General features: G+C 42.5%; 1 protein-coding gene across 1 annotated transcript; it reads left to right on the forward strand.

Annotated features, from left to right (window-relative positions):
- The first annotated feature begins 9,884 nt into the window (after window positions 1–9,884).
- SULT4A1 (sulfotransferase family 4A member 1) lies at window positions 9,885–37,261 on the forward strand. The gene is made up of 7 exons (XM_051772484.1): window positions 9,885–10,164; window positions 25,825–25,955; window positions 26,924–27,004; window positions 27,110–27,236; window positions 30,505–30,599; window positions 32,017–32,155; window positions 35,554–37,261. Exons 1-7 carry the CDS (start codon window positions 9,996–9,998, stop codon window positions 35,664–35,666), a joined length of 855 nt encoding a protein of 284 aa, XP_051628444.1. The 5' UTR covers window positions 9,885–9,995; the 3' UTR covers window positions 35,667–37,261.
- Window positions 37,262–72,089: the final 34,828 nt, after the last annotated feature.

Genomic DNA, 72,089 nt, shown 5'->3' on the forward strand with positions numbered 1-72,089 from the left:
ATTCAGGTTGGAAAAGACCTCCAAGATCATCAAGTCCAACCACTAACCCAGCACTCCAAGCCCACCACTAAACCATGTCCATAAGCACCACATCTACATGTTTAAAAGACTCCAAGACAAAGACATCCCCAACATTTTATAAGGTCAGAAGGAGGAGGTTTAAGAACTTGAGTGGAAAGTAAATTAAACTTCAGAACAATACTCTCTCTCCTGAAGTATATCTGATTTGTACTGCTCCTCTTTTTAGACACTGAACCTATGTCCCCGATTCCCATGATCAGTCCCACAGAAACTAGTGAGAAAAGAGTCAGGACTGAGCATCTAAATTGCAGTATAATACTTTTGTAACCTTTTTTCTGTTAACTCAGCACTTATGCTTCTTAGCACTCAGTACCTAAACTATGATAATAAAGGTAATTAGAAATAATAGCAGGTTACTCTATCCCAATTATGTTTGGCAAACAAGCAGGCTTGCTACTGAAGTTACAATGTATGATGTAAGAAAAGCATACATCATTTTCCAGCCTGATTAGTGAGTCTGGCCAAGATAAGTCATATTACACAGGAACATGTGACATACTCTTGAAAGACTGTGACCTCCCTCCCCATTACAGGCCTGCCCACAGGAGATGACTGCAGCCACTTGCAGAAGACACGTTACATCTCCATTATTTTTGGGTGCTTTCATGATGCAGCTGATGATACAATCCAGAATCATCATGATGCCAGCAGATACTGTACCACAGTCCTTGTGACTGTCTGAAGAACCAAACTGTTAGCTAAAAGTATTAGGATCAGGATGGGGCTGGAGGTGGCCTGGGGCCAAAAAAATTCCCTTAACTTCGCAATGGTCAATATGTGGGTTTAGCAGCTGAAAGATGAAGTGCTTAAATTTCCAAATGCAACTCAAAAAGCCTGCTTTTCCATTTGTGCATCCCTTCAGAACCTGCAGGGCAGAGTGGGCTGGAAGCCTGGCATGTAGTGATGCACAGTAGAGTGTGTTTTGTTCATCTCTGTTGCAGACACCTGAAGGAACACTGCTGTTCTCACAGAACCAGTCGTGGTGCCTCACACACAGGGAAGGTTCAGTGAGTTTTTTTCCTAGTCACTCCTGGGTACCTGAGGGTTGTTCTCCCTGTGCCTTTTGCAATCCATGCAGGTGGTGCTGGAGGCATTGCTCACATCCCTGTCTGCTCCCTGCTGAACAGGCTTCTTGTGGTAATGTCCTGGTTTGACCCCAGCCAGCAGCCAACCTCCTCACAGCTGCTTGCTCACTCCCCCACCAGCAGGATCAGGGAGAGGATTGGAAGGCTAAAAGCTGGAAAACTCGTGGGTTGAGAAAAAGACAGTTTAATAGGGAAAGCAACAAGCACACAAGCAGAGCAAAACAAGGAATTAATTCCCTGCTTCCCATGGTTGGGCAGGTGTTCAGCATCTCCAGGAGAGCAGGACCCCATCCCATCTGACTTGGGAAGACAAACACCATCACTCCAAACATCCCCACTTCCTCCTTCTCTCCCCACTTTATACACTGAGCATGATGTCACATGGTCTGGAATGTCCCCTTGGTGTCCCCTGTCCTGGCTGTGTCTCCTCCCAGTTTTCCAAGCACTCCCAAATTCCTCACCAGCATGGCAGCACAAAAAGCAGCAAAGGCCTTGGCTGTGTGCAAGCTCAGCAATAACAACACCACCCCTGTACTATCACTGTGCTCAGCACAAATCCAAAACACGGCCCCACACCAGCCCCGGGAAGAAAATTAACTCTACTCCAGGCAGAACCTGCAGAGGCAAGGAGAAGGAGGAGCCTGCCTTCTCCATTCCCATGCCACAGAAACCTTCAGGGAGCAGCAGTCAGGGCTGGAAAGAAGACACTGCCACCACTCTCACGAGAAGCCTTAGCAAAACACAGGCAAAGTCTAGGCTGTGCTTTCTGCAGTGCCAACAGCTGTTCTGCCTGCTCCCATTTACATGGTGAGGAATTCCTCACACAAGGGTTTGAGCAACACACCTCCCTTTGGGCAGTACATGCCTGCTGCTGCACCAGAACCTGGGATAGTTGTGAGGGGGGATTTACTCAGCCCTGGGCTGACCCAGCAGCAGGATCACAGCTCGTGCCCTCTGCACTGAGAGCTGCAGCAATGACATTTTGGTGCTTTGAGCAACCGTCCTCCTCGAGGCATCTGTCATCACACTTCCTTCTGCCTTTCCAAATGCCATGATTTCTCACTGCTGAGTGTTCTGCTAGAACCTAGCAGCTACTTTTCCTCACAGCAGCAACTGGGAGGTGTCCAGGACATCTACACAACAGAGGCTGTCATTTTGGACTGCCTACAACTACAGAAGAGGAAACAGTCCCTTAAAATGTCCTCTTTTGCCACCACACACTTAGGAATAAAATAGAGTCAAACTTCAGACTCAGACAAAAAAAAATAAATAAACAAACCTCAAAGATTTCTCTGAAGATTGAAAAGCAGCACTCCAGTTACATGATAAATATAACAGGTATGACCTGCTTTGTCTTGAGAATGAGAGAGGCACGTTCGGCTGAGGACAGTGTTGGAGGGCAGCCCTGGGGTAGTTTAAATTCACAGGTAACATGTACCAGGCACCACCTGCTCCAAAGGTGCTGACCAAAGAAAGGGAAGGAGGATTTTGCAGTAATTCTGGTCTGTAAGAATTATATCCTTACAAACAGGCTGTCTACATGACAGACATCTTGCTCAGTGTCTCTGGTAAAGCAAAGGTAGTTCTTCCCACAGAATGACTCCAGGAGTTAGAAATAAGAAGTAGGAATATTTGTGAGAACCATGTGAGTGGCTCAGTGTCCCAGAAAGTGTTTCTCATCACACTTCCTGGGGTGTGTGTATTGAGGCCTGGGTGATATAACTCACAAAACTGGACTTTCTGGGAATGCCTTTGAGGGTGACTCTAACCTTGCCAACAGGAAGGGCTGAGTGCTCACATGCAGACAGGTTATGAAGTAGAACTTGACAGAGGAACTGTCAGGACTGAGACCAAAAACAACAACTGTTTTCTTGATTATCAGTTATCCTGACTCAAATCTGTTCTGAAACACTACAGGATGACTGGTTAAGTGCATAAGTGTGTGATACATGAACAAAACTTTATGTCAGTTGTGCCACTAATGACATTACTACTATCAGTTCCCACTCAAAGTCTGCACATATAAACACCTTTGTTACTGACACATTTATGCAATAAAGTGTTAAAGCACGTGGTCATTTTAAGCATGTGAACAACCACATTGATGCTAGTGGGGCTCATGCAATTCAAGGAATGCAATTAAATGTCTGCACCTTGAGTCCTAGTCAACACTTAGAGTCGTTGAGTGTGGATCACATTAACATATAAATCTTTCAGGCTCCTTGTCTAGTTTTCTATTTCCCACCCACCTCGATTTCTGTGTCTTAAGCTTCTGAGAGCTTTCATGCTCCTGACTGCAGCAGGCTCAGTGCCAAGCCATCACCCACCCTGCAGCATCCAGACCCCTCCACCTCCATCTGGTAAAGCACCTCCACTCTTCCTTGGCTGCCAACTTTTACACTGCCTTTCTGTGATCATCCTGTCTCTCCTCTGACATTCCAGCTTGCTCATCTCAGTAGCAGATATTTTTCTTTGGTTTTTTTTTTTGTTTCCTTTCTTTGCTATGACTTTTCTTTGCTTTCTACATCCTCATTATAAAAAATGACTGCATGGCTATGGTAGCTAATTTCCTTTAGCACATTTTATTTCCCCCCCCCCCCCCCCCCCCCAGATTTCAAGCCTGGAGGCCAGATTTAAAAAGCTGTAATTGGTAGGAGGTGCTGCTTGGGTATCTGAGTGGTTTGATAAAAGTGCCTGAAGGGTTTGCATTGCTAAGCACAGCACAGAGCCCTTAGTCCAACACCATCCCAAGCCTTTAAATCCACACACAGTTGCTCATCTTCACACAGAACACTGAGCTGCTGTCAGGGAGTGAAAGTGGTCTCACTGTTTCTCATCAGGGACAGCTGTATTAGTGCCATTTCTAAAGCTGTAATTGGCTTCAGAAATTAGATTAGAAAAATCAGCTTGCTTTGAGGCAGATAAATTCAGAGACATTTAGAAGGAAAAACAACTCTCAGCCTGTAGTGCTAAAGCAGCCACTTCCAGTTCACCTCCTATCAGGCTTCAGTTCTGATGGTGTTGCAACCATAATAACCACAAAACTCCTGTAGAACAGGTTTGATTTGTTTTTTGGGGAATCACTGAGATGTCCACATCAGGCCCCTCAAAAATAAACCAGTTCTACATGAGACAGCTGCACAATTTAATTATGCAGCAATAAAGAAATATCCAAAGGCCACTCAGTCATCTGCCTTCCCTAACACACTGAGTGCTTGAAAACAAGTAATTGCTATAAGGCAAATAATACACAAAAAATACACTTTCAAACAAATAATTACTACAAGAATACAGCAAAAAACATATGATTACTGCCTTGAAAAAATAACTTGCCTCCAGTGCCCTAATCCTACCAAAGTGACCACTGAAGTTATCCCCAAACTGTTCACCTTTAACTGTTCAGCTTTAATGAAACAAATAAGGAACAGTAGACTAATAATTATTAAGTATAAATAATTGGTAAGTATAAATATTGATTTGTATTTTCTGCCATGAAGATAAAAATTTGATCAACTGTCAGTCCCTCTTTAAAACGAAGGGTGGCAAAAACTCACCCAACTTCCCCTAGAGAAGAGTTTGCAACAGCATCCAAGTACCCACATCCCAGGACAGCACTGTGCCCACAAGGCCACACTGTCAATATTTCCAATCAAACCTACAGCAGATCAAGTCAGAAATTCCTTTTCCTTATGGCCCAGTCCCAGCCATAGAGAGCTATGCTACAAAAGCTATCTTAAATTAAAAATGAGCCTGTTTTTTTTTTTTCTGAATAGAAGTTGCTGTTAAAATAGCCACAAATTCGACATCATGTGAGGATGGAATGAAGATAAAAATGGGCACATTTAGAAATAGCTAAAGCCATCTGCAACCCACTGGGAAATATTTACAGTGTGGTTAACTAAGCTAGGCAAGGTATCCCACATTTGGGGTTCTGTATCCTGTTCCTGCCCTCATTTCATGCACAATGTACATGATGCATCCAAGTGATCACATATTTCCTGGTACAGTTTAGGGTGATGGTACAGCCAATTGATCTTGTCTGAAAGTCTCGATGTGGCCTTTTGGGAAGGGTCCTGCTAAAGATAAAGATGATACATGATGTCTCTTGGATCACATTCATGATCCAAGTCTGCTGAATTTGAAATGGTGTAGGCTTATAATTTTAGAAACACTGTAAATTTGTGAAAAATATTACACAGCAAGGGCCTGCCTCAGAGTTGTCACACTGAGTGATGGGCATTGCTCCTCAGTGGTGTCCTGCAGTCTGGGACATCAAGGAACTGGCACCAGTTAACAACATTTTACAGAGAAATACAAACCCTTGCATTATGATTACATCAAATAAATCATGATTTGCATCCAATGTTGCCTCCTAGAAAGACTTCTCATGATGAGAAGCAAGGAATTTACCTTCAGACAGCCCTGTGAGGTGGATTACAGTACTTGCACTCTTTTGATAGGTGGAAATTAAAGCAGAGGGATACTGAGTTAGTTAAGGTTACACAGAAATCCTAGCAGAAAAGGGATCATACTCCTTAGCATCCTGGCTATGAGGCCAGAGCATGAACTCCTAGTTCCAGGTGCCAGAAACAGAAAAAAGCCGGTGAGTGCTAATTAACAGCTTAATCCTCAGCCACATTCACAGCAGAGGAATTAAACACTGCGTTAGGACCATGTGCTCAAACCTCACATTTGGGCTGAGCCAGGAAGAAACATTCCTGGAAGTTCACGTGTACTCAGTGAACAAAAGTGAATAACCAGCAGACTGTGTTTTACAAACATCCCCCCCTGCACAGCTGTTCACTGCACTAACACAACATCCCACACTTACTGGGGTAACACTACATCCACTGGAGCATTTACAGATGTCATGCCTAAAACTAAACTCCAGCTGGCATCCCAGCACGTGCAAACAGTTCATCTGTCTATGAACACTCCCCTCCAGCCTCGGTGCAGGTTGCTGTTGCAGTGGTTCAGCACAAAGGTAAGGCAAAACACTGCCAGATTGATCATTTTTCCATCAGATGGGTTTTGAGAGCTGAAACTCCATTTCTGTGTGTGCAGCAGTGCACACACATCTCAGGACAGGGACATTCTTTACAGTATCTTCAGCTCCAGGCACATCTGACACCACAGACAGGGAGACACCTACCAGCTGTCAGGAGTACAAAGGCACAGGAGCCCTTTTTGCAGGGACAGACCACAGAAATACAGTCACACCAAAGCAGCAGAGGGACAGACAGGCTGTTCCCAGGGTTGAATCCCACTGCTGCAAATCTGAAGGTGACAACATTACCCCAAGGTCAGAACTTCATTCTTTTTCTAAAATCATCTTCTCCTTAGTTTCCTCTTACTCAAATTTTATACAGAGGTGAGTTTAGGGACTCCTGTGAGATTGAGTTGGAAGGGACCCACAAGGACCATCAGCTCCAACCCCTAAGTGAATTGGCCCACACGGGGATCAAACCCACAGCTCTGGTCTTATCTGCCCCGTGCTCTGACCAACAGAGCTAATCCAGGTTAGTCCCAGTTCACATTGCTGTGATAAAATCCATACTGTTTCACCTACATTTCTTCCTGCTCCTTCATGGGGACACTGAATACCCTGACATTCTGGAACCAGTTACTTTACAGAACAGCCTGAGTGTTACAGAAAAGACTGAGATACTGTAAATTTAAACATAGAATTCCTTTGCAGGCTACATAATATGATTCCCTCCACAAGTCCTCTCTAGTATGAGGGTAAGTGAAACGCTCCAGGATGGCTCATCTGTTTAGAGCATATTTGATTTTTATTTAGCTTTAATACCAGATTTACTGCACTTGCAAACACAGGGATGGTCTTTCCAAGTGCAGCTAATCCAGGGCATCTGGTTTCTCAGCCACATTCAGCTCCAGCTGCTCTTCCATTTGAAACATTATAAGGTAAGTGAAAGCATCCAATGCTAAAGAGAGAGCTCCAAATAATTTTGGGTCCCTCATTCTAATGCCTGCCTGGCTTTTTGCTCTATGGAAGCAGATATTCCACCCTGAGTTATTCCTATTAAAGGGAAAACAGAAACAAATATTTTCTATTATCAGCACAGCTCCCTCCACTTGATGTATTGAGCAAAGACCATAGCTATGCCTGAATTTTATTCTTAAATTAAGAATAAAAGAAGAAGTAACAGAGACTAGAATTCAAGCCTCTCTTTTGTTGGCATCATGGTTTAACCCCCAGCTGGCAACTAAGTACCACACAGCCCTTCCCTCACTACCCTGCCCTGGTGGGGAAAAGAAGCAGAAGAGAAAGGTAAACCTCATGGGCTGAAACAGGAACAGTTTAACCATGGAAATAAAATACCCACAACTCTACTTTTCACAGAAAATCACAATTTTGAATTATATTGCTAAGCAAGGAAATGAAAAAAATCAGACCATTTAAAAACCCCACAGGAGAGAAAAGAACAAAATGCCAGTTGCTTCTGAGCTTACAATGTTATCTTAATATACAGAATATCAACTTCACAGTTGCCTGTTATCCTTATCAGGCTGCTTTTTAGCAAAAATTATTTTTTTAAAAAATCAGACAAGTTCTATTCAGTGTCACCACAATTCTGATTTCACTGCCTTGAGGAAACAGGCTCAAAACTAAACTTAGTATCACAGGGACTTGAACCTGCACTGTCAAGTTCTAGGACAAGCCTTATAATCAACCCCTGACTAGGAGTAACCTTTATGGTTGTTGGGGTTTCTTTTATTTGTTTGTTTGTTATTGTTTGAGGAGTTTTTTTACCAAACACATTCCTGCAAAACATTTCCATTCAATCAAACAATATTTTTGAGGGTAGCTTTTGACACGCTTTTCCCACCTGCTTCAACCACAGTTTTAATATCTGTAATTTATCATTAGCATGAACAAATATAAGCAAACTACAGTAAAAGCATTGATTTTGGAATGCTGGCAGATAAAGCTATAAAGCCTGAAATCAGTTACTGCCCTCAGCTGTTTCAGCTGCTACTTTTCCTGAGGTTGTTTCTATAAAAGAGACAGTTTAACAGGACACACAACCTCTAGCTGGTTGCTGTTTACCCTTCAGGAAACTCACTTGAAATTAGCTATAATTTACTCCCTACTACCTAGAAATGTGTACTTTCCACATAATTGTACCCCTTCCCCTTATTTTGCCACTTCTTTAAGTGCTTATTTTATTTCTTTCAAATGTACACCTGCCACAGACGCTTTGGAGCTTTTAAAGAATTTCTATAATGTATTAGCATCATTACAGACAGATACACAATTAAACAAAAAATAAAGCAGCTGCTACAAAACTAATAAGGGTAAAATAAACCTAAACTTTTTACTGACCTTTCTGGAACTAACAGAAGTCTTAATTCTGTTGAAATACTTCCAGCTTTTCATTCCTGCCAGACCAGGCAGCCAAACCACCCCTCACTTCTGTAGCACAAACATGCTTTGAAGGAGCTTAGAGGCCTTTTTATACCTTCCCAGGAGGCACCAATAGGCCTTAAATACCCTGAACAGCAGCACCTGGGCTGTCTTGCCTATCAACCCAGGTGTGAGTGCTGATGGAGTTGTATCCCAGGTTTCACTGGTGCTGCAGGAGCAGGAAGGAGAAGGAATGAGCAGGCAGAGAGGGCTGTGTCTTCCCTAAGCAGTTCCTACTGATGTCAGGGATGTTTTCTGCTGCTTAATGGCCACCAAACAAACTATGTTAATGACTCAGCTCTGATGCCAGGAAGTCCAAGGCACAAGTTGGAATGGGCAGGGGATATGCTGAGTAGCTGCAGAGACCTGAGGACCCCCCCAAAAGACTCCCCAGGCTGTTGTGGAAGCTGTTACCCCACCAGATACAAAGAGGTGGCATCCAAGAGACTGGGACGAGGGACCAGGATAGAGAGCCTCTTGTGTGGAAAACAGGTATGGTTCTGTACACGAGCACTGCAAGGAGCAAATGATCTCTGTTGCTGAACAAATAGGTGCGTGCCCCCTTCTCACTACCTCACCTCCCTCCCGGGCCCTGCCTGCGCTCGGTGCAAGGGCGGGGACGAGCCCTCGGTGCACCTGGAAGCTGCTGCTGCTGCTGCTCGTCCCCCTCCTCTGTGCGTCTCCCCAGCTTCCCCCTGCCCGCTCTGGGGCCGGGCCTTGGCACTGAAGTGGAAATGGGGATGGCGGCAGGTCCTGCCTCCGCCCCTGCCTCTGCCCCGACCATGTGCGGAGAGGAGAGGGGCTGCGGGGCGGGCGGGCATCCCTCCATCCATCCCGGTATCCCTCCTTCCCTGCATCCCTCCGCTACCCGCCTGGAGAGGAGAGCAGCGAGGCCGGCAGGGCATCCCTGCATCCCTCCATCCCTGTATCCCTCCCCTGCCCAGCCGGAGAGAAGAAGGGCTGCGGCGCGGGCGGGTATCCATCCCTGCATCCCTCCCTGCCATCCCCGCATCCCTCTCCTGCCCACCCGGAGACCAGAGGGGCTGCGGGGCGGCCGAGGCCGGCAGGGCATCCCCGCATCCCTCCAACCATCCCCGCATCCTTCCCCTGTGCCCCCGGAGAGGAAAAGGGGTGCTGAGCGGGCGGGTATCCCTTCCCGCATCCCTGCCTCCCTCCCTCCCCGCATCCGTGCCCGCAGCCGCCCATGACATCACCGTGCGCGGAGCCCCCGCCCGTGCGTGCGCGGGGCTGTGCCGGGGGCCGGGGCTGCCGCGCCCGCCGCTCGCCCGCCCCTTTCCCTCCTCTCCGCTCCCCTCCCCTCCCCTTCCTTCCCTCCCTCCCTCCCGCCGGAGCGCCCGCGGCCCCCGCTCCTCGGCCTCCCCCGGGCCGCAGGGACGAGGATGGCGGAGAGCGAGGCCGAGACCCCGAGCACGCCCTGCGAGTTCGAGAGCAAGTACTTCGAGTACAATGGGGTGCGGCTGCCGCCCTTCTGCCGCGGGAAGATGGAGGAGATCGCCAATTTCCCGGTGAGGGACAGCGACGTCTGGATTGTCACCTACCCCAAATCAGGTAGGCGGGCGGGCGGGGGCTGCCCCGGCCCTGGGGCGGCTCCTCCTCCGCCGCCTCTCCCTTCCCGCGGCGCAGCCGGCGCCGGGAGCGGGGATGCGGGAGATGCTCCGCGGCGCCGGGAGCGGGGATGCGGGAGATGCTCCGCGGCGCCGGGAGCGGGGATGCGGGAGATGCTCCGCGGCGCCGGGAGCGAGGATGCGGGAGATGCTCCGCGGCCCCCGCGGGATGTCGGGGCGAGGCCTGAGCCCGTTCGCCGCCCGGGGGATGATGCCCCTTTGCCCAGGGGCTGACGCCCTGCAGAGGGGGGATGCTGCCCTTTTGCCGTGGGATGATGTCCTGCAGAGGGGGGATGATGCCCCTTTGCCCGGGGATGATGTCCTGCGCTCGGGGATGATGCCCTGCGGCCTCCGCAGCTCCGCAGAGTTGAGGGACGGCCGATCCCGGTGCCGGAGGGGGAGACAGGGACCAAGCGGGGGACCCCCGGAGCTCAGGCACACACCAGTGCCAAGCTGGTGGTCCCCGCCGGGGTGGTCCCGGTGCCCTCTTGCCGAACCCCTGGAGGATGAGGACGCTGCTCGGGGAGAGGGGAATGTGGAGCGGCAGGAAGGTCTTAGGAATAAATCCCGGGTTCTGGCGCGGTTTGCCGTCTGCTGCCCAGCCTTCCCTCCGTCCTGCGCTCCCGAGGCGGCCGCCCAGGCCGTTCTGGGAGAACATGTGCTCCAAGTGCATCCGTGCTGCACTGTCTGAATCACCAGAAACACCCCCCGTTTGCAGTATAAGTGCGTGTTGCTCCAGTAGGCACCTCCTTGGGTTGTTTATACCATTCGTGTGTCTGCTTTTAATGTCATATTCCTTGACTTCTTATCCTCCCTGTTTCCAAGCAGAAATGTTTGCAGAGAATTAACATGGATGTAGTGCTGCCTGCAAAGAGACAGACAATATGGGAGCCTTGTACTCCACCTGATAAAATCAGATAAACTCTTTATTATTAAGTGTGTTCTTGAGTGACTTTTTTTTTTCTGAAAATAAGATCTCTTTCTAGAAAATTCAGAGTCCACTGGAGATAACAGATGTGAGTTCTGTAAATGCCCTTGTGAAACGATGTTTTCAGTACTGTAGGTTTCTGAGTTACTTCACTGTTTGTTGTATGAATGGCTAATGCTTTTCAATTTCTTGGTGTGCTGCTACTTTGAGCAGGCACATTTCCTGGGATGTAGCATCTATCATATTATCATTTCTCCAACAGTTTCAAGTATTTCTAGTTATGTTTTTTGGTATTTCATTACTCATGATGCTGTTGAAGACTGGCAAGGGCTTGATAGATAATCCATTAGATAAGGGATAGTTTGTAGATGGATGGCCCCCAAAATATGAGGATTAGAATAGACAGCTACATTTTAATTGTTCTTTTAAATTGTTCTTAAAAATTTATAGCATGCAGCACGAACAGTATTTAATTATTTCCATTTTAAGATTCCAGTTTTGAGAATCTTGTGTTTACGATGTTCCTGTGTTAGTGTTGCATCCCAACTTCATATTGGCACGTTGTTGAATATCCTCAGCTAACCTGTGTCCAGCAGCCAGCCACAATATCATTAATACATCTGGCAGTAGCTTAATTTTGATGGCTAGACACTTGGCTGTGGGAAGCCAGCTTGCATAGTCGTATTTAATTTGCTGTTTTGTGAATATAGCAACAGAATATGAGGTCTCTTGTGGCCCCAGCTGAGGCCAGTGAGAGGGAGCTGTCCTCTTAGAAAGTTAGTGGCAGTGGGACAAGAGGATTTACTGACAGTCACTGGGAGAGGGAAAAAAGATTGAGAACTGAGGCACCAAAATTGAAGGTACAGTGTTGTGGGAGGAGCTGGGGGAGCAGCCTTGGGGTCAAAGTAGGTGCCACAGTGTTTTACTTGCCAGGAAAGAGAATACCTGGGGGTGGTGAGTAATCTGATGTCCTTGCTGTGGGAAATGGGCTCTAGACAATAATAACGTCTTCAAGCTCCACCTTTCTGTAGCCTGAAGTCTGTTAAGAGCCTTGGAACTTGTCAGCTGTGTGGCTTTACAGCTTATTTAGGGCTCCTGAATGAATTATGGAGGGTCTGCTGACTGGGAGCAGGCACGTCAGTAGGAATTGGGCTGCCCTGGGATTGATTTAGCCAAGGTCATGCAGGAAGTCTCCAGCAAAGCCAGGGTTTAAATCCAGAACTCCAAGCACCTCTGCACTCCCATAACTACAACTTCATCTTCCTGTGTCTTGGGAGCATTGACAAAGACTTGTTCTGTGTACTGGATCTAATCAGAATTGTCATAATGTTGATGTAATGAAAAAAAAAAAGTAGGTTTACAAAACAGATTTAATGCCCAAAATGCAATTATTTGGGATGAAATGCTTCGGCTTATTCTGGTAATATTTGGAGGTAAGACATGGTTGGGACCACTTATCTAGGTTCTGTTAATAAATTGCAGTTGAACAATATTCCAGGAATATTTTTGACAGCAGGATTTTAGGATAGGAAATCGAGGTAGTGGTTGGAAATAGTTAGAGTTACTGGTAAATTGGGACTGATCCAGGAAAAAGCTCGTCCAATAATGGTAGAAAATCAAATATATCAGTGGCCTTACTGGGAATAATGTAATAAGCCTAATGGAAAATGGCTCTGCTTTAATGTGATTTCCACTGAAGGATGGCTGAATAATGATACTCCTTATATCTTTAATTATTCTTAACACCTGTGTCCAGTCAATGGTAACAGCTTTTGGGAGCTGCTGGACTGGGAGAAGCTTTTACCTAAAACCCAGAGATTCACCCAGACATGTAAATATGTGAAGGTGCATACTTGGCTTATGCTCTAATCATAGAAAACCTTTTTATCACGATGCATAATTTGAAATCAGGTGTGCTATTGATGTTGCAGAACTGAGTTAAAAGCTTCATGTTTTGTGCGACTTTTTAGTGCAGGATGGACAGGCTGAGATTCACAGGAGCAAACGTAAAGCAGAATGCTGTTGTCTATAGAATTAAATAAGTGGAGCTCACGCAACAGATTGCTTCACAGATAAGATACAGATGCACTGCTCACAGCAAACACTGTGCCTCTGTCACAACTTGCCTTGAACCCTCCCAGACTGGGGACTTTTTTTTTGCGCCCTACTTGAAAATTAAAATTCTCCTCTGTGAACTTAAACTGCAGAATTAATGAATAAGCAGATTCTTTCAGGGTATTCCCTCAGTCACCATGCTAAGACTTGGATTAGCTGTCTGTGTTAAGGGCAGTGATTTCAGTGGAATTAAATCAGTCCCTAAAGTAGATGTAGGATTGAGTTCAGGTTCACTCAGTGTTTTGTTGTGTCTTATGATGCCAGCCCTGACTGTGCCTGATCTGTCCATTTGCTTTGCTCACACGTGGTGTAACAGCAGCTCTCTTAACACCATCTTGCATGTGTTCTAAATGAACATGTGCTTTGCATTCTTGGGTCAAAGCCCACAAATTAATGCCTTTTGAAAAACTGGTAATTGGAGAAAGCGAGCTATTTGCATTAATAATGAAGCTCCCTCCCCCGTGTTGGTTATTTTGCCAAGTAATTTCACGGAGTTCTGTGTGGGAAGATGTCAGTTGTTGGGCAAATATCAGCTTCAAGTCCAGCAGTTCGTAAGAACTTGCATTTGGTGCCAGACAATGGGTCAAAAGAGCAAGTGTTGTGTGTGACCTTTACCTGTCTGGTGTCGTTTTTCATAGATTTTCAATTTTCCTCACAGAACTGGATTCTTGTAACTGCCCATTGGCTGGTAGGGAACAGGATGGCTGACTGCAGGCCTTTGGCTTAATGAAGTGCCAACAGGGAATTTGCAGATGAGTTCAAGGGCAGCTTTTGTGTGTGTACATTCACAGAATTCTCCTCTTTCAAGTTCCTTCCCACCTACCTGTGGTGTTACGTGAAATGAACCACGGAAAAAGTGAATTTGAGTTGTCCCTTGTTTGTTTAAAAGATTCTGTGTGTGCAAAAGGTTGTGCCTCTCGTTGCCTCTGTCAGTGCAGTGCCTTGCATGCACTGTGTGTTCCCTGGCTGCCCCTGTTCTGTGAGCCTCTCCCACTCCATGCATACCAGTCTTTTATCCTCCTTTTATTCCTGCCACTCCTGAATCCAACACTTGCTGGCTCACCAGTCCCTTTGGCTGATGGAGGAGCTCTGTTCTTCCCCTTTCCTCTGCTACCTGACAGGGGCTCTGTCTGAATTCTTCCATTTCCCTTTACTGTAATCCCTGTTAATCCTTCCAAGCCTGGGGCATTTATGTGCCCCAGGGTTTTCTTCTATTATGAGGAAAAAGTTATTTGATCCATTGACCATCAGAACCATGACAGTGACAACTGCTGGGCTGTGAACCAGATGCAGGGGGTACAGTGTAAACCCCAGCTTTCTTCTTTGTCTGATTCCCCACTAAAATTGATAGACTTCAGCTCATCAGTACCCAAAATATTTATTGATCACACAAGTTAATACACTTCAGGCAAAGGGAGGCTTGAAACACCAGGGATGTGGCTCTGAGGTTGGTTTAAGGATTTGTTATCTCTGGCCTCTTGTTCCTTCCCCTTCCAATCAGTCCTAGCTGTGGGACCATGCTATAAAAACACACTGGCAAAATCTTGATTTAAGAAACACATTATAAAGAAAATGTACCAGTTGAGTAAAACAAAGCAGGATTTTGGCAGTCTTGTGCAATTTTACCCTTCCTGTTTCCCCCAGACCATAAAAATCTCTTGGCAGTGGGGTTATATTTACAGGTAAGATTGGTGTCCTTGTGCTTCACAGTAATACTTTTATTACTCAATGTAAAGAGTATTATTGCTTGACTAAGATTAGGTGGCTGCACATGGCCTTTTGTCAGTATTATTTTGTCACAAGAGTTTTGCAGTTGCAAAAGAGGCAGATTCTGCTATGCTGGATTTATAGTCCTGTTCTCTCTGCAGGATTTTGGTGCCTCGAGCTTAAACCATTTTCATTTAAAGAATTAATGCAAATCTTACTGGCCCAGAGGCATGCCTCAAGAAATCACGAGGTTGGCTTAAAAATCAGGACATTTTTACGCAAGATATGTTTGGGATTCTTTTCCTTCCACCTCTGGTTTTTGAGAGAGTATTATGCACACCCTCCCCTATGGAATGATAGGAAACCTGTTAGTCTCATGAACAGGGATGAACAACTTAATCTCCTTAAAATCAGAATATAGTATTTAACTTTTTCTCTTTTACAGTAGCCAGCACAGTTATTTGGTTTCTTTAAGCAATTTATAAAGCTCAGATGTTGTTCTGTTTTGATGCTGCATGAATGTGCATCAGTTCTCATAGCAGAAAGGGTGGAATTTTTCTTCAAACAGAAAGGGATCAGAAAATTGCATTGTGATGGAGATCTGTTTTGTGAACTGTCTATTTAGGGGCTGGTGTACAGGGTCTTTTGTTTTATTCATATACAGCTCAAAATACCTTCAGGTATTGACTCAGTCTTACCTATTGCTAGGCAAAGACATTATAAATAAAGCTATCAAATATGAAGTAATTGAAGACAATGTAAAGTTTGCACTGATGCATTTGACTTGATTTCAATGCAGGTAGGGCTGAATAGGTCCTTATGTGCCTTTAACAGGAAATCAAGGTGGAGAGGAAAAAATCTGTTGTTAAGGGAAACTGATTTTCATTATCTAGCTGGCAGTGTTTCTCTCATGAGCTTTTTGTCAAACCAGAGGAGAGATGTTACTAGAGGCAGAACAAATGGTTCAGAAGAGGAAGAATTCTCCAGCTACCTCGTGGGTTTTGCTGGGTCTCTTGCAAATGTAGCATAATTGCTTCCCTGCTGTTAAGTAGTGCAAAACTCCAGAACTTGCTTTTTTTGTAAACAGGTTCGGGGGGGGGGGGGGAAAACAAAAAAGGCTTTGCTCTGGGTAGAAAGTGTATTCTGGACATGTGAAATCACTGCTGACTGGATTAAATGATAATGACCTCAAAGACTAAAGAATTAGAAAATGATGACAATCAGCCAAACCCAACAGCCAGGGGTTCTCATTTCAGGTTAGTGTTCGTTTGTCACAGGGAAGGCATTAATGAAAGGAAGCAAAATGCTTGAATATTTTTTTAATTCTTATTATGCAGTCTTATTAAATGAAGCTGTTCTCTTGTTGGGTGCATTAGGGATTCATACACCCTGTGCTGAGGGGAAGGAACTACCCCTTGTGTTGTTTTAGAAGTGATGTGAGGTTTGGTACACTGGGCATGTGACTGGACTTTGTGGCTAAACATTCTGTGACCTTGGGTAAGTCATATCATCTTCTTGCCTGCATTTTCCACTGGAGGCACGTGGCTGTATTTCTTCTCTACCAGAATTTTTCATATGTATCTATATATCTATCTATCTATCTATAGATATCGTGAAAAGCAATTCCCTTGGACAAAGATGTCACCTCTCATCAATATTTTTTGTAGAGAAACCAGCAAATTACAGCTCTGAAATTGAATTAAGTGTCTGGGTATTAAAACTGAGCATACAATAGTGCCTCCCTCAGTGGGAGGGAGCAATGAACAGGGGATTAATGACATGAAGCACCCACTGTCTCAACACTTTGACCTTAATCAGAGGTGCTGCAACACCTTGGAGAGTCCAGGAAGGTGGAGCACCAGAGCTGAAATAGTCATGGTTCTATAAACAAAAGTCTTTCACAGGCTCTGACAAAAGAAATAATCTATTTATGTCCTGTGTTAATCCTGTAATATATTGCAGATTCAGAAGCAAGAGATGTGTGTGGCAGACACGCAGAGGAAATGGTCCATCATTCCAATGTCTCAGCCAAATGGGGCTGTAGGGGGTAGGGGAGCTGCTGTGAGGGGGTACTGAGGAACATCAGGAAGGATGCATGTCCTGGAGGTGTAGGTGGGTAGGAGAGGTTAAGTCAGAGTGCTGCTGAGCTAGTGAAGGGTAAAAATTTAAAGGAAGGGTGCTGGAGGAACAACTGAGGGGGTTTTTTGTCACTAAATGCCAAAATCAATCTGCAAATTAAAAAATGAAAGCTAATTTCATCAGCTTTTACCCACCAGGATGTGAAGGCCATCATCCTTTATAGGGCTGCGAGTTCTAGATGATGTACAGTGACATTAGATCACCATATGGGATGCAGACAGTGGTGCTAAATTAGCCCTTCCCTGCATCCACTGCATGAGTAATAAATCCCTCCACGGCAGCAAAATGAGCTGGGTGTGACACAGGTGGGATGAGAACTGGTTCCAGAGGGCACCACAGGCTGTACATGGAGCAGTCCAGGTCTGTCACCTCATGGGCTGCTCAGCAGGGTCCCTGTGACAGGACCAGTGTGACAGAACCACAGGGTCACCAGAGTTGGAAGAGGCCTCCAAGGTCAAGTCCACCCACCAACCATGATCACCCCTGAACCATAATCACCCCTCAGATGCTTCTTGAACACTTCCAGAGACAGTGACTCCACCACCTACCTGGGCAGCTTATTCCAGCACCTGACCACTCTTCCAGTGAAAAATTATTTTCTAATACCTAATCTGAACCTTCCCTGAGGCCATTTCCTCTCATCCTGTCTCTTGAGACATGGCAGGAGAGTCTGACCTCCACCTTCCTGCCAGGGAGTTGCAGAGAGTGAGAAGGTCCCTCCTGAGCCTCCTTTTCTCCAGGCTGAGCCCCCCTAGAGTCCCTCAGCTGCTCCTCATGGGACTTGTGCTCCGGACCCTTCCCCAGCTCTGTTCCCTTCTCTGGACTCACTCCAGCCCCTCAATGTCTTTCTTGTAGTGAAGGGCCCAAAACTGACCCCAGGGTTTGAGGTGTGGCCTCAGCAGTGCCCAGCACGGGGGGACAATCCCTGCCTTGGTCCTGCTGCCACACTATTCCCGATCCAGGTCGAGATGTCCTTGGCCTTCTTGCCCACCTGTTGGTGCAAGGCAATCATAACCACAGGTTAAGCTCCAGTTCAAAGCCTGTTTATGCTGCTCAGGGTTGCCAGAGTGGCACAGAACAGCTCCAGGCATTGCTGCAGTTGGATGGCTCTGGACAGGTACAGCTGAAGTGCACATTAATGGTGATCAATGTCAGGGCCACCAGTGCTTTCTTTCTCTCAGAAAGAATGTGGTCTCTTCAATGATTTTGCTGCAATAATGTAAACCCATGGTGTGATATAGATTGGCTGATCCCCTTTTCTGCTCCCAGTTAGATCTATTTTCATTTCTAATTCTGAAGAGCAGCAATGGAAATGGTCGTAGTTTGCTTAAAACTGCAGTCCATCAGACAGAGGGAATGACTGTGCTGAATGTGACTGGGGGTGTAGGTACCTTGTGGAGAATGGTTTTGCTCAGTGCAGCTATAATTTGAGGGGGATTCTGTGTGAGGCAAAATGCTTTACTCCCTGACCTGAGACAAGCAATAGCTGACTGAACAGGTTGTGTAGAAATTAAATGATAATTCTGGAAATTATGAAGCAAATGTGCTACCTTTTTTTTTTATTTATTGTATAACTCTTACCTGCTGCAGTTGTTTCACATTATACTGTTGGTGTGCTGCCTTCTTGAGATTTAACCACCTAATATATGCAAATGCATATTAATGTGTAGGCAGGTTTTGCCTAACAATTTTCCTGGAAGGGTTTGAAACTGAGGCAGAGAATTGCATTTTGAGCAGTGACAGACATCTTGTGAAATATATAATTATATATATATAATGGGGAGGGGAGCATGTTCACAGCACAGGGGATGGGAGCTACCTCAACACAAGTTTCTAATAGAGATGCCCTGTTGTCTCCTGATTTCTGATCCTTTGTCAATCAGCAGAGCTGTGTTTACCCACAGACCATATTCTGACTCTGGAGAACAGAAGTGATATAGTTGTCCTGGAAATCAGTGGTGCTAAGGGCAGCTGTGCAGTTCTTTTCTGCACAATGAAGTCCTTGAGAGTGATTTTTAAAAACTTGGCATTGCAGCAAAGTTCTTTTCTGTGTTGTTGTCCTTGGTACAGTGTTTGAAAATGAAGGGGAATTAGACACAGTGGGGAGACATTGTGCTGGAGACTGTGAGCTCCTGCTGGGTGGTGTTTGGTGCAATTTAGGCATGCTGTTTGATGGGGGCTCTACAAAGTTGGGAGAATGGGGCTGCCAGGGATGGAGGAGGGCAGGACACAATGAGGTAAGGCTGGCATGAGGGCATGTACCTTATGTGTATACTCTGCAGAGGAGGTGAGACATGAAAGTTTGCTAATGCAGCTTTTGCCCATTGCTGTGAGGAGGCACCAGTTTATGTGGGTGAAGTTTGCCAGGTAATTTTAGATGTTTGAGACAGAATCTGCCCTGTAGCATATATTAACAAATAAAAACCCTCTTCCCCTGTGGATTACTGTCCTGTTGGCCAACCCTTTGGTATGATCCTATGTGCTTGCACTACTGTCATGAAAGGCATGGTCTGGGAATTGGGTTATGAGGGTGTTCCATTGAGCCTGGGCAAAGAAGGCAACAACTTAATGTACTGGGTTGCATTTAGACCTGATCAGTCTTGAATAGGTGTGGGAAGGGTGAGAAGAGATGTCATTCTCTCAGATAGTTGGTGAGGGAACAAGCAGAAATCTGTTCTTTTTATGTTCCTGCATGTTATACATGACATTTTTTGTTTTAGCATGACAGGTGTTGTGCTCTCCTATACCATGGGACCGTGTTTCACTGGTGGGTAGAAACTGAAAGAGAATTAATTTAAGGGTATGGGTAGATGTCCTCCTTTAAAAGCATCAGTGTTGGTGTCCTCAGCCTCCTGTTTGTCATTTGTCTTAGAAAGACAACCTGCAGAGGATTTTGTGTGGATGGATTCTAGTTTTTCCCAGGCAAAATTTGCAAGGTGAGCTGATGCCCAAAATAGAAACTCCTCGAGCTAATTTGGCTGATCTAATTTGGAGTGAATTGGAGCAGTTTGTGTGAAGTTACTCCAGTAGTGATGGCACCTGGTGAGCATCCATAGACATGGACAGCCCAGCCAAAGCTTAAAGAGAAAAGTACTTTTCCCTTGGAATATCTGATGACATGAGGTGTCAGTTATCAACCAATAGCAGCTGCCTGGGAAGGACCTGTCACAAAATCTGGGATGTGATGAAATCTTGGAGACACAAGTCATGACTCTTCAATCAGAAGGAAAAACTTGTGGCTTGTTGTTGTTTTTAATACCTAGATCCTGAGCAGTCTGTGGATCTGACTCCCAGTTCTTGGGGCTGTTTGTGCAGTACTTACATGGCCCTTGCTGCAGAGCATGTGAGGATGTTCTGGCTTGTTAACAAGGATAGAAAAGGAACACTTTTGCCTCATCTGCCCTCAACAAGAGGACCCAGCTGCCTTTTGGACCTCAGTCTGCTGGGGCAGGTTGGGGCAGCCGTGGGTTAGATGCAGTGGTTAGGGAGTATGTGACTCCTGAGCTATTTTTCTCGTGCTTTTATAAAATATAAAGTAGGAAACGTAGACAATCCACTGGTAAAGTCTAGGCAGAGGCTCTGTCAAGCTGTCATCCCTGCTGTTTCCTGGGAGCACATTCCCTGACAGATTTGCACTTGCACAGGCAATGTGCTCCCCCAGCATGGTGTGGGACACAGCTGGGGCCCGGGGCTGTTCCCAGGAAGCGATGGATGGAGCTGTCCTCTTTTGGGAATCATCTCTGGGGATGTGGGTTTGGCTGTCCCACAAACCCTCCCAGAGGGCAGGGCCTGGTGTGCTTTATTTACTGGTGTTGCTCCAGTTTCAGGATCCCAGGTGTCAGGAGGTGTTTTCCTCCAGGCTGGTGGTAGGTGTGGAAAATCCTCATCTCCTGCCTTGCCCTGTGGAAGTGGAGATGCCCCAGCATGGAGATGCACTGTGGTCAAGTCTGCACTTTTCATCCTGTCCTCTACTGAGCAGTTATCGTGCTAATGTAAGGGGGAATTAGGACTCAGGCCATTTTTTAAAAGATAGTACTAATGCATCAGCCAAAAATAGCTCTGCTTTGTAGCCAGCTCATTACAGCAGTGCTTTAGGATGCTCTGTTATACAGAACACTAATTCTCTGGATAATACATGTGTGTAAACACTTCAGTGACAGCATTTTTACCAAACAGAAAGTAGATTTTTACCCCTAAATAGTTCTCCTAGTTTGCTGTTTGTAGCTTCTGGCAAAACACCTTCAGAACACAACAGAGAATTAATGGACCCATGTCTGCACCCTCTGATGTGAGTCTGGTGAAAGACAAGCAGAATTTAGCCTGTTGGTTTTGGTTTCAAAGCTGGTAGCTGCAAGTGGAAAAATAAACTGGTTAATAAGTCTAAAAATCTAAGACTGAGCTTACAGAATGTTGCTATAAACTGTGCATTTAATGCTTGTTTTAGATCCAGTCTTAGGTTGTTGCCTTCACTTTTGGAAGATCTGGATTCAGTTTCCTCATGTACCACAGATTCCCTTGACAGGTCACTATTGACTGAGGGGCATTTAAGCCATGTAAAAAGGGACATCAATCTAAGAGGATTTCAGAAAATTGGACCCTCTAATACATATTTAACTGTCAGACAAAAATAACGTCAATATAACATCACAATTTCAGTCTTTCTTCTGAATCCCAAGTCTTATTTAGGAAAAGAAGAATCAGAAAATATGGCACTTTTATTTTTAAACCCTTCATTGTTAATGAAAATCCCTATTCTTAAGCCAGGTGGAATTTGAACATGTGGGAGAACTTCAACAGACAGACCTCAAGAGGGGGGTATTTTTGTGGTTTGGAAATGGTTGTCTTCTCATGGAAAAATCTGATTTTTCCCTCCACTCTTGTAGTGTGAAGATGAATCTGTCATGCTTCCCTGCAGATTTACACTTAAATTAGCGAGGGGGGAAGGAGTTTGCAGGGAATTAAAACAAAAATGTGGGGTTTTGCTGTACAGCCCTTGCTAGACCAATCTGACAGCTTTAGCAGCCCTCATTTTTAATGAGCTCTTGCATCTACCAGTGCTATAAAAAAATTATGAGTCATAATGGATCTGTTGTGTTGTATTAGCTGCAACTTGATCAAACAACAGCAGATCAAAGTACAGCTAATTGGGATTGTGAGGTTATTAATACTAATATTAGTATTTAGTTTATTTTTCCATGTGGTTTGCAAACAAAGGGTGAGTGGAAGGAATATACCAAAGGCCTTGGCATCCTTGGGCTGCAGGTTTATCCCATCTTAGATGATAGGAGAGGAGAAAGTGAAAGAAATGATGTGGGGAAGCAAAATTTCACAGGAAATCTTATGGTTTTATGTCTGCCACTTCACTTTGAAGAAATCTGTGATGTTCAGTGGCTTTATGGGACCATAAAGGCCAGTGGCCAGAAAACACTGAGAGGAGGCAAAGAACAGCTGCACTAGAGAATATTTCTCCCTCCTAGAGTGGCTGAGTTTGACATTGAAAGACACCTAATGCAAAGGAGCAGGAAGGAATGGCTGCAGTGTTTCCAAATTTTGGCTGCCCTGCTGTGCTGTCTGGTTGCTGCTGCAGCAGCTCCTGCAGAAGCAGAGGCAGCGTGGCCATGAACTGACTTTGCTGTTGCTGCTGAGGCTTTGGCCACGAGAAGGGGACACAGGAAGAGTTCCCAGCCATCAGAGGTGCAAAGGGAATTTTAATGAGTCCTGATTTTTGTGCGTCAGTAGGCAGGTGTCACAGGGAAAGGACGGTGCATCCCAACTGGAACACTTTCACCCTGCTGCCATGCCAAGTAGAAATGCAGGTTCACAGATAATTTAAAAGGATCTCCTAAATCCCTGCAGCTTCTGGCAGTAGCTCATCCCAGCTGTTTCCCATCCCCTCTCTTCCCAGACAGTGTGTGATAAACTGGAACACTCTGTTTTCTCCCAGGGCGTTTTATTGACATAACAGAAGGGCTTGTCAGGGGAGAGCGTTTCTCAGGTACTGGAGCCCCTCAGATGCTGACTGGCTCAATTTTAGTTGGAATTGGATAGATGGAAATGAATCCTACGTCTGTTTTGGCAATATGACCTTGGAGGGTCAGCAGTTCTTTCCTCCAGGATGAAATATGGATCTGCTGCAGGTGGGAGAAGGAAGGGTAGAATTTCTGGGGACTTATCCATGTTGCATCTGGTGCCTTGTGTCCAAAGGCTGACAGATGAATCCTGTTTGTCAGGGACTGCTTACTCTCCTGTGCCATCCCAAGTGAGGTGTACATGTCCATGTGTTCAGCAACACAAGGGGAGAACAGTGGAATATACTGGAGATGCACAAGATCTGTTTTCTCCAGGAAAACCCAGAAATCTTGAGAGTATAAGGAGAAGCTCTGCATCTTTTTCTATAGCTTCCTCCACCTTCTTCTGTCCAACAAGTATCATAATTTTCCCTTTTACTGAGAAAATTTCTGTGGCATTTTGATCTGGCCAGGTTTTGTGATAGACTGGGATTACTGGAGTTTATTCACATATTGAAAATCTCAGTTTCAGCAATTTACCTTCCACATATAAAATGGTAGTTCTTGCACATCTTCAGAGATCACTAAGTGAATTGGGTCAAATGTGAGGAGGTCATACATATGTAATTATATGTATAAAGGCTTTTAGCTTTTTTTTTTTTAATAAGCATGTGATGTTTTAATAAGAAGATGAGGTCTTGAAATGTTTGTATGTGATAAGTGATAGTTGATCAAGGATGACAAGTTAAAAAAGAAAAATAACGGTTCCCTCAAAAGTTAATTCTCTAGTTTTCATTTTTATTGGGACCCTGGAAGTCCTAAGCAGAGTAACTCAAGTGCTAATGTGGAAAAAAGTCAGGCTAATACAGTGAGTGGCAAAAGTGAGAACTAGCACAGATTTCAAGGGGGAGAGAAATCAGGATCAGTGTAGGGAGGAGAAATTCTAACCTGCTGGATGGCCAGGATTCTAAACTGTCAGTCCTCCCCTTTGTAGAAGAAATACTGCAGAAATTCTCTTTGCTGTGTGAATTGTAATAGGATGCTGCAATATGTGCAGCTCTACAAACATACCATGGGAATTTGTATATGTGCGTGCTGATTAATACAAAGAATCAGATTTAAACACTGTTTTAAAGAACATAGAGTTGATGGAGATTTTTATTTTGCTGCCTTGGGTGCCCAGCATTACTCTTCCAATGTGTCATTGTTTTTGGTGGAAACTCATTCAGGTGAAGACTTTTGAGCTTCCAAAGGCCCACTTTGCATGGGAAAATATGTCATTTCCCATCTCTGCTGTGCTCCATGGATCTGCTAGCAGTAAGGTTGAGCAGAACTAGGTAATGTGGACATGGCTGCTTTTTGCCTGGAGACCAGCTGAGCAATGAACAAAAATAAAGTCCTGGTGGTGTTGCTTGGCCCCACACAACCATTTCTTTTCCTTTCTTGGAGCAGGGTTGCTGTAATAGCATTTTTCTTTGCAGGTGGAATTGGAAATACAGAAATAAATTATGGAGAACCAGGGTGTCTCCTGTCAGAAGAAATATTTAATGAGAACAAGGGTTGTGCTCATTCAGAGTCACAAGGACCCATACTGAAGAACTGCATGAATGTTAATTTTAATGTATAAAATATATGCTTGAACTTAAAAATGCAGAGTGAACAGCCTCAGGGGCAAGAGTGTATTAAGTCTGTGACAGTCTCTGTGGGTGATGATAATGTAAAAGTGTCTTTTTATTCCCCCCCCCCAAACCTTTTTAATTTACCCACCAATCAGTCAGGTAACGGAGGAATTTTAAAGTGCCTACTCTCCAAAGCAGTTCTTGGAGGCATGTGCTGTTTCACATGGTATCCAGGCTGTGCTCACCCTAACCATCAGCCTCCTTTAACTGTTTCTGTGTCAGATTAAAAACATCAGAATAACGATCCTCTAGTTCTCTTTGTGATCTCTCCCTGCTCTGTTCTTCCACCTCACCAAGAGCTTGTGCCTTTCTCTTCATAAACCTCTGCCAAGTAACTCTATACCTTTGTTGTGTTGGGGGGTTTCCTCCCTGCCTGAAGGTAAAGCCATTTGAAAGAGTTTCCCTGTCCAAACTTCCTGCTGGAGTAGCTATTAATTTTCCAGAGTGCAGTCATTAAGGCCATAATATCTGATGGCTGCTTTGTAAATGCCCTCAGACTGGGGAGGGAGATGTAGCTGGGGCCTCTGAGGCTTATGACTGACTCACTGTTGATGCTTTCAGTGGTTTATCCAGTCCATAACGTGGGGGCACAAATAGACTCTCAAATCATTGCATAACAGGGGCATTGCCTACAATTTAGAAGAAAGGACACTGCCTCAGTGCAGCCACTAATGCATTTTGTGAGCTTGGATGACCTCAGTTTGCCTCTTTTCTTTTCTTTTTTTTTTTTTTCCCCAATTTCTAAAATGGAAATAATAGTATGTTGCCTTGGTAACATTTACAGGGGGGGAAACAACTTTTCGTTAAACGCTTTCCAATTCCCAGGTTAAATGGTTTGGAGACAGAAATGTCCTTAAATTTTATTGAGCTGACATCCTATGTTAAAACAGTAGTTCCAGACCTAGCTCACAGCTGACTGCTGAGGACAAGAGTTACCATTATTTCCCTGTTTAGGTCTCCCTTCCTGTGGTTCTGTTTTGATAAGAACTGTAATACAATCTGTTCTCTCCCATTTTTGCTTCGTGCAGGCACAGGGTTGCTGCAGGAAGTGGTTTATCTAGTGAGTCAGGGAGCTGATCCAGATGAGATTGGACTAATGAATATAGATGAACAACTTCCAGTCCTAGAGTACCCTCAGCCTGGTCTGGACATCATCAAGGTACAATTTATTGCAAAGAAAAGCCTTTCAGCATTTGGATATCTGTTTTCCTCAGTTCCATCTTTTATCACTTCATTTCATCCTGTGTCCTTGTCCTTTTCATCGCTGGACTCGCTCCGTTTTTTGGAATGATTCAGAGCATTATTAGGTTGTTTTAAAATTGCTTTTATTCAGCTTTATTGTACTCGGTTTAATGCTTTAGGTGTTGTCCTAAGTATCTTGGCAATGGGTTCTCTGAATAAAAGTTCCAGGCCTCTCTTGCTTATGTAAAAACAGAAGCTGCCCAAAGGAGGCCAATTTGCTTTGATTCCTTCCCCGAATTTGTGAAAGAGGAACTACAAACACGGAGATCTATGGATTTGTATTTCCACTATATACATCTAAATCTTTAGATCCACAAATCCTGGATCTCTACAGACTCTGGAGGTGTAATTTGAAGAGTTTGGAATATCCTGCGTGAAATTACTTCCACACTATTAAGAATATTCTGTTTGAAACACATTCACATACTCAGATAAACTTTTGGGCCCAATTCTGAGGATAAAATAAACTGCAAGGGAAACATCTTGAAGAACTTAGGAGTAGTGTTTTCAGAACTTCCAATAGTTTTCAAGGGATTTTAGTGGAAGCATCACTGGAAACAAGGTTTGACACCAAGAATCTTCCACTATTTTATATTGTTTCTGAGAAGGTGCTACAAATGGAAGCACTTTGTAAACAAAGGGGATTAAAAACCCCAAACGACGAAAACCCCAAACAACAAAAACCCTAACATGTTATCCAGCTTTTTTATGTTTAAAAACCAGGTGTATCTCCCTGACCTAATTTCTAGTCCCAGACTCTTATTAATTGCAGGAGTGAATTTGTGAATGGGACTCAGTGGAGTAAAGGGCTTCAAGTGTGACAGTTCAGGGCAGATGTGCCAAATTGGTGCTCAGTGAGGAACTGTTCCCTCTGCTTTGTTTCAGGAGCTGACATCTCCTCGCCTCATAAAAAGCCACCTGCCATACCGGTTCTTGCCTTCAGACCTCCACAACGGCAACTCAAAGGTGAAAATTGAATTAAATCCTCTTGGTTTAACTCTGTTGTTTAAGTGCTTTGGGGAAAAAAAAAAATCACTCAATAAGGTCTTGTTTTTCCCCCCTAAATCACAGGTCATATACATGGCTCGCAACCCCAAAGACCTGGTGGTATCTTATTACCAGTTCCACCGCTCCCTAAGGACCATGAGCTACAGGGGGACGTTCCAGGAGTTCTGCAGGAGGTTTATGAATGACAAGTGTAAGGAGCTGTTCTCTCTGCACACATTTATTTTCATCTCTGCGTTCCTTCTGCGAGTACAGAAGTGAACTGGATAAAGGTGCATTTGTTTTGCATATACAGCAAGGAGGTTGCCTCACAGGGACTTCAGATTTGTCCATGCAAACCATGGTCATGCCTTTTGTAAATAATTGCCTTGCAGTGTTTGACCCCAGGGGCTCAGCAGTGTTCCACTTAGGTCAGGCAGAACTCTGGTCTGCTCTTCTAAAATTCAGGTTGCAAGGCACCAGGTACCTTGTGAAAAATGGTGAATACTGCCAACACCACTTGATTTCAGTTCTACCTCACTGCTTCTCAGGAGTCTTTCTGTTCCTCAAGTTCGGGGGTTATTTCTCTGGTAATTCCTTTAATATTTAAATTTCATGCAGAAACTCAAGGTTTGTCTCCTGCAAGACACCAGTTAACACACAGAAATTCCTGATTTGCATAAGACTGATGTGGAGTGCATCAGTGAGCTCAAGTGAGACCCTGTAAGGAGGTGGGTGCAGGCTGCTACTGCCTGAAAAATGCAGCTCTGTAGTGGGAATTCTGAAAAATGCAGCTCTGGGGAGAAAATTCTGAAAAATGCAGCTCTGGGGAGAGAATTCTGAAAAATGCAGCTCTGGGGAGAAAATTCTGAAAAATGCAGCTCTGGGGAGAGAATTCTGAAAAATGCAGCTCTGTGGGGAGAATTCTGAAAAATGCAGCTCTGGGGAGAGAATTCTGAAAAATGCAGCTCTGTGGGGAGAATTCTGAAAAATGCAGCTCTGTGGGGAGAATTCTGAAAAATGCAGCTCTGGGGAGAGAATTCTGAAAAATGCAGCTCTGGGGAGAGAATTCTGAAAAATGCAGCTCTGGGGAGAGAATTCTGAAAAATGCAGCTCTGGGGAGAGAATTCTGAAAAATGCAGCTCTGGGGAGAGAATTCTGAAAAATGCAGCTCTGGGGAGAGAATTCTGAAAAATGCAGCTCTGGGGAGAGAATTCTGAAAAATGCAGCTCTGGGGAGAGAATTCTGAAAAATGCAGCTCTGGGGAGAGAATTCTGAAAAATGCAGCTCTGGGGAGAGAATTCTGAAAAATGCAGCTCTGGGGAGAGAATTCTGAAAAATGCAGCTCTGGGGAGAGAATTCTGAAAAATGCAGCTCTGGGGAGAGAATTCTGAAAAATGCAGCTCTGGGGAGAGAATACAACAATCTGCTTTACAAGAACTCCCTGTGAAGTTTACTCAGTGCACTGTGGTCCCACTCAGGCTGCACTGCCTTGAGTAGGGCTTTGGCTGTTTGCCAGTGGATTTCCCAGCTGGAAAGTGGGGCAATGACCAAAATTCTGCTGCCTTTTATTTCTCTGCAAAACCTTCTTAATGTGACACTAAGAATTCACCCTGTGCACTGAGAGCAGGGTCTCCTCCAGGTCCAGAGCAGCAAGCTGTTCTTCAGCCTGCAGTTTGGAGGAGTTAATGCTGAAGGAGCTTTATAATAGTAAAGGGGAGAAAAAAGTCAAGCCTGGAGGGTATTTAACAGGCCTTAGAAACCTTTCTCCTGCAAGGGAGGATTAATGCTCTCCTCCCATTCCAGCCCACCTTCATTTTTTTCCTTTACAATCCCTAAAAATGCAATGATTCCCTGTAGCCCATGATCAGGAACTTCTAGACCAGAGACATAAGAAAACAAGCATTAGAAGGTCTTCTGAGACAGGGGAAAGGTTGGGTGCTCTTTTGCATGTGAGAATCCCAGGAGTTATTTATACCTTCATCCTGTATCAGCTGATTTATCACAACCTCCCAGAGCCAGTAAAACATCACAGCGTGTTCTGTGGCCATGATTGTGCAAATGGAGGGCTTGTAATACAGTAAATTTAGCATTTAACTAAATGTTTGCATCTCGTGGAAGCAATGCAGCAGAATTCTGGTGACTGGAACACTTTCAATGGGCAAAGAGGTTCAGTTTCCTAGGGAAAGAATTTTTATCAGCTAACTCATTTTCAATTTTTATGAAGGCACTGGAAAAATTCCATTTTTGTTCTTCCAGTTAAGAAATTCACACGTGAAGTCAACACACCAGTGTTCCAGTGACCAGAGTTAAACAATTCTTTTTAAAAGGGAAAAAGTTGGCTTGAAAATACAAACCTAAGAAGTTGGGGTTTTTTTAAATATTTTTTTATATCTGCTGAAAAGATAAAATTGACCAAAAAAAAAAAAAATACTGGGAAAGAATGTGAAAGACTGCTTATCATATTTGCTTAACTCCTGCCTTGATTATATGAGGTGTTTTGCAGGAATTTGTCACTGGTAACAAAGAAATACGTAGAATGGGTTGTCTTTCTAATAATATTGGCAGCAAAGGCATTCTCTAGGTTGTAAGTACCAACCACCAGTGACTGAACCTCTGGAAGGCACACAAAAATTGGCTCAAATCAGTGCAAGTGTGGAGTTAATCAGAGAAGTGGGAAAAAAAAATGGGTAAAATGTTGGGGTGAAGGTCAAGGCTTCCAGTAACCTCAGCAGTGCTGGGAGCAGGAGCCCTCCCAGATTTTGGGGAGCACTCAGCACCTCATGGGCATCAGTAATCTGAATTTATTGTGTAATTGAGAGAACCAGTAACACTGTAAATAAAACTGTCCTACAGCAGTTGTGTGGAAGTGTTCAGAAAATAACAGTAGAGGAGAATAAGTCCCAGGCTGTAGTAGAGGGTCAGAACACGTAGTGATAAATAATTCTGTCAGTCCCTCCTGTGTTTTTGGGAGTGATCACAAAGCATTTTGATGGGTCTGTGTCCTCAGTGCTTGTTTAAGAAAGTCTAAGTGGTTGTTAGCAATTAGTGGGTGCCCTGTGAAACTTGCCATGAGTGCTGTGTCAAGCTTACCAGTGGGATATGTTCACTGCAGGAATTCATGCAGCTTGGAGCCACTGGAAGTTTGCCTTCTGCAAGGCTATCTGTGTAATCCTTATTTTGGCTCAATTTGTGTTATTAATACTGAGCTCCAAGAGGTTCATCATGAAATATGGTGGCATTTCCAGCTGAATGTTTTATCCTCACACTAAGTCAGTGCTTTTGAAAATTCCAAACTGATAGAAAAACTCTTTTTAAATGAAGTTCCTTGCTGTACATGGCAATGGGTCAAAACTGGCCACTGCTCTGAACCACTCCGGTTGATTTATTTTTCTCCTTTTGTTTTTTTTTTTTTTCCTTTTTGAAAATTCTTAATAACAAAAGTGTTAATTTTCCTCATGCCAATCATAATGTCTTTGTAGTAGGATATGGGTCGTGGTTTGAACACGTGCAAGAGTTTTGGGAACATCACATGGATGCCAATGTACTTTTTCTCAAGTATGAAGATATGCACAAGGTAGGTTAGATGTAACAAAATGATATTTTAATTACATTTAGCACCCCAGTGTTTAAAATATATAAAGCACAAAATCTGCTTCTTCTGTCCATAATTTGGACTCTCTAAGTCTGATGCCATTTTTAAAGCACTGGCATTCAGTAGCTTCTTCATATACATATTAATTTACTCAGGAGTCTGACTCACCCACAGGCACCAAACTACTTGCAGAGAAGGCAGTGGAGTGAAACTGTTCAGCACTTGCTACACTCAGCCCTGAGCATTCATTAGAAGAAATGTCTTGCTGTATGTGCTGTATAAGTGGGGGGAAAGAAAATTATATAATCTGTATTTTTTCCTGTATATTTGGCGTTTATTCAGATTATTTTGTTCTTACTGCTTTGTGTGAAACTGTTGAAAACAATTAGATGTGATCACGTAGCATAAGGTGAACATAATTATTGGGTCCTTACAGTGTGCTGGCTAATAAATCCAATTTAATCAGAAATCTAGTGGAAATACCACACAGAATGTTGATTTCCATTTCTTATTGCAGTGTGATATTTTTGAGGATTAACGAAAATATTTCAAGGTGTTTATTTGGCTGGAAAACTAATGGAAATATGGGGAAAACCCACGCTGTAAAGAGGCAAAGTCAGGGCAGAACTCCAGAAAGCTGGGTAAATTATACTTCTGATGGAGTGGGGTGCTGAAATAAATAAATAAACTAATAAAATCAGAGTATGTAAAGTTGAGTCAGAATTATTTCAAACCCGTGGTTTTTAATGATTGTATATTCCTGGCTGTGCTTACTGCTGGATGCTGCTGGAAGCTGGTGTCTTTCTGCTTCCTGATAAATATTACTGGTTTGTCCTTGCAGCTCCAGAGGTCTTACTCATACTAAGGAACCCTGGAATTCTAGAGGTGCAAATGAATGACTGATTAATGCAAATTAATTCTCAGAGGCCACCCCACTAGATCCTTTCCATCTACATGAGTGCAGCCCCAGAAGCTGGCAGTGACAGAAGGGATGTTCTAACCTTTGTGATCATTTATTTTACTGAGATCAAAGTCAGAGTAGCTTGTAATTCCTCCAAAAAGCACTTTGGAATTCCACAGTGATCAGTTAAGGGTGTGGTTCCCTGAAGTGGGAAGCGTCGCAGTTACTTTGAATTCCCCATTCTAATATTTGAAGAAGTTCCATATTTGAAGGCTGTGGTCTCTGCCAACCTGTTTCACCCTCATTCCTTGGAATGTGTTTGTGTCCAGCAAATGTGAAGGTGGCAAAAATTTCGAGGCAGTGCTGTTTCTGCAACTTCTGCACTCGTGTTTTTCACGCTCGTCGGGATAAAACTCACCTTGAAATATTTAAACTCACTGAGGAAAAAAAAAATTTAAAATATTTTTAGTAAACTGGGGTTTAAATATTCTCTTGCAGGACCTTGCAACGATGGTTGAGCAGCTGGTGAGGTTCTTAGGAGTTTCTTATGACAAAGCCCAGCTGGAATCCATGGTGGAACACTGCCACCAGCTCATTGACCAGTGCTGTAACGCAGAAGCTCTTCCTGTGGGCAGGGGTATGTTCCAAACCCACAGTAAAACCCTCCCTGGAGAAGTTGCAAGAAGCAGCTGCACAGTTTAGTGGGTTAAGATGTTGGTGAAATATTGCTGTAAATGATAGAAATGATGCTGTAAATATTGCTGTGAAAATGGTGGGAGGTAACTGCCTCTGGGTGCAAGTTGGGGGTTAGTTTGGTTGGAAATAAAGTGAGGTGGGAGTGACTGAAAAGGGTGAAAAAATCCAAGGTTAACAGTGTATATTCACACTGTGATGTGAATATGCACTGCTCCTTCTGACCTTTGCCATGCCAAAGCCCACACAATTCCATACAGTTTATCCTGGCCTAAACCCTTGTTTTTTAAGTATATCAGGTTTTCTAGAATAGCAGATATTCCTAATTTTAGTTTCTAAAATCACAGGGAGCTGTAGATTCCCTTCCCTTACGAGCTTTTCCTTTTCAGTGCCTACCTCAGCTGTTTAAGGTGTGTTCAGCTTCCAGGTGTTCATTTTGGTGAGATCTTTCTTTGGGAACCTGAGGGTGCCATTTGATCTGTTGATACATCTGACCTTTGATAGTGTCAAGAAATCAAGTCCTTCCTCAGTTGCCTTTGAGAAGCATGAAAGAGTGAACTTAGGCTCCCTCTAATTAGTTTCTGCAGGTTGTTTTATAGCACTCAAGGGCTTTTTTTAGAAGTGAGGGAATAAGATCAAGATGGTCAGTTCCTATGTCAGCCTCACATCTGCCTTGTCCAAACATAAAATCCCTTCATACACTAGTTTAACCCAGTTTTATTTGGAACTCTCCCTTCTTTGTCCATCCATAGCCATGTTAGCACTTTTTGCATCAGCATCAGACACCATGTGTCTATCCTGACCACAGAGTCTTTCAGAGGAATTAATGTCCAGGTTATTATCCCTTACCCAGGGCTTTGCTCTCAGATTTCTGCCTGTAGGAGCCATTTCCACACCACCTCCCTCAGCCAACCTTCGTGTGACCTGCAGATCTTATCAGCTGTCATTTTTATGCTTATTTTCAAAACTCTCATAAAAAATATCAAGTATCATCAGCCCCTCTTGACTGCTGACCCTGCATTAGCCAGTTATTTGTCCCTTTGTCGTGCATTTCATTCACATTGTGTAGTTCTGTTAAAAACCCACTGAAATCACACACCTTACAAAAGCCAATTTTACCAACACTCAGGTTTGTCTGAGGGTAGGTTTGCTTTGCCATGAAAGCAGGTTCTCTGGGATTCTGTCCTACCTTTGTGTCTTTCTTGTAGAGTCCTTCAGCAGTTACTCAGCTCAGACTCTTTGTCAGAGTAACTTGTCCCGTTTGTGTGTTGGCACAAACATTTCCCAGTGCCATACTTGGACAAAAGCCATTCCTCACACCTCCCTGCTTTTATCATTTTGCCATAGAGGAGGAAGGGAGCTACAGCAGTTAATGTGATATTTTATCACTTGTTCACTGTGTGCTTTTCAGTAAAAATATCCTTATTTTGAATTTCTTTTCTTTGCTGTCTCTGGCTTTTACAATATTTTGTTACTTCAGAATGTAGCTTCATTAGCAGTGCTTTGTTCCCTCTCTGTTTGTTTCTGTGGCAAAGAATGGTGGCAATAACATGACAGCTTATTGTAATTTGTTTCAGATATTTTTAATTTGTCATTAGTTACATTTACTTTATTATTTTGCTTTATTTTAGTTCTTCATATTTTTTTTTCTTTTAGCACATTGATCTTTACTCTGAAGATAACCCTGAACTGCTGTGAAAGCAGAGCAGTGATTAGATATGTTACTTGTATTTGACTCTTATCACATCCTAATTTACGCAGTTGCATGGTTCAAATCAGAAACCAGGTGGGTGACTTTTTGACAAGCTATCACTTCATATGGCAAAAAAAACCAAACCAAAACAAAAGATGTTGCAAATAATCCACTGTGTGTGTCCTTTGTAAAACTTGTCGTTTGTCTGTACGTGTTGTTAGGGAGATTCAGAAATAAAAGGTGTTTCTTTACCCAGCAGAGGAAGAAAGTATTTTATTGTTATAGTTGTTTGAAGTTTCATTTTTCATACTGTACTTTATGCAGTTATAGTTGCCAGAGCAAAATTTAAGTCAGAATGAGATGTCTATGCTTGCAAGCATTTTCTTAATATTTTTCTTTTTTTTAAATACAGGAGAAATTTGGTGAAAACAGTAAATAGCATTTGCAGTTTCAGGTTATTTTGATCTTTGGATCCTGAAACAAAACCAGGATATTATCATACCTACAGGAGTTATAGAAAAGTCCTGGTTTCATAAAACAACCCTTGCCACATGTCATGTTAACATGTGATATGTAGATGTTTTGTCTCTGGACTCAATTATAAAGTTGCTGCATAAAAGCAATGGTAATTGAATTAAATGGGTATTCTTCTTATGCATCAAGTGCATAATTAAGCTCCCTGCATGTAGCTTTGTTCTTGCTGTTATGATTAAACTCTCTGGTAGCACAGTCCCAATTCTCCTTTCATTTATTCCAGTCGAACAAGCCTGGATTTTGTCTTTATATCCAACATAAATGAGACAAGAATTGGGCCTCTCAGTCTGGTTACTCCATGGGGGCTTATTCAGCCATACGTAACCCTGGCTGACTTTGAGTTAAATGAATTTTGGACTGCACTGGAACAGTTGTTGAGGGGTCAGGAGTGCCACCTGGTTATGTTACTGTTTGGGTCCAGCAGAGTGGATAAATACTTTGTACAAGGAAGGAGTTCAGTGTCCATGTTGCATCCACCCAAAGCTTCCTGTTGTTCAAAATTAAAATTTAAGTGGCACAGACTTGGTGTGTGGCACTTGTTGTCTTTCATAGATAGGAACTAGGCACTGATATTTAACAAACAAACCTCTCCATATGGAGGAATGTAAATTCATCTGTTGAACTTACCTCTAGACACAAAATAATAGAAATTAGCAATGAAAATACCACACTTCAGTAATCAGTTTAATACTCCACATTCTGTGTACCTTTTGGATACTTCCCTAACCAGTGTGTGCTGGAGGCACAGTGATTTAGAAATGTATTATTAGCTGTTGGAATTATTCAACAGGCACAGTTTGCACCAGAAATCCACCTTTAAATGAATACGCAGCCCCAACTCTGTTCGTTTCTGATTGTCTCACACAGAACTGAATTATTCCTGTATAATGCTGGGCTGGTGCAGATGATGAGGGGTATGGCATTTATTTAAAGAGTTGTAGCAGGATAATTGGGTAAGACAATGAACAGCCTTTGGTCTCATTAAGCTTTCAGTGAAAGCCAAGGCCAAGACTGATTAGAATCTCCCAGATGATACTTGGTGCACAATTAGACTGTAGATATTCAGTGTCCTGTTACATCCACTCTCTGACTTGTGTTCCTTCTCTGTGTTTCAGGACGAGTTGGGCTATGGAAAGACATCTTCACTGTTTCAATGAATGAGAAATTTGATTTAGTTTATAAACAGAAGATGGGAAAATGTGACCTCACATTCGATTTTTATTTATAAAAAATGCATGCCTATGATATCCAGATATAGCTAGAAGTGCTTTATGCATTCGTTTATTACCTGCTGGACAAACTACTGTAGCTATTATGTGTAATAAAATTTAAAGAAAGAAAAAAACCAATCCAAGTAAACCATATCAGATACAATTTATCTTTGATCCTAAGCAGCTGTTTATCTTCTGGTATTTAAATCCTGTGTCCACATGCAAGAACTTCCCAGGCAATACTAGAACATTCAGCTGTTATGGAATGTATTATATACGTATAAGGTATGTACCATATATGCAACTAGAATGTACACCTTTTCAGCCCCACATTGATTATTTAATGTGTTTTATAAAAGCTTGTCACTAGAACCTAAATAAATGTCCATAGACCAAATAATAAAAAAAAAAAATTAATGATTTCTGAGGGAAACAAGTAACAGGCCAAAATATTCTGTTAGAACGATCTCAGGGGTTAATCGTCACATTTATTTTTATAGCAGGTATAGCAAGTATAAATAAATCCCATCCCAAAACAGGAACTGATCCAAGTGGGGTTCACATTAGGTTCTGCACACCCTTATCTGTGTGATCTGAGTAGGTTTTCTGTGCACTGGCATATTCTGCAGGACAGGGCTTGTTGTGATGTGCGGCTGTGCCTGTCAGCCTGATCCCAGAACTCACCCCTGCTTTCAGGGATGGCAGCTCACAGCTGAGCAGTTCAGCTCCACGGGGAGGGGCAGCAAACAGAAGATCCTTAAGCCCTCAAGTCTAGTTCAGTCCCACAAAACTGGGCTTAAAATCAAGGCATCTGGTGCAGGGGCTTTCTGGAAGGATCAGTCTGTGACCCGTATCGCTTTCCTGTGTAGATCTGGATTTCTCCCATTAGGAGCAGGGAATTTCTGCTGCTGGAAGAGAGAAGCTGAGGTGCTGGGTAGCCTCTGGTTCCACTAAAAGGTGAGGGCACTTAGCTGTGTTTATGGCTGGTGCTCCTGGACTCCAGCAGCCCTAAGGGGAAGGTGAGTCTCCGTGCCAGTGTAAAGCAGGCAGGGGGAACCGCAGCATCCGAGGAAGAGAGTTGGTGGATGTGCCAGCAGGTGGGAGTATTGCACAAATATCCGTGCAGAACACAGTTCCAGGAATTGTTAGCCATGACTGGTCTGGATTATAATCAGGATTCAAGTTTCTTTCTGTATCTTTTCTTTTCGTTCTCCACGACAGGTATTCAAACGGCCTGAAGCAGGCTACTATCACTATAGAATCTCCCAAATTATTTTATTTGTTCCATTATGTAATGACATCCATGCTTTTTAGGTTCTCAGCTGCAGGAGGCCCGTTTTTGCTAGTCAAATGTTCAGGCTCACCAAAAAACCGTGAGGAAAGGACTAGCTTTTAGTGTTTCAGTTCTGTTGGGAAACTGTCAGTTCAGCAACTGGCAAGTGGTGTAGCATGATGTGGCTTGACAGCACTTTTCCTTGTATATTTGTGAGTGAAAATGCTTTCAGTGAAATTTTATTTCTATTTTTATATTTTTAGTACTGTATGAATATTAAGCACTACACATTATACTTCTGTGCTTGCTTGCTTACTGAATAAAAGATGTGTTCCATGCCTTGTGGTTGCTCATTTTCTAGACCTGCTCAGGGCCAGGTGGTCTTTGTGAGAGCCTTGGATCCTCTCTCCTACCCACAGCTCCTCCCTGGAGGCAGAAGAACCACAGAAATTGGGTCAGATAAGCACCTGACCCATGAGCTGTGTCTGACAGCACCTCAAAACAAACCCCCGTGCAAGAGACAAATACCCACAAACTCCAACGAGCTGCAAGAACACGGGAGTAGGAGAATTCCCTCTTGCTACAGGGGAAGAAAAAATCCCTTCGCCATTCCTGCGGATTAGAGTCAGAAGAAAATTTCATTAGCACCAAAAGTCTACTTAAATCACTTAATCCTGGAGATGCATGAGCAATGCAACCTTACTGACTGCCTAAAGGGCTTCTCACATTTCTGGAGAGACCAGGGAATCCTGCTCTGGTTCCCAGGCACAGCCACTCTCCATTGCCATGGCTGATGTCCAGCCCCAGCCTCCAAAGCCAAGAATGTTCCACAGCCACGTTTTTAACAGCCAGGTCTCTTCACAGGTTGTTTCCAAGCTGAGCCTCTGCAGAGGGCCACCAGCTACCAGGCTGGAGGGGGCACAGCTGGTTTGGCCAAACCCCTGTTTTCTAGTCCTAAAGAGCAGTAGTTGGTGTGACAACCTAACAAAGTCTGGTCAAAGCCCGTTCCCACGTAAGCTGTGCTGAAATTCCACCTCTGGGTCTCTGGTCCCTGGCATTTCAGTTTTTCTATTTAAATCCATAGGTGGTAAGTCCCTCCCTCTTTTGACAACTTGGACTTTGAGGACTTGGCCAAATGTCACCAAACCCTTGGCCCCGTGCCCCAAATTGTCTCTGGAGAGAAATCCTCTTTGGTACAAATGCACTGCAAGTGAAGAACAAAAATGGCAGAAAACCAAGGGAATTATCTTTTTTTCCTCCCCTCAACTAATCTAGGCAAGAAATCTTTGCAGAGTTTTGTACACAAAAGGCTCAGGTGTTCATTGCAGTGAAGCTGGGCAGGAAAGAGGAAAGACAAGAAGGCTAATGTGTAACCACTAAAGATTCTCTGCATTTTGTACAAGCTTCACGACACAACATGGCTCCAGTAATTCTGGCAATAATTATAAAGATTTATAGGCTTGAGTCACCATTATTATAGGCCATTCAGTCATGCCTGGGCTATAAATAACAGCACTTAGTAGCTACCAGCAAAGGTTTAAAGGGAGGATTAAGGAACCACATTTGCTGCTTCAGTCAAAAGAAAAAGGCTAAACAGAGATTCAGCTGAATCAAATAATATTAACAAAAAAAAACTCCCAAGCCCAGTGACCACATTTATAGGAAGGACACAGCACAGCAATGATGATGTGTAGTCTCACTCCAAAATCCATCTGATTTCTTTACTACAGGATCTGCAGACTGGTGTCCTCTAGTGTTTGAATCATAAAACATATGCAGATGAGTATTTTCTCATAAGCAGATGAGTCGTGGTGCGTATCACACAGAACAGAAATAAGTGCAACCAATAATCAGCTTCATTCTGGCAGTGGAAAGAGAGTGGAAAATGAGCATCTTCTTTTAAAAATAAAGCATACCCAGATTTTGGCATAATGAGGCTTAGACCTCAAGTGCCAAGTCATAGCCTAGTAGAAACTGCTGGTTTATCTTCAGAGGGTGGTAAGGAAGTCAAGAACACTGATGCCACTCAGCTCTGGTCTATCAGCCTAAAACCCAGCCCTTTAAAAGATGGGAGAGTGGTGGCAAATCCTGCAAGCAGAGTGGAACAACAACCCCTTACAGCTCTCAGGCTTGAGTCATGCTTGGGTGCATGTAACATCCAGTGTCCTTCTGGAAGCATCTGAGCTGTGTGGGCTTCCAAACTGAATGTGAGGGAAGTTCACAAAAACACTGGGTAAGTCTTTGTGCTTTAGAACTCCAACGTGTGGGAATCACTATTACACGTGGGAATTCCTATTACATGTGGGAATTCCTATTAGCAGCTCAGGACCATAAACTGGTTTCAGGAAGAGTGAAGCTGTTTGCACCAACTGAACAGAGAACAGAAAGGAGAAGCCTTTGTAGTCCCTGCTGATGCAGGAACCTCCACGAGGTTGTTTTGGTGAGCTGTGCTGTGCCAGCACCATTGTTCTGGATTTTGCCACTTCATCAACGGGCAGAATTGTAAAGCCACACAACAACCTCTGCTGGAGCCCTGGCTGTGCACAGGTGACAAGCCCTGGCAGTGCACACTGGAGCAGTTTTAGGAGCTGCCACCTCCAGCTGTCCACACTGCCTCTGTGCCAGGAATGGCCACTGTGGAAGAGAGGCAGCAAAGGGCAACGTGTGCTGGCTCCCCAGCTGCTGTGGTTCACAGGCTGCCACACTGACTCACACTGACAGGGATGGTGGCTTCAGAAAACAGGCTGGTTTGTGAACTGCAGCTGCAAAGAGCCAAAGCACGTCCTCAGGCGTGGAGGTGTCCTCCCAGCTCCTTGTCAGAGCTCCTCTATGGATTTTCTTTCACAGATTTCACCTGTGAAAGATTGTCTGTAAAGGTGGAACCGTGTCCTTCAGCAAGAAGGAGAGAGAGCTCCATGCTGCCACATGGAGTGTGTTAACTAAAACCTGCCTTTGGGAGGAATCTTGTGCTGCAGGAGGCAGTGCTGCAGTGAGACACGCTGTGTGACAGCAAGCAGGATGCAGAAGGAATGGTGAAGCAATGGCAGCTGAGTGCTCACACTGATCCCAATCACAACCACTAATATGCCTGACTTGCTTGATGTGTGTGGTACGAGTGATATTCCAAATGACTGCCACCCAGACAGTTAAATCCACTGTCACCATCTCTGTCACACACCCAGCTTTTGCCAGCACTGAAGGCAAGATGACAATTTAATCCTCACATGCAGATAACAGTAGCACAGCTGCTGTAACAGTGTGTTGAGACTTCAGCCCTCCCAGGCTTTGGGAAAGAGTCTCCCACAAAATATGTGAGAGATCCGAGGTCTCAGAACCAATTGGAACAGGGAAAACGTTTAGATTTCAAGCTCCACGGGGAAGACACTCTTTTATTTCAAAAGAAAACAACAACAACTTTTGCCAGGTACCATTCTTGTTTGCTTGTGTCCCATAATTGTTTCTGGTGCTGCAATTCCCCCCCAACAGGCAGCTCTAACTCTACTGAGATAATCCTGGAAATGCTGCAGGAGGCTTTCAGTACCTGGGATTGCCACCAATCCATAGCTGGTAGGATTTAAGCCCACAAAGGGAGATCCACAGTGAGTTTCCAGATCCAGTTCTTTAACCACCCTGCTTCAGCTTAGGGGTTGGTCTCTCTTGACAGCCAGACCCTTTTGGACATGTTCCCTCAGTAAATACCAGTGAGATTAGAGACTAAAACTGGTTCTGACTTTGTTTTTAGTATTAAAGATCTGTGTAAGCCTATGTACTCTAAACAGGATGAAAAAGGAATATAAACAAATATATGATGTAGGTGAATTCAAGCTGTAAACATTTGGTTTTTAACCAACTATGGATCATTTGGTCACTCTTTTTTACTCAGTAATCTGCAGCAATTTACATGAAGCCTTTACATGAAGAAGTCATTTCCAAACTATTCTTTTTCTAGCAATAACTATGTTGCTGTGTGCAGCCATTACATCCCTGCAATCCTACTACATATTTCTGCCCAAGTCATTGTCTCTGAATGAACACTATCTCTGAATTCAAAGGGACCACATGAAAGGTAAGTTACACAAGCAAACATTTGTGGCAATCAAAGTTTTTGATGTGCCCTGTGGGTCATTAATCTGTGTCATGAACTACTGAAATACTGAACTTGTTCAAGGATGTTTGAAAACAGCATTATTGGATGTGTGCTGGGGGGTCTGGATCCTGCAAGACACTGTATTTTTTCCCAGAAAATGCCTATAATTTCCAACAAATCTTCAATTTATTAAAAAAAAATGCATCAAAGCTTAGGGGCAGACATAGAATAAGGCCCTTTTTTCATGTTGGACTGCAGTAATTTATGTAGTCCTTTGGAATTAACAAAAAGGCCACCAGTGCTGGGCTTTGGGTGATCCCAGTTCCCCACTTGAATGGCTGGAAGTTCAGGGCAGTATAGAAGGGAGCCTTTTTGTTATTAAACTCCTTTATTTGATGTGTTGTAGGTTGGCTTTAACTTTGGGAGAATTTCTGCCTTTGGGACACAGTCCCTGAGTTCATAATATACAAAATTTTATTTTTCTTGAATATAAACCACACATGCTGTAGGTTATTTCAGTCTTTTGCATTACTCATCGGAATTGGGTCTTGGAGTAGAAATTTCCATGTTTGCTGAATCATCTGCTGGAGCAAGAAGGTTATTGCCATTATTAGAGGGGTGGCAGGGCCCTGCCTGGTTGGTTGGAGGTTTATTTCCAGCTGTACCCCCTTGTTTGGTAAACAGAGGAACACAGCCACTTATATGACATCAGACCTTTTAGTGGGCAGGGCTCTTGGAGGAGTTTTGTCCCGTGCTGGAATCCAGAAAGCTCTGTCACACAGGGACAGAGGGAACCTGGGATCTGTGGGATTGTTCATTCTTTCTAGGGAGAGCTTTCATGTTTATTTGCTTCCATTTTGGGTGTTCCACAAAGCAAGTGCTACTACTGTTTTCCCTGGATTGTGTGAAGCGAGGAGAAAACTTCCTTGGCCATGCTCTGAGCGGGGCAAAGGCTGGCTGGAAGTAGTCAGTAATTCTAGAATGAGCCTGGAAAGAGGGAAAAGCAGCAGACTGAGAGCATACTGATTAAAGATTTCACAGCTGGAGTCAGGGAGGTGACAAAAGGAAGGCAATGAGCAGACAGTGTTTTTACAGTGGGTGGTCTGTGATTTATTTTTGCATGCCAGAATTTTTTCCCTGGCTGATAAACACGGGCAAAGGTGCTGCAGGCCTGGGAGACAGAGCTCCAGGAGGGAACCTCTGCTTTCCCCATCCTTTGGGTTTCAGGGTGACCTGCCCTGTGTGTTTGTGGGTGTTCCTATAGTGGTGGGCTGCAGGGACAGGGCAGGGGCTGGGCACAGCCAGACCCAGCTGCTTCCAGGGCTCCACTGCAGGGCACAGGTGAGCCCAGTAGCTCTGGAACACCTGTGAAAGCATATTTAGGGGAAAAAAATAAAAAAAAAAGTCAGGCAAGCAGCACAGCTGTGTTGAGAGAGAGAGAGGGGAAGGAAGGAAGGAAGGAAAAGAAAGGAAAAGGAAGGAAGGAAGGAAAAGGAAGGGAAATAAAGCTGTGTGAGAAACTGTCCTGCAGGCACCAAAGTCAGAGAGGAAGAGGTGGTGGTGCTCTGGGCACTGAAGCAGAGATTCCCCTGGAGGACACTGAGATTGTAGCAAAGCAGATGTCCCACCATGAAGAGGACCATATATCCCCCCTGCAGCCCCCAGGGACCTCACCTCAGAGCAGGTAACCAGGAGCTGCAGCCTCTGGAGGCCCCAGGCTGGGGCAGCTCCTGGCAGGAGCTGTCTGAGAAGGTCATAGCTGGTGGGAAGGGGAAAAGTGTGAGGATGAAGGACTGTCAGAGGAACTATTATGGGCTGACTGCAACTTCCCCCTGCTCTGCTCTGGAGGAGGGAGTAAAAGAGTTGGGAATTGAAGTGGAGTCAGGGAGGACTACTGAGGAGTTTTTTAAGGGTTTTGTCTCTATTTTTTGCCATTCTATTCAATCTCTTATTGGCAGTCAAATTAATTTTCCCCCTATTGATTTTATCTTGCCTGTGATGGTAATTGGAGAGCGATTTTTCTTGTCTTTATCTCAATCCCTGAGCTTTTCCACTTAATTTTTTCCTCCATCCTGTTGAGGAGAGGGTGGGAGATCAGCTGGCAGCCAGTCTAGGTCCACCCACCCACCGTGGAAGCTTCTGGTAGCCCGTTTCAGATCACACAGGAACTTAGTCTGATGTGGCTCTGCTTGCTACAACCTCATCATGGGAACAACAAATCCTGCTAGAGCCACAAACTCAATCTGTATGGGGATTTCACAGCCTTAATTGTTCTCCAACAATTTCAGAGGCTAACAGTCTTTCAAGGGAAATAAAATTTAAAAAAAGGACAGGGTTGCAGTGATCCTTTTACTCTAGGTTGCATAAAATAAAATGTGTTAGGCTTAAAAAAGAAATAGAAAGAAAATGAAGATGGAACTTTCTATCTGTCTTGTTTAACAGAATAAAAAATAGTGAAACTTTCAGGAACAAATAGAAAAGGTTTTCTATTCTAAAGCTTTGTTTATTCTTCTAAGTCCCGTGGTTCTAACTGGGACACTGTAACAGTTCCTCTTTATTCTGTTAGTTAGAAACTGTCTTCTACCTTTTTATCTAAACTGATCAGAAATAGAACATTTGCAAGATCCATCCATCTTGTAACTGTAGTGAAACCTGCCTCAGCTGCAGGTACTTGCTATATGGACACTGGGGAAACTCTTATCAATTAAATTATTGAAATGAGAGTCAAATCCCTCAGTGCCTATAAATGCTGTAATTCTTCTTAAGATAGGAAAGCAAGCAGAGCTGTTCTGATTTATGATAACTGAGGATCTTGCCCTAATACTAGTAGGAATGTACTCAAAAATATAAGCAATGGATCTGATTTGTGGCTCTTTATGCACTGGTGTGAATTCCAGGTGACATATAAATCAATAGCTATTCAGTGCAGGTGAGTTATTCCTGATGCATGCACTGATATTTTGCAGGTATAGAGGCAATCTAAGTGAGAAGAGAACCAGGCTGGGTATTTGGTGAAACTTTAAATTTGTTTGCTCTGTACCAGTAAAGTTTGACTTCTTGTGGAATATGGACTATTTCTGAAGGGTCTGTGAGAAAGGCAAACTGTGAGAAAAGCACATATACTTCCACCAGAAAAAGTGTAGAGTCCAGAAAAATGCAAGTTGATTTTTACAGGATTGTTTTGGAGCTCCATTCTGATTTTTCTGGAGTCAAAGAAAGCTCTGCTAATGACTTGATCCCCAGCAGGATGTTCTTGTTGTAGCCTAATTACCGAGCTACATTGCTGCCTTAGTTGTCTGAGCATCCTTTTGTAAACAGATTGGTTAAAATGTGTCTGTTGATGTTGTGAAAAGGGCTGAGTAGTATTGAAAGGCCTGTGATTTTCCCTCTGGCTCGGGCTGGTTCAGCCTCTCCAGTGCCAGCCCCCCAGTACCCCAGATAGTTTTCTTGTGGCAACAGCAGAATAATCTGGTGTTTGTTTGCTTCAGATATTGTTATTATGTGCCTGAGTTTGTGATGGGGTAGATCTTACAGGCAGAACCTGTTCCTTAGAGTTCTTGGACCTTCCCTGCTCATATTTTTAGAGAGCCAAGTGCAAGTGTATGAGCCAAGTGACTGTGGAGATGATGGCACTTAACCATGAATCATGTGAAGAAGAAAATGTTGCTTTGCACCTCAATGGTGGAGGAAGAATGCTTGGAGGTTGATTTCTCTTAATGAATGTCTGCAGAGCCAGGACATCTGCCAGGGGCTGCTGCTGTAGATGGGCTGAGCTGGGAGGTTGGGTGTGCTCGTGGCTGTCTCTGGGCACTGAGGGGAACTGGCACAACAGGGCCCTTCCCAGGCTGTCAAACACTTCTGACCCTCTGAAACAGGATGGCTGCCTCTTGGGGATGGTTCCTTATCAAATTAACTCCTGAAACGTGCCCAGGAAGCTGTGTGACCCAAACTTGGGCCAAAATGCAGTGGGAGAAGATTGCACCGATTTGGGCGTGCAGAGGGTGAAGGTGCAGCACCCAGCACACCCCTCACCTGTGCATGTTGAGCAGTGGGGGTGCTCTAATCACAGCTACTTGATCTGTTTGATAACATGAAGATTGCTTAAATTGCCAGCTGTTATCTTCTCTTCCTTCCCATTTCATTCTCCCTAATAGTCCAAAGTACTGAGCTAGATAATGACAACTTAAATGCCCTGGTTTTGTTGGTTTATTCATTTTTGATGCCTTTCTTTTGGGCAGGGTGGGAGGCAGAAGGGCTTTTCTACCCGTGTAAAATGCTGTATTTTTGCTAGATGACTAGTGAGTCTTGCTCTTGTCCTGCAGTTTTTACCTTGGCTGTGCAACATCTGCTTTTTTTCCCACCTCTCATCTCCCTTTTCAGAGAATTGACTGAGTCTTTCTGGTGGTAGTTGAATGGCAGGAGCAAGGGGCAGTTGATTACAACATATCTCCTCCTCTCTCTGATTTATGCCAGTCTCTCACTGCCACTCAGTTCAGGGAAACCCCAAGTTTCTGATTTCTTTAAATTACACTTGTAATAGAGGGAACAGGGTCTTACATTATTTCCTTTGAAGTCTGATTTGGTTACCTTCATAAGCATTAGGAGAACTAACCTGTGATCCAGTGCATAAGACTGTCAATATTTGAAAACATTTTTGTGACTAATGACAATAAAACAGTGTGGAAGAGACTGGGTGATGGCACCATCACCTGGCTCACCCTTATTTTATTGGCACTTAAAACCCATTCCACACAGGCCAAGACAAATGCCTCATTGTACCTGAATAAGCTCCAGGGTGGCAGGGCTATGTCTGATTGTTATTTTCCCAGTTTCTGTTTGTGCTTAGTGTAGTTTGCCTCAGATTTCTTGCTGAGGAAAATTAACAATAGCTCTTGATAAAACAATAATTAGTGTAATGAGCTTGTGTCTGGTATGTGCATTTTTCTCCTGCAAAACCTTGAAAGTCAAGATAAACATCTAAGCAACTGTGTTGCTTAATTAAATAGGAGGATTTCTTGGCTAAAAGGGGGTGGTTTTAAATATTTTAAGAGTGCTTTAATGTGCATAGCCTTCAAGATAATGGCCAGAACATTTCTAGGTATAGTTCTGTGTGATTGGGTAAAGGAGTTAATGCACCACTCTAGCCTCTGGAAAAGAGGGTGGAAGGGACTCCTTTCACCCAACTCTCATTGCTCCTGCTTGTATGTGAAGAGCAAGGTCTCTATTTTCTTCCCTTCTCTGGAGTCCACTGAAACTTGGGAGAGATGCCTCCTTTGGAGCACTGTCCCACTTCTGCTCTGACATCGCCCCAGGTTCGCTGGTTCCAATTATAACGTGTTCCCAGATCTGATATACACCCCTTCCTTTGGGAACTCATTTGGAATGGCTGCACACTTACCACAGAAAGCTCATTTTCTGGAGAAGGAAGATTTATAGTTGGCTCCAATCAAGTATGAATTTGCTGTTAATCCCAATGTGGACGTTTCGCTTGCAAGTAATTTTTAATTATTATCTCGCAAGGCTCCCTCCATCACAGTTCGTGTCACTTTTCCTCCTCTCCTTGCCATGTAGCTTTAGATTTAGGGTGAGAATTTGTTGTAGGAGTAAGCTGTGACAGCTCTATTGATTTCACTGGAGCTGGAGTTTGAATTCTTCCTTTTGTCAGAATGGCTGGAAGTCGAAATGAAATGTGCAAGGTTTCCATGATTGTACACCTGCATTTTAAGGAAGGGATGAGCATAAGAAAAAAATTGGCTCTCATAAAACTGCAGCAAAGCTGTAAATAACAGAAAAAAGCTGTTTGTAAACAAAGCTTCTTCTGAAGGCAGTTATGTTTTGTTTAAGAGCAGATCCTAAGCTTGGAAAAAACATAAATAGCTATGAAGTAGTCCCAGTGTTCTGATTTGTGTACAAAACTTCCTTTGATTCAAGTAGAAGGTAAATAAATGCTCACAGCTCATCTGAATTTGGCTCATTATAAATCCAGAAGAAACATCAGGCCAAATCCTTTGGTCCTTTAGTTCTTGTTCAAGTCCAACAAGAGCCAGAGGTGTCTCAAGTAGCATAAAATGTCCCTGTGCAGGTACTTTCACTCTCCATTGCTGGTTGTGTTTTTAGAGGGGAAAGGAGCTGGAATTTGCTCAAATATGTACCAGCCACAGACCCCATATACAGATAATGAATTTATAATTATTACATGATATCTCTACCCAAAGCTCAACAACTGAATAAAGTCTCTAAATTTTACAGGGCATAGAGCTCCTCTCTGTAGTTTGAAGTGGGAGTTCTGCTCTAATGGAACACAGCTATGCACTCTCCTTAAAATTTTTTAACTTTTAAAACTTAAAACAGTAAGTTTAAACATACACTTGTGTGTAGCATCAGAAAGAGAAACCCTAGAACCTTTTTCTTTAAATGCTTACAGTTGTGTTTGGCTATTTATTGCTTTCAAAGCAGTGGACAAGCAATAACTGATTTACTTACAGAATTATAGAAGTGAACTGATTGATATTGAATTCTCAGAAAAGCAATATGTGATTTTTGCCAAATTTAGGAGTATCTGGATGACTGCCTAATATATTTTACAGCTACACCTGCGAGCTGTGTCCCAGATCCCACGTTACTCTCCTGGGACATGGGGCAGATCTTACTTCAAAAGAAAGCTGACAAAGAAGATGAACTGGGAAAGAAAAGCATTTCAGATGCTCGATGTTGGTCAGACTGACAGTCACAAAGGGGGAATTCAGGAGGGTGGTTGGAACCTTTCTGTCCAACAGCAGCTCAGTGTGAGGCTGTGCTGGCAGAGCTTTGCTGTTGACAATTATTTAGAGGCTGTTCCTGTTTGTGTCAAGAGCAAAATTTCAACTGGGAGCAGGTTCCAGACCAATATTATCAAAAAGATGCTGGACATGCTCAAGACCTGTTCAAGGGAAAGTTTTGGAAAACTTGCAAAAGCAATGTGATGTGAATTTGACAATTGTTGTGTTTCCAGGAGGTTTTGTCTGTACAGTGTGTCTCGCTATTGAAAGGGTTGCAGTTTGCAAGCAGTTTTTTTTTTTTTATTTAAAAGAAGATCTCACAGCTTAAATCCATATACATTCAGTGTTATGAATATGCAGAGGTTAGATTGTGAACTCTGAGGCAGAGTTTTGTGTCTGCACAGAGAGTTTCTCTGCTCACCTTTGGAATTTATGACCTTATAAACCACCAGACTGGACTTGAAGGAATGCTGAGGGTTTATATAATATCATAACTGATGCTTATCAAAATAGAGGAGGATTCTGATGCACAGTCTGCACCAGCATTGCTGTACACTCAGATTTCTGTCCTGAAAGTGGAGGTGACTAAGTTTTGTGTGGTTTTTTTCCTGAAGTACTTTTGCTTTTTTATTTAATTTGGGTGAACTGATCTGTTCCATTTTCATTTTAAACTATTCAGTATATAATGGGTTGAGCCCATCTCATCTAAGGTTGATGCTGATTTCTTTGCTAATACTAAATTATCAATGGGGGGACACCTCTACTCCTGAAACACATGAAATAGTATTTTGGGACAAGAGAATGATGCATCAGTGAGACTGAGAATGAAAATACCTTCATATATGCATATGAAAGATCATAGAGATAAAGCATTGAGAAATCTTTATCTCACATGATGGAAAGACTTGTAAGTTTTTCATAGGGATTTACCAGATATTAAATTAATGCTCTGCCTAATTCTAGACAAGTTGATGAGAAGTAGTAGTGTGTAATGTGCAAAACAAAATCAAACTATAAGATAAATTTATTGTTGCTGTTTAGGGAATAAGTAACACAAATGAAGTATTTAAAAAATCTGATATCAATGCAGGTCTTATCCATGTGTATTAAAATACAGATCCCAAATAACAGCAAAGTTATTGTGCCATGTCTTCCTAAGTTCCTTAAAAATAAAAATATGAACCTTTAAGACCAATCTGTCTGTTCTGTAAATTAGGGTTGTGTAGGGAAGAAATTAGAACTGGTTCAGTTTAATAGTGATTTGAATATGTGCCACTCAGCTTGGCATGTCTTTAGGTGAAACATGGAAGTTAAGCCAAGGGACCCAGTAATGAGAAAGTTTATAATGTTTCAGGATTCAAGACTTCAGTAGTAAATAACTCAACATGCATCCTAGTTTCCAGTGCAAGTAATTTTCCAGTAATAAAGTTGAGAAGACACCAGCTGTGTGTGAACTGGGATTTAGTCTTGATTCTTACCTTCAATGAAGTAAAATGTAAAGTGGATCCATACTCTGTGTAAAAATAAACCCCCCAAACAAATCTGTGCTCTCACAGTAGCTTTCTTAGTGGAGCACTGAATATTTTTCAGCCCACCTCCCCCAGTGGAATATAAAGGGTGAAATTCTGCAAAGGGGGGCTGCAGGGAAATTCCTTTTCCTTCAGTTTGTCCTCTGGGTTTTTATGATCTGGCCTTCAATAAAGAGTCGCCTCAAAATATTCTGTAAATTCCAGTCCAACTTTGTTCCCAGCGAGTGCAAAGCTAAGGAAAGTCTCAGACAAAGAGAGAATGAGGGGGTGTAATACTGAGGATACAAAAATGGGATTAGGACTTTGAAAGGAAGCAGGAGGAAGAAGAGGAGCAGTAAAAGAAAAGAAGAAAAAGGGAGGGACCTAAGCCACTTTCTCCCAGAGAGACAGGGGAGCTTAAAAAATTCTAATTAATTAGTGAAAACTAATTAAATAACAAATCACAGATCTTTCCTGGAATAAAAGGTTAATCTTTTCTTTATTACGTGCAATATAATAAAATGGTAAAGCTTTTTGTGCACTTGGGGTTGGATTTTCTTCCAGTGTTCAAGGAGAATATATGCAACTCTTGGCTTCCTTTTAAACTCATTAAAACGTGGAAAGCAAGGATCGTGCCTGCATCTTGGGTCTTTTGGCCTGCTAGTTTGTTAGGGAGCTTCTCTGAGCCTGCCTGCAGTGTACAGAAGCCAAAACCCTGGTTAGGGAGGTTTGTTTGAGCTGTCGGGCACAGAGGGGTGGGATTTCCACGGGAGGGCAGTGCAGGTGCTGTTTTCCAGCAGTTTGACCAGGAGGAATTTTCGGAGCTGCTTTCTCCCTTTGCTTTAAAACTCAAGCAACTCTGATAAATTCAGGGGCTGAATTGAAGGCAAAGCTCGACTTCCAGGGCTTCACCCCACAAACAGCGGTATGAGCAAACCTGCACAAGGCTTTTCAGGAGCAGTTGAGACTGGAAATAAAGAATGAAGGGCAGAGAGTGCACTTTGGCATGTGTAGAGCCCATTAGTGAAAGCAAACTTGGCTGGTGGTTGACTCTGGAAATGACCTGCGATGGTGCTTGATGCAAGTCAGTAGGGTGAGGAAACAGGAGGAAAAGTAAAATGATGTACTGGGGAATTTTAGAGGAATTTTAGAGGAATTTTAGAGGAATTTTAGAGGAATTTTAGAGGAATTTTAGAGGAATTTTAGAGGAATTTTAGAGGAATTTCAGAGGAATTTCAGAGGAATTTCAGAGGAATTTCAGAGGAATTTTAGAGGAATTTTAGAGGAATTTCAGAGGAATTTCAGAGGAATTTTAGAGGAATTTTAGAGGAATTTTAGAGGAATTTTAGAGGAATTTTAGAGGAATTTTAGAGGAATTTTAGAGGAATTTTAGAGGAATTTTAGAGGAATTTTAGAGGAATTTTAGAGGAATTTTAGAGGAATTTTAGAGGAATTTTAGAGGAATTTCAGAGGAATTTTAGAGGAATTTTAGAGGAATTCTAGAAGTATGTGCTGGGAGAAGACATGCTTGTTGTTCTCTGAACACCTGATGGGAGCTGAGGAGGGATGAGAACTGGTGCTGTAACTTTCTTGACCTCAGGACTCATGAGTGCTGTCATTCCACAGGTCAGATGAAGGTGCAGATACCCCTTTGTGTTCCCCATGGCAACCAAAAAAGAAGAATCCCTGAAGAAAAAGTATTTTACACTGACAATCATCACACTTGTGGTAGAGGAGCAGCTCCCACACCTCTGTTTTCTCAGGGATTCAGAGCTGTGGTGATTTTTCTCCCAAAGCAGTGCAGAGCTGGGAAGAACAGCCACAACAAAGGCAGGACCAAGCCACTCTCTCTTGCATTTTTAGTTGTTCACATCTTAAAACAGAATTCTCCCATCGATGTCCTCACAGTGGTCACCACAGTGCTGTGATGCACTCATGGTTTGTGTTGTTCCAGTGTTTTTATTGTATTTATTTCCAACCCCAGCTGCCAAACAGTGACATGAAGTCAGCTGGAATCCCTGCTCAAGGAGAAAGTTTGTTGACCAGGGTAATAACAGAAACCACATTCTGGGGTAGTAACTCATTCCAGATAAGTTGATGTACTGGTATCAGTTTAGCAGCATGTTTAAAAAGACGTTGCCCTGTTGTATCATGAAGAGCTGGTCATACTTATTGTTATTATTTGAGGGGGGTTTATTATGCTGAAGTACTAAATAGTATTTCAGAAGCCTCCCTAATCCACAGTGTGGATCCCTTTTTAGCATCAAACCCCTAAGAACTCTTCTCTTTCAAGCAGTGTTGCTACAAATCTCTGGTGTAGGACTGGTAGTCCCACTGTGATTTATTTCTTAGTTACTATGTGGCTTGAGCAAAGATGTTTGAATTTTTTAAGAGATCAGCCTTCTCCATAGCAGTACAATTTCTGTAATTGCTCAGCCCTTTGCAGGGCTTGTGTAAAACAGGCTGTCACATCAGAAGAATGGTGTTTTAGCCATTTTGTTCTCTTTTTAGATATCCAGGTACCTGAGAGCTCAGTCCACTTAAATCTCAACACAAATTGGAACAGCACAAACCCACTGTTTTAAGTCGAGGAGGAGGTGGTGGTGTGACTATGGGAAAGCTACATTTTTATTGTCTTATTTTTGCACAAACTGAGCCACGAAAATTTGTTGATAAACATAATGATAATTTAGTATACTTGAGCATTTACAAGTTCACCTAGTGTGACATATCACACCTAATAATAGTTATTATTTACAGGGACACAGCAGAGTATTCCATGCCTTCCACAGCACTGTGTGACAGTCTGTTGGCTCTACCCTAAGACTGCTCACAGAAGAAGAAATACATTAAACATAACCTGATGTAAATTCCAAGGAAAATCCAACCTCCTGCTGTGCTTGGCATGGACTTGGCCTGTAATTTGGGAGGAGGAAATAAAATCTTTCTGATTTCACAGCTGTTATTGCACCTCAGGGCTGCAGCAGTATTTGCAACCCATTTGCTTGCCTTGCACTGAGCGGGACATCTGAATATATCCTCACTCTAGTCTGAATAAAATATTAACATATCGCAGGGCTGGTAGCACAGATTGTATCCAAGACAATCTTTTCTCACTGTAGAAAAGCCTATCAATCATATCTGGCTATAGTTGTTATTAATGCCATAGCTTTTATTCCTTTGGCTGTATGCAGCTGACTGAGGAGCAACGTTTACATTTTCATGTGGAGCGTCTCCTACCACAAAAGAAACTGCTGAAATACCTTCTTATTATAGAATTTATGAATTGAAAATACCCTCCAAAGTCCTAATTAGAGCTGGATTTAGTTTACAAGGTTCTACAGTGTTGTTTTTTTTTTTTTTTTAAAGCCTTGTGAAATGGAGGTGTTGTGTGTATTTTAGTACATTAACAGAAAGCATTATTGACTTCAGGCAAGGTTGCTGCCACATATATATCCCAAGAACAATTCAGCTGAAGAAGTACTGCAAGGTATGTAAATGAATGATGTACACAGATAGCTATTCAGATACACTGAAGAGTTAATATACTCTTAAATATTTATCTGTATTTATCACAGTGGTTATTCTGCTTCTGTTTGGATTCACATCATCAGTCAAGGATACACTTACATCTGTAACTCTTGTTGGGGTTTTAATTTGTATGTGCATGTTTAAAAGAAAAAAACAAAACAAAAACAAAAATAAAACCCTACAAAAAAACCAAAATCCAAAAGAAAGGTTCCTAATATTCTCAATAAAATATGGACATCATAGAAAGGAGCCTCAATTTCAATTACATGGTGTTCCTGAATATTAAAAAAACCCCTGCTTTTCAAAAGGAACTTGCAACAGTTTGGGGTGGTTTTTTAATGCCAGTAAAGAGACTCTCCTGAAGTGAGTCAGTTCCTCCAAATGATAGTCTCCTTGAGAAAAGAATCCAGCAATTATGAAAAAAGAAACAACTAAACCTCAGTTTGTCAGAGCACAAAGATGGCTCTGGACTGCATGTGCATATCCATTTAATCTGGAGGTCCTTCTCTCAGAGCTGGCTGGAGGAAGTGGGAATATTGTATTGGCCAAGTTCAGACCCCAACTGTTCCTATTTAAAGATTACTGGGCTACTGTGATTGATTCACATTTACAGCAAGGCTGTTCATGTAAAGCAGAAGGTAGAAAGGACTGAAAATTGATTTATTTTATGTACTCATCACACAAACTTCAAGGTCTCTAAAAATTGCTGATGGGTTCTAAAGGACTATCAATATGAACAAGCATCAGACCCACATACTCTGTTCACTCCCCCTGCTCCTATCTCCCCTCCCCCATTAATTTTTGATTTTATGTTTATGAGGATCTGAAAATAGTCTAATTCTTTTCTATCTGGTTTGGGCCTATCTTTACCAGCTGGTAAATAGGAAATGTTCACTGTAGGAAGCCAATACTCTGCAGAGTGTAAACAGATGGAATCAATATAAAGTGACAAGTTAGACTGTGCTACTGAGAATACAGAGCCAAAACTAAGAGCATAACAGTCACGATACTTATTTTGTTCCAATTCATTTGGTACTGAATAGCACTTCATATATGCACAGCTGTGTCCTTCCTTTTTTTACTTTCTTTCTTCTGCTTTGATGATGACAATTTCAAAGAAAAACTTTAATTAAAGATTTTACACAGAATGGCCCAAAGTAGAATACAGAGAAAATGAGCACTGATGTGTTTATAGCAAGGGAGGAATATTTTTCAGGCGTTTATTTTCTTCCTTTCTTTTTTTAAACAAAACAAACAGAATCTGATGTGTGTATCTCCCTGTGTGTGATGTGCTGGATTGATAGATCTCTGCAGATTGAAATCTTGCATTTGGAGGTGGGGACTTTTCTACCCCCAGTGGAGAAAGGTACTGTGAAGGGCAGGAAATCTAAGTGTCCATCCCTGGCTGAAGGGAAGGGGACAGTCAGACACAGACTGCCACAAACTGCTCTCAGAGCATCCTGGGAGCGACTGAGGGCCTTCCTTCTCTTGCCCTGGCCAGCTCCTGCACTCAGGAAGGATGTTTTGGACACTGTGGATCCACTGCAGGGTCCCTTCTGGGGCAGCTCATGGGATGCTGAGCTTCCAAGCTGTCCTGTTTGCAGGCTCTGCCTTGAGAGCACATCTGAGCATCAGTCCTTTTGCCAGAGAGAGTGCCAGGTGTTGTAGTATGGGCTTTTCTTTACTAATTTATGCATTTTTGACACGTTTTCCCGAGAATGGAGGAAGGCAGCATGTTCCACCACTCTGTCCCCAGCTCATTCCTTGCAGCATATTTCTTGAAGCTGCCATTGGAATTTTGCTATTTTTGCTTTCTTGGCAGATAATAACCCCAGATTGCCCATATGTTGTTTATTAGGGTGGCTGCATGGCTTTAATGAGGGGCAGCAACCACAAGTTTGAACACAGATTTTTGTTCCTGATCCTGGTGTCAAGGGCAAGCAGCTTTTGTTCCCTTCAGAAGAAACAACGGGTCTGTCCTGTCTCCTCTCTGCACATCACAAGAGCATCTGCAAAACTTCTTTACCTCTCCATCCTTCTGTGCAAACCACAGTTCTCCTCCTGACTATGATGCTAAAGGCCTTTTTGTCCCAGAGGTTCCTTAAAATGAGTCCTTTCAGACTCATCCAACATCAGAAATAAGAACTAGACAGCCACTGAGATGATAAAGATTTGTTTTTAAGTTATGTTGAAAAGTTTTGTTGTAAAAATCTTGACAAAACCAAGCTATTTATGCTCCAAGTGGGGGTTGGTCTCTTCTCCCAGGTAACAAGAAATAGGATAACAGAAAATGGCCTCAAGTTGCATCAGGGGAGGTTTAGATTGGATATTAGGAAAAACCTGCTGAAAGGGTTGTTGTCGAGCACTGGCACAGGCTGTCCAGGTAAGTGGTGGAATCCCCACCCCTTATTTAAAAGCCATGTAGATGAGGCACTTACAGACATGGTTTAGTGGTGGACTTGGCCATGCTGGGTATGTTACTGGAGGCAGAAATGGGGAGTTTGGATGATAGGAATGCATGAAAGCCCCTTTCCAGATCTCCTTGCCAAATGCCCCGAGCCATCAAGAAAGTTCCATGGAAGCAGGGAGAGGGAAGCAACACACCCAGATCCACTGCAGAGACAGTTGCTAAGGAAAACGCCGTGGCCTACAGTGATTAGAAATACCTGGGTGGGTAGCAAGATGAACTTCAGTGATTTGTGGCAGGGAATCACCTCCCATCCAGCTGCAGTGGGGCATGGGGCATGAGGGAGCGCCTGGAAGCTCCTCCTGCTGAGGTGCCTGCAGGGGCTGTGTTCCCCATGGATATCCAACGTGCTCCCGAAGAACAAGAAAATACTTAAAATATTAATTGTCTCCCCCCTTCCCGAGGGATCCCTGAGTGCTTTCTGTGCATAAATGCTGCTGAAATGCAGTCGCTGCTGGGGCGGGCAGCAGCAGCCAAGCTGGCAGTGCCAGCGACAGCAGAGCACGCCGTGCCAAAGGCACTGTGGCAGGGCCTTGTGCTTGCTAGAAGTGCTGGGATACCCAGGGAACAAGCAGGAAAGCTGCTCCCAGTGTCCCTGCTCAAAGCAGGAACCGGTGGGTACGTGGCTTTTCTGACCTGTGAGGACAAGTGGTTGCATCAAGCTGGTGGAAAAATGTAGCCCTGGTGCCAGGCACCCCAGAGGGCAACCCTGTGCCTCACTCATTAAACAACACATTTGGGGTAAATCTGATTACAGGCAGAAAGGAATCGAGATTGCCGTGTTTGTTTCTCCATGAAAAGCTTGGATTTGTGGTGGAAATGTCTTGCCAGTCGTGGCAAGGAGAAATCCTGGCCTGCTCTGGTGAAGCTTAATCCTTCCTTTGAATTTGAATGTCCTTTGTTGCTCCATATCTATAGGAACTATAGAGACAGATTCCTAGAGAATTACAGGAGCTATAGATACAGATTCCTATAGGATTCTAGGAAAAGACTTTTTTAATGAATAAAAGCTGTTTTTCTGTCTTCATGTCTTTACCCAGATAAAAAACTTTATCCTCTTCCACCCTGTTTTGCCAGGCAGAGTTGTTAATGCATTTTTTATTTTGTCCCGTGTATGCATTTCCTTTCAACCTCTAGATCTTCTTGATTTTGGTAATTTTTGAAGAAGTGCAAAAAAAAATGCCTTGGTATATGTAGAACAAATAATTCACTAATATTCTGGAGATATTAGAATAGAGATTAAAGTATCTCACTGATACTTTGGAAATGTACTGCAGAATTTGAATTTGTACTCCTACCTTGATCTTTAGTTTCCAGCAAATCTGTAGATTTCAGTACTGAAGGAAGATCATCCTCTGCCTGCTGTTTAAAATATATTGTTTTGTCTAAAAGTCTAGATGTTTACCAGTGCCATTTGAAGAGGAATTTACCTTAGACGCTGAGTAAGTGAAAAACACTCATTTCTCATGGAATGTTTTTGCAACACTTTCTACTGTGCCAGAGAAGGTTGTCCTGTATTATCAAAATAGATATAAAATGGCATTTTGTATTATATGTTAGCAAATCTTTCCAGTGCTTGCATTTGTCAGTTGTGATATGGATTTTTTGTTCGTTGAAATCACCTGTAATTTGTAGGTTGCACAGAATGTGGAAAATATGGTCAGGTGCTGCAGTTTTGACTGGAGCCAGGCAAGATGGATACAGAGGCACATGACCTGTTTTAGGATGAAGGACTTAGAATTTGAAAGTAAGTAAAGAAACAGCCATGGGTTTGGTGGGGTTTTTTTCTGTGCAAGTAAAAATAACACTAAATGATGAGGCCTTTGTGATCTTCTGAGTGACAGTGGCTGCAGGCTGCTTGCAGCAGGATAATTTTCCAGTTTATCTTCTGTATACAGGTTGCAGCCTTCAGCCTTTCTCTAATGGATGCAAGAGTATGCAAGGATAAACATGTTGGTAATTCATTCCAAAGACACGAGTCCTGCATCAGATTTAATCCCAAAAATCCTGATTTTTTTTCAGGATGGGGGTGAAGATTCTGGAGAGACAGTGTGTGATTCCCTTTGCCTGCAGTCTCAGAGTGGCACTGAGGGTGGATATGCTTGGCCTCAGATCCAGGACAGGGTTGGGAAGTCTGTGTGGCAATGCTGGTGCCTACTCCACCCTGAAAGCTGCACAGAAGAGATAGTGAGAACCCCAGAGGCTCTTCCAGAGGAAGAAGTAGTGAAAAGAAGAAAAGTTTCCTTATTCTGTTTGTAGGAGGAGTAAGGAGAGCCTTTTGCTTCACTCCTTTGGTTTCTTTGTCTGACACAGGATGTACAAAAGATGTGTTTTTTTAAATATTCTTGAGCAGAATCAATACATCAAGAGGACAGAGTGTGTAGGACAGACCTCCAGGAGCCAGGGTCCTGTCCCCTTCACAGCTGATTTGAAGTTGGTGGTTTCTGAATGAGGAAGTGGCTCCCCATTCCTGCTGAGATCAGTGAGTGGAGAAAGCCAAGAGCCACTGCTTCTCCATGGAAAAAAAGGTCCTGATAACCAGATGATTAGTGAAATCTTGCCTTTGGAAAAAAAGAAACATCTCTTATCAGCTGTGTTTCGTGCTTTTCCTGAATGGTGGTTGGAATATGGCTGGTTTTTTCCCCATGGGGTAGAGGAATGCTGTTATTTGGAATAAAATGGTACCACTGCACATCTTCACTCCCTGTGAACTTTGAGATGGGGAACAGCTATGAGGAAAGGCTGAGAGGATTGGGGTTGTTCAACCTGGAGAAGAGAAGGCTCTGGGGTGACCTAATTGTGGTTTTCCAGCACCTGAAGGCAGCCACAGGAAAGATGGAAAGAGACTATTTCCAAGGGCCTGGAGTGACAGGACAAGGAGGAATGGGTTCAAATTAAAAGAAAGTAGGTTTAGGTTGGATATTAAGAAAAAATTCCTCCCTGGGAGGGTGGGGAGGCCCTGGCACAGGTTGCCCAGAGAAGCTGTGGCTGCCCCATCCCTGGAAGTGTCCCAGGCCAGGTTGGATGGGGCTCTGAGCAACCTGGGGATAGTGGGAGGTGTCCCTGCCCATGGGAGGGAAAGAGATGATCTTTAAAGCTCCTTCCAACCCAAACCATTCTGTGATTCTGTGTTGTGTTGCAGCAAGTCCAGAGGAGGCCACTAAGATGAGTTTAGTTTAGTATCTTATGATTTTGACTTTCTGTGGGGTTTGGAATCTATGAAATCCATCAGGAAATACCACTGGAGATAGTATTTCTGGATAGGGACCTCAAAGAAAATGAAGCAAATTAGGATGGTACTTTATTGCTTTAATTTTTTTTTTGTTCTTTTTTTTTTTTAATTTGGATATTTATTTAGTTGTGAGCGACTTCCAAAATATTTTTTTCTCATTTCATATTGCCTGGCTACACTATTTCACTTTGTGTGGTTTTTTTTCTGGTTGGGATACTTCCCAGAATTGGATATCAACAAAACCAGTTAAATAATTTGGTACAGGCAATTATAGAGCAGAAGCAATACTATTCTAAAGCAGGCAATCAAAAAACCAAAAAGATGCTTTATTTGACAATAAACCTTGTGTTTGGCACTGCAATCTGAGAGGCAATAAATCTATAAAAATGTTACTACGTCTCGTAAGTGCTGAATAATAAAAAAGAACATAAATTTTCATTTGGGGGATTTAAAGCTCTAGAATAATGAAGTTTTACCAGAAAAAAATTCTGAAACTTATCAGATAAAAATAATGGTCCTGAGTCACCTCTGTATGATACAAGAGAATATGAGAAATAATATAGAGATAAAATGTAATATTTATCTTATTTTCTTACTGATAGGCTTCTTCAAAAGTCCAATATTCCATATAAGTTTGAGAATGTTTAAATATACCCAAATTATACCTCAATTTCTTCTTATGGACGAACCTTAAAGCAACTCAAAGTGTATTCTCTTCTCAAAGTACAAGTTGCAAGGCAGTTAATAGGATATTAATGCCCAAGTTAAAGGAGTAATATGTGGGGGGGTTGTTGGGGTTTTGGGGGTTTTTTTGCTGGTTTGGTTTGGTTTGGGGTTTTTTGTCTGTTCTTGTTTGGTTGGAGGTTTTTTTTTCAAAGTGTGTTTAAAATGGTGGATCAAATTCACCCTTGTACTGCTAATTTTACACGAGTCCAGTTGAATCTCGAGGTCAAGATAAAACAGATGAGTGTGCTCTGCTCCTCTGTCTGCATATTTATCAATGCACAAAAGCTCTTTTTTTCTGCAATCATCATGCCCTAAAGGAACATTGTCCAAGTGAGCACTTCAGGTCATGTTGTCTGGAATTATTTTGTCTGTATCACAGATGGAGAGGCACAGGCAAGTCAAGAACTTCAAATCTAAGTGGCTTTTGCTGTTTCAAGTACATCCATGTCTCCCTCTGAATTCCTGATAAATTGGGGAAGGACAATACTTTTTTTTTGCATCTTGGGAACCTTACGGAGTCACTTGACTGCTCTGAAAAAGCTGCCCTGCTGACAGTAGCTGATAATGGCTGAGAAACTGGAAAAATCCAATGGGAACAGCAGAAAATATGTGCTCATTTGGCTGCCAGGCCGTGTTTCTTTGCTATGATTGTCTATCCCATTTCTCTGGACAGTGCCTTTCATGGCATGGACCTGTGGCTGTGACTTTTAGAAAAAATGCTTCTTATTTGATGGGGCCTGGGCTCCTGCTGTTCCTGACATTTCTAGTTTTGAATTAGAGTGTAATATAATCCACTTCAAATGCTTATTTCTGCATTGATCTGTTATTAAAAAATCCCCACCAAACAAAAAAATTTAAACCTAATATTGTTCTTTGGTCCAAGTTCTGTCACCAACTTTCTTCCTGCTGCCCCTTCATAGAGTGGTGTCCTGAATTGATTTCTGCTTTTGGACTCTACAGCTGTTTCTGATTCAAGCCAGAGCCTCCTAAATATTTGCATTGGATGGATCAACAAGTATTTTTTCCCATAATCCTGTTATGGTTGTTCTGGGACGCAGGGTCGAGTCTCTCAATTAACTTTTATGGACTTTGGACCAACCCTGTAATTATTAAGAGGGTTTTTTTCTGTCAAGATCCTGACATACATATCTTTTGGGCTGAGGCAACTTATTATGTAGTGTGGGAAAATATTCATGTTCATAAGTGTGTTTTTGGTCCACAGACCTGGCCAGAGAGCCTGATTTGCACTCACAGCATTTCTTTGAGGTAGGTCAGAGCAACTCCAGAGAGATGGAGCAATTGTTTTACCTCAACAAAATGTTATTAGAAAATTTCTGGGGGGAAAAAAAAAAACCCAAACCCAGAAATTTAACAGTTCTGAAACCCAACCTTGGCTAGGAAGTAGTGAACTCCTGTTGAATGAACCTCCCATCTAAAGATTTACTTGATTACGTGAAAAATATAACTCTCCCTAAGAGCTAATCAAATTTCAGGCTTTGAGTTGAGTTTGATCATTTAGTCTTGAGGAAAGTTATTCAGGTTTCACATCAGGGCCTCATTCTCCAGCTTTGTGGGGAAAACCCACCATGAAATATATCTATACACACCTAGTTCCTTAACATCCCAATAATATCCTGAATTCATGGCAACCAGGTGACACAAACCTTCATTGTCAGATAAATGACCGAAAACACAGAAACAAAAAACATCCAACTTCATCCTGTATGTGATAACTGGGTTTAATTTAAAGATCAGGGGTAAGAAAAGGGATATGGCAGCAATTTTTAAATATTGAACTTAAAAGCTCTCTCTTAAAAGTCACATGCTCCAGACAAAGCTGTCCCCAGGCTCCTCTAATGTTCTCGTGTGGCAGTTATGCAGCAAATAACTCAAGGTTATTTTCTTTGGCAGCAATTTCAGAGCAAATCTTTGTGTGAAGAATGATTTCTTTTCCTTGAACAATGGGCTGGATTCATAAAAAGTATAATGGGTACATTTGTTTGTTTTCCAGTTTTAACAATTAGGAGTATCCGTGTGCGTGTAAAAATAGGAAGTGGGAAAAGAATGAATAGTTGTACTCGTAATTAGCATATTTTGATACTTAGAAAACCAGAAGCCATTTCTAAGCTTATTAAATGTGCGTTGTCAGCTTCAATTTTTTCGAAAATTGCTAATAAAAAAATAATTTCAGATGAAGTGTTGCTTAAGGAATATATATTGAAATGAAAAGTGAACCCAGACTTTCAAACGTGTGGAGAAGGATGGAAAAGACTGCTGTGTTTAAAGCTACTCTTTGGGAATACATTCCTTGGTCACTAAATTTATGAAAGTAAAAAAAAAAAAAAAAAAAAAAGTTGTTATGATTAGAATAAAAAATTTGGGGGTTTAAGGCATATTAACATATATCAATCAAGAATGATGCCACATAAATATGTTCCCTTCATATGTCTAGATGATGGTAATAACAAGCCTCCTATGGATTTTTATCATGAAAAGAGGCCTGATTTTAATGGCTGCTTAAAAAAATCAACTCAGTTTTTGTTTGTTACGTGTCCAGGTTGTATCCTGCCCTCCTGTAGGATGAGGTTAATGGTGTGCAAAGCAGGATGGTGATCCTTGCCTCTCCGTGGGGACCCTGTGTAACAACCTGGAGTATAAAGAACAGAGGGGGGGAAAGTACAATTTTGAACTGGTAATTCCTTCAGTGCTTCTGTTTGTTCGTTGAGTGGGATTGACCTTCCAGCCACTTGGTTCAAAACAGCAGAAATTGTAGGAGTGTTACAATATGAAGTTCCTAGTGGAAGGAATGCTGCTGTTTTCATGCAGCAGAACAGAGTATCCCATGGATTGCTGAAAACAGCCACTGATGTGGGATTATGACTGAGCATTCCTGTTCTCTAGCAAGGCCATGGTAATCTGTGTATCTGCTTTTTGTTGTTGCTTGGGTGGTTTTTAGTAGATCAAAAAATAAGCTGTAAACAAGGGAGAGTGTCAGGCACCCCTAAAATGTGCCAAAGTATCATTCCTGATGCTGAGATTTGCCATTAACCTGACGTTTCCTGTGACATTTTTGTCAAATAGAACTCTCAGTCCCCGAATAATCACGGGTGTTTTTGAAGTGTGCCTTGAATTTTGAATGTATGCATGAAAAGTTTGTTCAAAGTGGAACTGAACCTATCCATTTTATTATATATGTTTCTACCAGACTTCACATCCATCAGAATGCTGCCTGTGTGTTCATTCTGCATTTCCTTGTGCACAGCTCCCAGCTGACGTCATCTTAATCCCTTTGAAATTTCCTTAAAGAAAATTCACAGATGATTCTCACCCCCCTAGTAAGACACAAAGGGAAGTCTGGAGGGGAAACATGATGTGGGGGAATTTGTGGGGGGAAAAAAAGTCAAGTTGTCCCTGAATAATACATAAAGCCACGTCTTACTTGGATCAGAAACAGGTGTGTGGTTTACTGTGATAAACAGAATAACCCTGTGGGTTGAGCAGGAAGATAATTTGTTATAAATGGGAAACTGAGGCAAGAGGTAAGTCAATAACTTCTCAAGATTATTAAGTAAATTTAATATTGTGAACAGGAATTCTGATTTTTCAGTATCCCACAATGAATTATGATGATTTCAGCAGCTAAATACACCTTCACACTTTGCCAAACAACCCAAAGTGTAGAGAGGGAAACATGGGATGTCACAGTGCAGCTCTCGTTTCTTGGCCCAAATGGAATTTGACAACTGGCTGATCAGGTTCTCTTCTCATTGTCACTTAAATGGTCCCATAAAATGCAAGTGGAATTCCCCTGCTTTGCCCCCCATGTTGATGCAAGTAGAGGGTTGTAAATGGGTGGTATTTGTCTTTTTTTTCCCCCTAAGATCTTGGCCTCTACTATGACGATCTTCTGAAGGCTTAATGTCCCAAAGATGTCCAGAAAAAGTCTGAGCAGAAACAGAACTCTCAGTTTCCTATCTTGTTAGAAGTCAAAATAAGAACCCAGCCTCACTTCAGCTACTCTCATTCCCAGGATGTTGGAAAACTGTGCAAAAAAACCCCGAATACCATAATCATGATTCAGGGGATGGTGTGAATGCTTTAGAGCTTAATGTTAGCAGACAATCTGTTTAACCTTTGAAAAGGGAGTTTGAGAGGTAACTAAATCATATGGTGTAGTATCTTCTAGAAACACAAAATTAAATTAGAAAGTAAGGCAATCACTTCTTCTGTTATTGGTTTCAGGAACAAATTCATCAGGACTAACTAGATGCATTTTTGTCAGACATGCTTTAATCAAACACAAGATTTATTGTATTTAGAGGCTAATTATGGGGCTCAGTGCAAAAGAAGCCAAGAGAAAGTTAGTTGCCTGTGATACACAACTTGTGGTAACAGCACCACTTCAGCTTTAGACTTTATGGATCCTCTTTATTGCAAGAGAATTTTGAGTTTCATTTTTAAAACCACGTCTTTCTGGGTTTCATGCTTAGGCACATAGAACATGAGCAATCTGTCATTCTGAAAGGTGTGCACAGCAACTTCAGTGCCAGCCAAGGGAAACAGCTGAAAAGGAAATGCTGCAATCAAGCTGGAGAAGTCAATACCATGTGGAAATGAGTTCTAATTGCCAGGAGAGTTTTTCCATTTAATCCAGACGAAGCTGCTGCAAATTTTCCAGCCTGCTAAAAAATCCAGACAACTTGCCACAGAGTTTAGGCATGACTTAGCATAAGTTACACTGGAATTTAAGAAAATCATAATATTCTAATATTATTGGAAGTGTGCTGATATATTAAAATTCATGTTCAGGTAGATGGCCAAGAAAATAGCACTGTATGCAGGATTTGAATGTAATTAGGCAGGCAAGTTGTATACTATAGACAATCTCAAGCAGAAGGAAGAGAGCAGGGAAAAATGCAGTGCTTATTTGTTTTTCATGATCTTTTATGTATTGTGTTTCTAAAAATTTGTTGTTTCTTCAATTCACTACAAGTATGATCTAGAATATTTGTGTTTTGAAATAGTTCTGTTTCTTTAGGCTGTGGAATTGTTGGAGACTCTGTGATGGATTATAAATAATTTCTGAAGAATTTTGGTGTAAGTACAGACACAGTTTAGGAAAGAACAGAAAACATAAGTTCCATGTATGTGCTCAGAAAAGGAGTGGAAATTCAGGTAGTTTCCCTCTTTCCAGTTGTGTCAAAAGAAGTATTTCTGTTGGCCTTGACAAAACTGGTTTGCAGTTTTGTAGGGCATTGATAGGCTCTGATTCTTGACAGATGCAACGAGGACAGGGAGGAAAAGAAAGCCAGTTTCCTTCGGCATGGGAAATTCTAACAACTTTGTGTGAAAACTTCCTTTAAAATCAAAATGTGTCGTGTTACGTGGGGTGAAAAATTAAATAATGATTACAAGCTCCCAAACCCCAGATGAAGAATTTGTTGCTGCCACTTGGAATCTTGTAAAACTTGGGAATCTCAGTTTTCACCCAGTGTTGAATCTGAACTTTGCAGAGAATCTTTGTGACAGCTTACACTGGAAAATTGTGTCAAAAGGGTGAAGTTGGATGGGCTGGGGAGGTCAAGGTGACACCAAGACATTTTTGTCGTTGTGACAGTGGCTTCAAGTAGCTTATGTTTGTTGTATAGGGAAGGAAAAGTCATTGATAACAAGAGCAGGGTACAGTTGTTTGCCTCAAAGACAAAAAAAGTGTGTTTCAGTAATTCAGTTGTTGGATGAATGGAGGCAGTGAGGAGATTTAGACCTGTACATGGAAGAAAAAAATCTGGTTTTGAGAGGTTATACAGCAAAAAATCTGCCAGATCTGCCCCTAATGAGGATGTGAGGGATGTGGGGATGTGAGTTTAAGAAGGTGCTCAAGTTAAAACAGTGAGAAAGGCCCTTCCAGTACAATGAAAAAATATGTAAATCTGTTTGCATAGCTTGAAATTTAATTTAGCATGTTTAACAAATTTTGCTCATCACATATGTACATATATGATATTTCAGCAGTAGGATTTTTAATGAGTGTGAGGCCAACTGCTAATTACTTTTCATTTATTTTTGTTTAGAAAGAAGCATTTAAACCTACCTTTGCTGAAGAAAGCCAGTAAAGACTTAGCTGTACTTTGCAGGACAAAGAGCATTAGCTTTAAACATTGTCTCTCTCATTTCTACTTTAGCACTTCATGAGGAGAATTACAAAAATAATTTAAAAAAAAATCAATTGTCAACCAAAATTGAAATATTGAAGGTCAGTTCTAAATGGAATGGAGCATACACACACACACACACACACACACACATACAAAAGAAAAGTTTGAGTAACAAGCTGCTTCTTTTTTAAGTATTAAGCTGTATTTAAACAGGAAGGAAAATCTGTGTTCAGCAGGCCACTAAGAGGTCAGGGGAAGAGTGGAGAACATGCCCTAAGCATAGAGTAGCCACACTTTGGGATCCTTTTCCATTTGGAACAGCAATTTTTTTCCTGTGTAGCCCCACTGGAATGACCTTTGCAAGAGAAGGAGCAGAGGTAGAAAAGACTTTTCCTGCAGTCCCCACCAGGTGACTGTTCTGTGCCAGAGTTCAGCCTGGTTAACCCAAGAGGGCATTCAGAGGAGAGGTAAGGGAGTGCCATTAATACTTTGCAATACTTTGGCAGGTGGCAAAGCTGAGCCAGGCACCACAGGAAAAGAAAACTGCCAAGCTTTGATGTCTGTTAATTATACCAACTTCTTTTATGAACAAATTCCACGCACAGGGTTTCTTGTTTGCTTTCACAGCCCCTCAGCAGAGCAGCAGTTCTGTTTTATTTTGTGTTTCAGTCTTGCTTAGATTCACAGCATTAAAACACGTGTGTCAGAACTCCAGATTCCTTGGGCTAAAACAAAATGGGAGTGCATGGAATCTTGATGGCTGAGGAGTTTCCCAACGTGAATTGTTGGATCCCTCTGTCAGCCCAAATTAAGTAATGACTTACACTGAGTAATGACTAGCTGTCATGGTCTGACAATTATTTTCTGACCTGCACGAAGTAAATTACCAGCAGAGAGGTGCTACTGCAGAAACTCATTTTTAAGACGTGGTGGCAGGCTTAGAATAGAGTGGAGCTGGAGCAGATGTGGGAAATGATGTCTCCACAGGCCCTCAGATGTGAACTGAGCTGAAGGTGGTTGGGGAGTGGGGTTGTGGAACATACCTGTGTTCCACCTGCTTCACTGGGAAGGTGAAAACAAACAAAATGTTCCAAAATTCAATCTTTTGCCTTTATGTCGTGAAAATTCTGGCTGTCTGAAGACAGAGAAGCTGATAGTCTGCATCAGGACTGGACATTGTACAAGAATGTCAGTTATACAGATCTGTAACTCTGCTTTCTCAGCCTTAGAGGAGGGGAAAACAGGGTTACGTGGACATTCAGCATCTTGACCCTTTTTCTTCTCCTATATCTTGGTGTTTACAGGGTGTTAATAACACCAAGGTTGTGGGTTTGGACTCTAATCCTTGTGGGTCCCTTCCAGCTCAGAATATTCTGTGACGTCTTTGATAGGGAGGTCAAGGCCTGGACTGGAAACACAGTGTATCTCACCTTACAAGCCCTCTCAATCCTGGATGTTTAATTTGGGCTTCCTGAAGTCTCTCTGTCCTGTGCCTTTACCCTGTGATTTCAGCAGTTTTGAATGAACAATAATCAGCTTAGAAGCAGATGGGGTACTTGTCAAAAACTGGTGTGGGGAGAAAAGCCTGGGGGATGCTCTCAGCTTCAGAAAAACAAACCAGTACTCCTATTGTTTCATGAACCTTATCAAAATCTGCAGAAAAGCAACTTTCAGGCATTTTATAAGTCCCATAAGCAAAAACACATCCTATAGCTCCTTTGCAACAGCCCATGAATTAAAAAAGAAAAAAAAAAACACAAAAAACCCCGCAAAGAAAGAGTGATATGTTTACACAACAGCTAAATTAACTATTCCACAGCTTCTAATGTTCTCCAGTATTCATTGTGCAAACGACCCAATTTAGCAGGGGGAACTTTGATCCAAGGTTATGCCATGGGTGGTTTTAAAGTTACACTGAGACAGGTGTTATCCAGCAGGCTGAGCCACAAAGTATTTTTAGCAGTGAATTTTGAGGCAGAGTTATTATCTGAGAAACTTGCCTGGCTTGTCATTTGAGGGCGTGTGATTGGGAATAGTGTTTTGTAGTGAGCTTATTAATTAAACATCTGACCATCAGAGCATGCCAGGGTAACCTATTTGATCAGTTCACAGAGAAGAGCATGTGAAAAGGTCTTGTAAAAAATGCATTATTGTTTTAAAAGCTTCATGAACTTGGTTTTTCTGAGCAAAACACTATAAAATGTATTCATTACAGCTGTGCTCAGCCTATCAGGACATTGAAAAAGCCTTCAGAGCAATTGATGTCAGTTGGAGTGGATTTGTGTCTTTGGATTACTTGAAGTCAGTCCTAAATGGCTTTATATTTCCTTTGCCAAATGAAACTTTTCAAGAGCTAATGAATAGGTAAGAATCACGTTATTTTCTTAGGGGACATTTTTTAGCACTGCTGTCTTATAACTTTATTATTGCTTCCTGTGACTGCCATCATTAATTCATCTTCCTCGTGCCTGTGCTGCAGTGTGTAGGCACAGGATGCAAAAGCTGATAGAGCTGAGTAAAAAAAAACCCATTTTTTTGTGCAGGAAGGTGTATAGGTTTAATGGAGTAGAAACTTTGAGTTACTGCTTTCTTAATTCTGTTTGCTCACTAATTTGTGTTTAATTCCCTAAGGGAAGCATTACTTTCTTGCATTCAAGTGACTGGTGATGTGGGATGGTGTGAATTTGCTGGAAGAGCTTCACAACTGTTAGCACCATATTTGCATGGTGACAGCCTCCCCATTTTAAATATGATGGTGTGGCAAGGAAAAGAAAGGAAGGATTGAAACTAAAGTCAGTGAATGAACTAATGGTGTGAATTTTCACTCTGCACTGCTCCTTGTCAGTCACTAAAAACATACCTGAAGGGGCACTTCTGTGCTGCATCATAAAGCAATTTTGTACCTGGAAATTTAGATTTAAACCAAAATGAGGCAAAAATCTTTTGACCTTAGGGGTTGAAGTTGTCAATATTTTTTGTTGAGACTTCTGTGAAGCCTGAGAAATCATACCAACTACTGAATCCAAGTCAGTGTGCTGTTTTACTTTAGCCAGGCACCTTTGTGGTATGATGACCAAAACTCAAATCATCTTATGGACACTACAGTGTATGGAATATAAAGGGATAGAAAACACTTTCCAGCCCAGCCTCAAGTTTCTCAACAGACAGATTTTAGGCCACAGGACATCTTCCAGAATGTGATTTCCTGAACAGGATCACTTCAGCATGCTCTGACTAGCTTCCTATATCCATTTTTCCTTTTTAAAGCCAAAATGTCATAGGAATGAAGCTTTTCTGTGGCTTTTGGTTAAATACAGTCCAGGATCTCTCATGATTAATCTTTTTGTACTCAAAACCAAAAATCTGTGAGGAGAAAACTGACAGAGAATATAGTTGTTGGCAACAGTGCTGAGGGCATATGGCCAGTCAAGGAGAAAGGGAGAACAACTTAACTCTTACACAGCATTTTTAGTCCAAAATGTTGCTTAAGTTTACCCAGCAGACGAGGCACCCAAATCATGCAGTGTGAGGAGGTCAGTAACCAGATCATGAATTGCTGGTTAATGGTTCCGTAATTCAGAGTTTGTCCATTTGAAGTGTTGGGGAGAACAGAATCGTCCATTTAAATAATCAGCTGAGTTATTTTTTTCTTTAGTTAGATGTGAAGAGCTCAGTGCAATATACATTTTGCAGCAGCAGGTGCTGCAGGAGGGTGTCATCTGCAGTAACCATATTGCTTTGTGAATTCAGCAGATTAATCTGATTTGCTTCTAATCATTCACAGTGTGATATAACAATGATCAACTATTGCTTTGTCAAAAAATTGCTATTATAATTTTTTTTCTATTAATGTCACTCGTTAGTTTAAATCTTAAATCTTGCTCTCAAGGGCAGTTGCATAATGGGAAGATTCTGCATATATTTTTCCACTGGAGCTGTTCCTAACATTTGGAAAATATAGTGACATTTTAATGATGCTGTAAACAGAAATGTTCAAGCCTATGCATTCCATATCTATTAGGTGATATTTCTCAGATAATGCAATTCAAAAGCTCCACCAGGTGAATGGAACAACAGCAAAAGCTCCTGGTAGTCATCTCATTCTAATAATGAAGTAACTTCAATGTGGTTGATAATAAATATAATAGTAATTGATGGGCAAGGGACATGATTTCGAGGTTTTTCAGATTTTATTTAAATAATATGATGTGATGTGCCAGGAACCTTGTTTATAAGAAATAATACACAACAGAATTTTATGGTTTATATCATATTATTTATGATAAAAAAATGACATAAAATTCAGGGCCTGTTGAATTTGATGCAGGTTTTCCTGGAGAATTCAGCTAGAGTTTTATCCTTGACTGGTTTAGGACCAGATTACCCATACATTTATCTCTCAGTGTCTGTCCCCACTGCAGCATGATCAAGTACATCAGAGGCAGACCATCATTCAAAGAACATCAGCCATCCAAGCCCTGAATTCTATCACTTCTACTCTCTAAATTCTTTTATTTCAACTTGTTTTCATTGAAATATCTTTCATTTAGAAATAAAACATGTCACCTGAGGTTATGTAAAGAGATGCATAAACTGAAGAAATTAGTTTCAGCATTCCCAGGTGAGAAATATTCTGGTTCTGTTTTAGAGCTTTGCTGTGGATTTTGTCCATTCACAGGAGAGGGGTGGGAGTGAGGGGTGTCCTTGTTGATGGTTGGGAGCAAATCCTGCATGATCAGTGTGAAGAATTTGCCTACAGAGGGTCTCACTTCTAAGACTCTTTTCTAGTGGCTGCCAGGATTTGTAACTGGTGATTTTTATTTGTGATATGAGGTAAATATTTATGCTCAGCTGCTCAGGACTGCAGTGCTCACAATATCAGTCAAAACCACAAGGATGGTTTTCAGGCTCAGAGTTAGTTTTAAACTTTTTGTGTTGCCCTCCTGCTTCATTTCTTTGATTTATGATTTGTATAAAAGTATCAGATGCTAAGGCACTGATTATTAAACATTTCCTAATGCATGGTATTTTGTAAAGGACCAGTGTGAGATGATGTATCACAGGGTTTTACCAGCTATCCGTGTTGTTCTGGCTCTAATCAGTCAACTCTTTTGGAAATACACTCTCCTGAACTTGGACATATCCATCGTCATATTTCCAAAAAGCCATACCATGCAGAATTACTTTTTCATTACTTTAAAAATTTAGTAGATAAAATGCTGGATTATCCCTTATGAAAGATGCACATTTTCTTCTGGCCCTGCAGTGGGACAACATTTCTATTCCACAGTTACTCTACCTATGGTATCTAAATATTGTACTTACTGCCTTTCTAGCAGAGCACAAAATCTGAGGGCCAGTTTTATAACTGTGAAGAGGAAATGTTTTGAAATTAAAAAGAAATGCTCTGAAATCCTCTCTCGGTTTTTATTCTGATTTAGAACAGTTCCTCCTGTGTCCCCCACCCTGGCCCTGGTAAGGGCTGGATTCATCCCTTTCCTTGACAAAACCTGGAGGAGAAAAGTGCTGTATGGGCCAGACACAGGCAGAGCTGGAAGAGCTCCACAAGCCACTGCTCAACCTGCAGAGCAGGGGAAGCCACGGGGCTGATCAAGGGCACCACAAAGCTCAGTGAGTGGGGCCAGACCTTCACACCCCACATCAGTGCTGCTCCCCAAACTCCCTTCAGCTCCCAGGATCTTGGAAATCCTCGCTGCTGAAGTCTGAGAGGCAACTGTAGAGCGAGGAGGTGGAAGGGGAGAGGCCTGACTGACACAGCTCTGGCTGTGGTCGCTCATTTTCGGTGCAGGATTTCTCTCTGCTCTGTGATGTGAGTGATTTAGGAGACCGTAGACATTTGTGTGTGAAGAGATCTCAGCTGGGGGCTCAAAATAACAGTTGTCTTGGCCTTAGTTTTAAAAATAATCTGTTATTTCATACTGTTTGTTTCATTCCAAGACAATAATCAGATATGAAATATCTATCCTTCCCACAGTTGTTTTTTTTTTTAATACCCCATTCCTCAGTAGTATTGTTGGCAAAGCCCTTCCCTGCAGGGAGCAAAACGACTCCCCTGGTGAGATTTGAATGCCAGCACTGCCTCTGCCTTCCTTTATCTTGAGTTTGGTGCTTCCCAGCCCCTCTCCTGGGCTCAGGTGCAGTTGTGCTGCTTGGGCAGTGGGGGATGCTCAGCCTTGAGCCCCTGATGTGTGTGAGCTGCTCACAGGCAGGATCACTGCAGAAAATCGAGTTCCCTCCCCACCCCATGACATCAGATTGCAGTTGAGCAAAGCCTGAATGCTCTGATTCTTTCAACTTATGCTGATCAGCTTTGTTGGCTGAGCTTAAGTGACTGGGTAGTCCAAAACCTGTAAAAGATCCTGGAAGCTTTGCATCCCTCTGACTGCATTTGGTAATTTTTTAGCTTTGTCCTCTTTGTCCTGGATTAGCAAATGCTCTAAACACCATCTGCCACCATTTTAAGGAGCATTAGGAGTTTTAAAAGCTTTTCTGAGGTGTCTGTTGTAACAAGTCAGCAGATTCCTGATAATACAAGAGGGATGTAGTTGCCTACGAAGCACCATGTGAAGTAGGAGTGCATTTAACCACTGGAGCTTTCTGTAGTGCCATTGAAACTGCACAGATTTATCAGTGGTTTGGGGAGGCCATGGGGTCAGGTCCTTACTGGTTTTAAAGTAGTTAG

This window comes from Manacus candei, unplaced genomic scaffold, assembly GCF_025592945.1.
Source record: "Manacus candei isolate 608988 ecotype Guabito, Panama unplaced genomic scaffold, ASM2559294v1 h1tg000153l, whole genome shotgun sequence".
Taxonomy (NCBI): domain Eukaryota; kingdom Metazoa; phylum Chordata; class Aves; order Passeriformes; family Pipridae; genus Manacus; species Manacus candei.

What these genes read in the sequence shown, in the direction of transcription:
- SULT4A1 (XM_051772484.1), top strand. Translation starts at nt 9,996, where the DNA reads ATGGCGGAGAGCGAGGCCGAGACCCCGAGCACGCCCTGCGAGTTCGAG. An exon ending in AGTATGAAGATATGCACAAG is followed by an intron (nt 30,600 to 32,016) that starts GTAGGTTAGATG and finishes ATTCTCTTGCAG; the next exon opens with GACCTTGCAACGATGGTTGA. An exon ending in AGCTCTTCCTGTGGGCAGGG is followed by an intron (nt 32,156 to 35,553) that starts GTATGTTCCAAA and finishes TCTGTGTTTCAG; the next exon opens with GACGAGTTGGGCTATGGAAA.